At 42.6% G+C, this 67,500-nt stretch overlaps 4 protein-coding genes across 4 annotated transcripts in view; all 4 read left to right on the top strand.

Annotated features, from left to right (window-relative positions):
* The window catches only part of LOC310641308 (collectin-43-like), a 15,664-nt gene extending 9,325 nt beyond the window's left edge, over positions 1–6,339 (top strand). Inside the window, exons 2-5 of the mRNA XM_083364270.1 lie at positions 1,243–1,460; positions 3,693–3,827; positions 5,242–5,325; positions 5,728–6,339. Of these exons, the coding sequence (XP_083220396.1) occupies positions 1,259–1,460; positions 3,693–3,827; positions 5,242–5,325; positions 5,728–6,107 (801 nt within the window). The 5' untranslated portion in view covers positions 1,243–1,258 and the 3' untranslated portion in view covers positions 6,108–6,339. The remainder of the gene's footprint in view (positions 1–1,242; positions 1,461–3,692; positions 3,828–5,241; positions 5,326–5,727) is intronic.
* Positions 6,340–23,038: 16,699 nt separating this feature from the next.
* On the top strand, positions 23,039–32,032 carry LOC310640907 (pulmonary surfactant-associated protein D-like). The gene is made up of 5 exons (XM_083363472.1): positions 23,039–23,261; positions 24,424–24,599; positions 25,739–25,819; positions 28,618–28,701; positions 31,152–32,032. Exons 2-5 carry the CDS (start codon positions 24,440–24,442, stop codon positions 31,529–31,531), a joined length of 705 nt encoding a protein of 234 aa, XP_083219598.1. The 5' UTR covers positions 23,039–23,261; positions 24,424–24,439; the 3' UTR covers positions 31,532–32,032.
* A 7,876-nt stretch (positions 32,033–39,908) lies between these two features.
* On the top strand, positions 39,909–47,061 carry LOC310640972 (mannose-binding protein-like). The gene is made up of 5 exons (XM_083363562.1): positions 39,909–40,055; positions 40,404–40,605; positions 41,778–41,885; positions 43,142–43,225; positions 46,381–47,061. The coding sequence occupies exons 2-5, from the start codon at positions 40,413–40,415 to the stop codon at positions 46,752–46,754; spliced, it is 759 nt and encodes a 252-aa protein (XP_083219688.1). The 5' UTR covers positions 39,909–40,055; positions 40,404–40,412; the 3' UTR covers positions 46,755–47,061.
* Positions 47,062–59,963: 12,902 nt separating this feature from the next.
* Positions 59,964–65,263, top strand: LOC310640759 (pulmonary surfactant-associated protein A-like; the record flags this gene model as incomplete). Its single annotated transcript, XM_083363277.1, has 4 exons — positions 59,964–60,268; positions 61,084–61,203; positions 63,259–63,336; positions 64,887–65,263. The coding sequence occupies exons 1-4, from the start codon at positions 60,094–60,096 to the stop codon at positions 65,261–65,263; spliced, it is 750 nt and encodes a 249-aa protein (XP_083219403.1). The 5' UTR covers positions 59,964–60,093.
* Positions 65,264–67,500: the final 2,237 nt, after the last annotated feature.

The raw sequence follows: 67,500 nt of genomic DNA, 5'->3' as shown, positions 1-67,500 counted from the left end.
AGTAATAGGAGTTTAGAATTCAGACAGACACCTGCCACATAACACCCTGGACTTATCAATAGTTGATAAGAAAGAAAGAAAAAAGTTTGCATAGTGGATGTGGCCATACCTGGAGACAGCAGAATAGAAAAGAAAAAAAACTGGAGAAGATAACAAAATACAAAGACTTGTAAAAAGAACTAGAACAACTGTGGTAAAAGAAAACAAAGGTAGTATGGATAGTGATAGGCACCTGGGGTGCAATCCCAAACCATCTGGAGCATCCCTTGAACACCATTGGCATTGACAAACGTATCATCAGTCAATTGCAAAAGGCAGCTTGACGAGAATCAGTTTTATCCTGCAATGATATCTGTAACACCACAAAATATCCACATCTTCCTATCCCAGGTCTTTGAGAAGGACTCAATAGATGGATAAAAATATTGAAGTCTGAACATCTGGCTGATGGTGCAACGGATCATAATATACAATATAAATATCCCGTGATGTAGAATATATGAAATACGAATGTTGTAGGAAGCATTAGGATGGTCCCTCTAATCCTAATAGGTGACAGGTATAGCTAATAGGTATAGGTCAGGGGTAGGCAGAGCTTGGCTCTTTTATGACTCGTGGACTTCAACTCCCATAATTCCTGAGCCAGCATGGGGGAAACTGGCTCCTTCATGACTTGTGGACTTCAACTCCCAAAATTTTTGAGCCAGCATGTGGGAAAACTTTGGCCCCTTCATGACTCGTGGACTTCAACTCCCAGAATTCCTGAGCCAGCATGGGGGAACTATGGCCCCTTCTTGACTCATGGACTTCAACTCCCAGAATTCCTGAGCCAGCATGGCTCAGCATGGAAACTTCTCCCTCTCCCCTCAGCATGGCTGGCTCAGGAATTCTGGGAGTTGAAGTCCACGAGTCATAAAAGAGCCAAGGTTGCCTACCCCTGGGATAGGTGATATAATAGTACTGCTTGAGAAGGCATTAAGGCAACTTCTATTCTTCAGTCCCACACATAATAGGAAAAAACAAGCTACAATCCTCTTTGCTTCTGATGACCTCAAAACACAGGAAAGAATAGGGGAACATCATCACCCAGTCAATGGTTTTCCCCAATTGATCAATGGGAAAGAGGGGGGGGAGCCATCCAGTCCTTGTTCCACCACCCACCTGAACCACCACAAAATATCAGAATGTTATTTACCCCAAACCAAAGGAAAGCAAAATATGTGCTATTTTCCCCTTCTTTAGGTCTCATTCTTAAGATATGCACCTTCACGCTTTCTACATCCTGATGCTGGTAGTGTCATTGGCGAAAGCATCAGATCCTGAGGCATGCAGATGTGAAGAGAAAGTTAACATCTGCCCTGTGGTTCCTGGCATTAATGGATTACCAGGAACCCCAGGGAGCAGTGGCTTACCAGGAAGAGATGGGAAGGAAGGTCCTCCAGGGCCAAAAGGAGATCCAGGTACAGTATAAACCACTCTTTAGATTTTCTTAGATCTATGTTGAGTACAAACATTAAGACCAGAGTCATTGTTCAGTGGTAAATTATACATCATGTAAGAGGAAGTAAAGGAACACGGTGGCTCAGTGGCTTAGGACGCTGAGCTTGTCGAGCAGAAGGTCAGCAGTTTCGCGGGTCGAATCCCGAGTGCCGCGTAACAGAGTGAGCGCCTGTTACGTGTCCCAGCTTCTGCCAACCTAGCAGTTCGAAAGCACGTAAAAATGCAAGTAGAAAAATAGGGACCGCTACGGTGGGAAGGTAACAGCGTTCCGTGCGCCTTTGGCATCTAGTCATGCCGGCCACATGACCATGGAGATGTCCTTGGACAATCGCTGGCTTTTCGGCTTTGAAACAGACATGAGCACCGGCCCCTAGAGTTGGAAACGACTAGCACGCATGTGCGGGGGAACCTTTACCTTTACCTTAAGAGGAAGTAAAGGCTATAAAAACTCTGGCGTTTCCATCAGAGAGAGTTTTCATTCCTTTTTCTCCCATAGGAGAAGAGCTTTTATGTGTACCCCCAATGGATGATTGACATTATATACAATGAACAATTGAGGGAAGTAGATATGTGGAGTAGAGTAGAGTAGAGTAGAGTAGAGTAGAGTAGAGTAGAGTAGAGTAGAGTAGAGTAGAGTAGAGTAAATGCAATGGAATGGAATGGAGTGGAGTGGAGTGGAATAGAATAGAATAGAATAGAATAGAATAGAATAGAATAGAATAGAATAGAATAGAATAGAATAGAATAGAATAGAATAGAATAGAATAGAATGGAATGGAATGGAATGGAATGGAATGGAATGGAATGGAATGGAATGGAATGGAATGGAATGGAATGGAATAGAATGGAATAGAATAGAATAGAATAGAATAGAATAGAATAGAATAGAATAGAATAGAATAGAATAGAATAGAATAGAATAGAATAGAATAGAATAGAATAGAATAGAATAGAATAGAATCCGGAAGGGGCCTTGGAGGTCTTCCAGTCCAGCCCCCTGCTCAAGCAGGAGAACCTATACCATCTCAGACAGGTGATTGTCCAGTCTCTTCTTAAAAACCTCCAGTGATGGAGTGTCCACGATTTCTGAAGGCAAAGCGGATCCACTGGTTGATTGTCCTCACCGTCAGGAAGTTTCTCCCTTATTCCAGGTTGCTCCTCTCTTTGATCAGCTTCCCACCATTGTTTCTCGTAGTCTAACAAAGAGAAGGTCTAGGAAATATGGTAGCAGTCTTGCAATATTTGAGGAACTGTCACAGAAAAGAGGGGGTTAACCTATTCTCCAAAACAGGCAATTGCAGGACAAGAAGGAATGTATGGAAACTGATGTCGAGACTCTAGAAAGGGTACAGAGAAGAGCAAGAAAGATGATTGGGGGACTGGAGACTAAAGCATATAGGGAACGGTTGCTGGAACTGGGCATGTCTATTTTAACGAAGAGAAGGGTGAGGGGTGACATGATAAATATCTCAGGGGCTGCCCCAAAGAAGAGGGAGTCAAGCTGTTCTCCAAAGCACCTGAAAGCAGGACAAGAAGCAACAGATAGAAACTAGTCAAGGAGAGAAGCAACCTGGAACTAAGGAGAAACTTCCTGACAGTGAGAACAACTAACCAGTGGAACAACCTGCCTCAAGAAGCTGTCAAGGCTCCAACACTGGAAGTTTTTAAGAAGAGACTGGCCAGCCATTGGTCTGAAATGGGATAGGGTTTCTTGCCTGAGCAGGGGGTTGGACTAGATGACCTCCAAAGTTCCTTCCAACTTTATATTATTATTATTATTATTATTATTATTATTATTATTATTATTATTATTATTATTATTATTATTGAGAGATCCAATCTAGAACTAAGTAAAAAATTCCTGACAGCAAGAAACTTTAATCAGTGGAACAGAAGTTGCCTTCAGAAGTCATGGGTGCTCCATCACTGGAGATTTCCAAAAAGAGAATCGACAGCCATTTGTCTGGAATGGTGTAGGCTTTCTGCTTGAGCAGGGGGTTGGACTAGAAGACCTCCAAAGTCCCTTCCAACCTTATTATTCTGTGTTCTGTTTGGTGATGGTTCCTCGTTTCCTGCGCAATAGGTTGAGCAGAACTCTTTCATTGCCTCTGATCTTGCGGCTCTTGTTAAACTATGACAATCAGTTTCTTCACTTATCTTTTTGTGCATTTTTTTCTTTATTTAATTGGCAGGTTTAAAAGGGATACAGGGACCTCCAGGTAAAGCTGGACCTCCTGGCTCGAACGGAAATCAAGGGCTGAAAGGGGATCAAGGGCTGAAAGGGGATCAAGGGCTGAAAGGAGAAAAAGGAGACAGTGCAGGTAAAGATAAGACACAGCACGGAGCTGAGATTTTACAAATGCTTTTCCGGTTTTTATGTAGAACGTCAAAAGGATATACAATGATTCTTTCCTCTCTTCATTTTGCATGGTGAAAAAACATTCAGAGCTATCATCTGGCAGTAACTGAATCTTTACTCAAAGAAAGGCACTGTAGCTCTTCTTATTATCCATTATTTTGGCCTGCTTATTCCCTCTATTTGTCTTTTTATATGGATAGATTAATCAAATAAGCTTTGGTAGATCAATTGATTGAATGGATGGATCATCTGTAAGTTATTTAAATGACCAGCTCGGGTTACAAAACGGAACCAAAGACAGCAGGAAGATGTGATCAACAATCAATCGGTCGTGGACTAAATAAAGTCTGACTTGATTCTTGAAGTGATCAACTGTAAGCAGAAAGACACATACATAGTTTGGGCATGGGGTGAGCGCATGGCGCAAGTGGTTGGAATGAAGTACTGCAGGCAACCTCTGGCCATAAAAAAAGCTCTCTTCTCACAAATTGGGATCAGGTGAGATTGGAGCCCAGTTATTGTTGTTATTGAAGAGTATTGCTTTAGGGCAGGGGTAGGCAACCTTGGCTCTTTTATGTCTCGTGGACTTCAACTCCCAGAATTCCTGAGTCAGCCACGCTGAGGGGAAAGGGAGAGGTTTCCAAGCTGAGCCATGCTGGCTCAGGAATTCTGGGAGTTGAAGTCCACGAGTCATGAGGGGGCCATAGTTCCCTCATGCTGGCTTAGGGATTCTGGGAGTTGAAGTCCATGAGGGGACCATAGTTCCCCCATGCTGACTCAGGAATTCTGGGAGTTGAATTCCACAAGTCATAAAAGAGCCGAGGTTGCCTCCCCTGCTTTAGGGCTTCTGGTTTTGTCTTTCTGGATGTTGTTTTTTTATTGTTTCGTGCATGTTTTTGTTGTTGTTGTTTTGAGATATCCAGCTTTAGGTAAAACAACTACAAGGAAACACTCCAGTGTACAAATGGCACCTGGGGTGCAAATTTCTGGAGCAGGACATAACGAAATGTCGGGTTTTCTGACGTTTTCAGCAAGGGCCTGGTAGCATCCTTTACAAGATGGACACATTTATCAATGTGTGAACTCATGAAGGCTTATGCCTTTTGGTGAAATTGGTTCATCAGAAATGGGCTGACCAGACTTCTCTTGATTTTGGGGCTGTCTTAGCCCAGCAGCTCTTCTCCTGCAGCACATCTGGCTACCCAAATCATACGGCTGTGTCAACCTTCCCTGGAAATCTCATGTTTTACATGGAAAACTTTCCAAAGGATCTTAGAAGCAAAGCCAAGAAGCCAGGCTTTCAGACGTGGGTTGTTGTTTTTTTTAATCTATTTTGCTTCTGACAGCATTGAAGAATAATTCTGTGTTTTCATATCCTTCAGAGATTGAGGTTCTTAAAACCCAGATTCGTGATTTACGAGCAGAGCTGCAGGTTGTTAAGGAGACTGCAAGTAAGAATCACGCAGGTAAGACAGAATCGTCTCTTTGGGAATACTTGCAAAGACTTCCATGAATCCTGTCGGGTGGTCCTTGGTGCTGAGCTTGGTTGTTTTCTCTCAGGTGTTTCATTGCCAACTCGGTAACATCATCATGCAGTGATGGTGTTACCTGGCTTGGTAATGAAACATCGGTGAGAGAACAACCACGCTCAGAGAGCACCAAGGTCCCATCATTTCAGCCCTGAGCTACAAATATTCTCCTCTATAAAAAAAAAAAAATACATTCTACTGGTACTTCCTGATGCTCCTTCAGTTCATTTGAGGTCAAGATCAGGATGGCTCCTAAAAGTGGATTTCTCGCCCTGCAAAACAGCCGGGAAAGAATTAACTTCGTTTTGTGGTTTGTGTTTGTTTGTTTGTTTTTCTTAGATTTTCTAGAGGCTGCTTTCCCAAGCTTCACCATCATTGGAAACAAAAAATTTGCATCTAATGGAGCCGAAGCCAATTATGACACTGCCAAAGCCACCTGCTCCAGGTTCGGTGGGCAGCTGGCTTCACCGAGAAATGAGGGGGAAAACGCTGCCTTAAAAAACTTGGCTTCAAAACTTGGAAAACACGCTTTCCTTGGGATGACTGACCGTGAAAGCGAAGGTACATTTAAGCACCTCAATGGGAACCCAATGCAATACTCACAGTGGGCGAAAGGTGAACCTAATGGAGCGGAAGAGGATTGCATAGAGTTGTACCTGGATGGCCATTGGAATGACGTTACTTGCAATCTGAATCGCTTAATCATCTGTGAGTTTTAATCCAACCATCCTTCTCTAAACTTGTTGGGGTAGCCAAAAAAAAAAAAAAACAAATTTCCAAAATCCATGGTGTTCGACTTCAACTTCAGAACACGAGCAAAACAACCAGCAAGATATCAGAAGATTCGCTTGGGCAATGGTCAAACAGACCTCGGAGCAATTTTGTGTAATTTAATTCAGCTTGGGTGCACTTTGGAGGCGGTGTGTGGGTTTACGAGAAACGTTTGTGACAACGCAGCTAATAAATAATGCATTGGCAAGTGTCATGTTTAGATAATCGCTTATTAAACTGTCTCCTTAATGTAGTATTTATTTGGGTTTTACGGGTTAAATATACTGTATATAATGTGCGTAATGATATATTCTATCAAACCAACATCACTTAACTGCCTTTTAACACTTGAGCAACCATTTTATCAGGACTATTTATGGCTTTTAATGCAATATCCTTTCCAGAAGTTGACAGGGTTTGGAAATACCTTTTTTTCATTTTTAAAAGAAGCCCAAATAGACCATGACTGCATTATTTGCAGGGTGGGGGATGTTTGTACTCTGATCAATAGAGTGGTCAAACAAATTTCTAATAAATTTCTTAATGGGTAATCCTCCTGTCTGATTCACAGTTTGCAGACATTGAAAGCATCCACATAAAACCCTTCTCGTTATTTCCCCATTGCCTTGCCCTTTTACCTTCCAAATGTACATCAAGATGGGGGGGGGGGAAATAAAATTGATCTATAAGTTATTTTAATGACCAGCTAGGGTTACAAAATGGAACCAAAGACAGCAGGAAGATGTGATCAACAGTCAATCAGTTGTGGACTAAATAAAGTCTGACTTGATTCTTGAAGTGATCAACTGTAAGCAGAAAGCCACATATTTTGGGCATGGGGTGAGTGCATGGCGCAGTGGTTAGAATGCAGTACTGCAGGCGACTTCTGCTGACTGCCGGCTGGCAGCAGTTCAGTAGTTCGATCCTCACCAGCTCAAGGTTTCCATCCTTCCGAGGTTGGTAAAATGAGGGCCCAGATTGTTGGGGCGGGCAATAGGCCGACTCTGTAAACCGCTTAGAGTGGGCTGTATAACCCTGCTGAGTGGTAGGCAAGTCTAAGTGCTATTGCTGTGGGATGTGAGCAGATGGTGGATTAGGAAAAAAACCCAATGATTATACTAGGAAGGTTGGAGGAAGTAGAAGACGAAGAAGACAAGGAATAAGAATTTCTTTGGAATGCCCTAAAAAAGGTGCTATAAATTATTCCTAGAGCGTGGTTGGGATAGTGGACATATGTCCAACAGTTCCCAATGGTTGGGTCCAATTCACCAACTCCTAATTAATTAACTAGGATGAGTCCAACAGGAACATCTACTCCTTCCATTCAAAGCAGATCAGCAAAGAGTTGTTAGATTGTCTTTTGATCTAAGAACACTGGGCTTTCCTACAGAAGATACCCTGTGTGAACGTGATGAAGAATAATCCATCTCTCATATGCTATGGTGTATATGATGTCCATCAACATGTTTGGAGGAAGACCTCATGCTGGTGACAGGCTATAATGTCAACATGGCCTGATACTGGGCAAATGTCATTTAGTTTTAATACTATTTGAATACTATTTATTCTACATACTTTTTAAGGGACACGGTGGCTCAGTGGGTTAGGACGCTGAGCTCGTTGATCAGAAGGTCGGCAGTTTGGCAGGTCGAATCCCGAGTGCCGCGTAACAGAGTGAGCACCTGTTACTCGTCCCAGCTTCTGCCAACCTAGCAGTTTGAAAGCATGTAAAAATGCAAGTAGAAAAATAGGGACCGCTACGGTGTGAAGGTAACAGCGTTCCGTGCCCCTTTGGCATCTAGTCATGCCGGCCACATGACCACGGAGACGTTCTTGGACAAGCGCTGGCTTTTCAGCTTTGAAACGGAGATGAGCACCGGCCCCTAGAGTTGGAAACGACTAGCACGCACGTGCGGGGGAACCTTTAGCTTTTATATTTCTACTATCTATTTCATATCTACTTTACTTGAATGTTATATGTCTATAATTTGTAGGTGCTTTTGACATGAATAAAGATGAGCCCAGGGTTCAAAGTGCAATGGAACACAAATTCCAATGCTAGACTGCTTTTCCAAATTTCGTATCCCTTCTCTTATCTAAACCCTCTGTTGACCATTAGGTCATTCTGTCTCACTGGTGGATTTACCTTTGTGGCATAATAGATAAGTTAAAGAGAAACAAAGATGTGGAATCCATTATATTCAGAAACCCAGCCCAACCAGAATGGTGTTTTTTTTTTCAGAAAAGACAGAAGACAGAGGATCCGTTCTGATTTTTTATAGAAGAGGCTTTCTTATCTTGGTATATATTTTTTCCAAGAAAGACAGGAAGAAAGACAGGAAGAAAGAAAGAAAGAAAGAAAGAAAGAAAGAAAGAAAGAAAGAAAGAAAGAAAGAAAGAAAGGAGGGAGGGAGGGAGGGAGGGAGGGAGGGAGGGAGGAAGGAAGGAAGGAAGGAAGGAAGGAAGGAAGGAAGGAAGGAAGGAAGGAAGGAAGGAAGGAAGGAAGGAAGGAAGGCATTAATTTAAGATTAAGTCTCCCTGCCTGTACAAAGTTCCAGGAAATGGATAAAAGAAAATCATAGTGTTGAATTTTGGCAGAGAAATGACCGATGTTCAGTGGCAAATTTTTGATGAGAATAAAAATGAGACGGGTTCACAAAACTTCTCCAAACTGAATGACTAACCAAGCAGGATCTAGCAGTTAAATCGGGAAAACAGTTATCAAATCCATAACAAAGTCAGGTCACAAATGACTGAGGATCCCTTCCTCTTTGGAAAAATTACAGGTATTGTCTCTAAGAAGAGTTGTTTGCTCTCAATCGCGATGCCAGAGTGTTCCTGATTAATGTTTGCCATTTGTTAAACCTTCCGATGAATGGCAGGACTGAAAGAAATGCAGCAACCCCCCCCCCAAAAAAAGAGATTATTAATTGTGATAAGCCAAACATATTATAGTTTTACCGAATTCCATTTAATGTTGATGTGCTTTAGATTAATAAAATACAGAATGGATCGTCCTGTTCTTTTTATTTATTTATTTTATTTATTTTATTACATTTATATACCGCCCTTTCCCGAAGGACTCAGGGCGGTTTACAGGGTGATTAAAAACAAAAATACAAAAGTTAAAAACAAATTTTAAAAAAATTATATTCGTCCCTGCATAAGTAAAACCCCAGTTATTAAAATTAAAACTAAAATTAAAATTCTCAGCCTGGGCCAGAGAGCTTTTTATGCAATCTCCCTTTCCTATTCTTGAAATCTGCTACTTCTGTATACAGTAATTCTCTCCCAATCTTCCTTCATTCTTTTCTTTTACTGATTCAGTAAGATAGTACGCCTGGCATGTACGATCCTTATCCTAAAGGACCGCCTCCATCTTTTATCCTGATCAGTAGCAATTGTGCAGATTTCACAAATTATGAGATAACTATCAAATTTCTGTGACATTATGCTGCAATATCTAATGGCTCAATTCAAGAAAATTAATTTTGTCATCACAGTTACATTATAAAGGGCATTGGCTCTGAACAATAGGCAGCCAAATGTACTGCAGACAGCTGGTTCCAGAAAAAATGCCTTAAAAGAGCATCAGTATAACGCAATTTCTAATGTGACACAGTGGTGCTCATAATTTTTTTAAAAAAAACTATGATATTTTAAATAGAAGAATGTTAAGAATGTTACATGAGACTTAGGTTTTCTGCTGCATTATCTAAATCTTGAATCAGAACGGAACAAGATCAGGAGGGACAAATTATTCAACTATTAACTCATCACCGCTACAAGGAAAAACCAATCATAGTTTGATTTGAGAACCAGCTTGGTCTAGTGATTAAGGCACCAGGTTGGAAACCAGGAGATATGAGTTCTAGTCCTGCCTTAGCTATGAAAGACAGCTGGGTGACTTTTGGCCAGCCCCTCTTTTTCTCAGCCCAATCTACCTCATAGATTGGGCTGATGGGATGGGGTGGGATTTTTTTATTATGACTTCAATTTTAAATTTGTATTATTATGGGCATTGTTTAATCATGTTTTAATAATTTTAATTTTTGTATCTGATTTTTATGTATTGCCCTGTTAACCGCCCTGAGTCTCTTGAGAGAAGGGCGGTATATAAATTAAATAAATAAATAAATAAATAAATAAATAAATAAATAAATAAATAAATATTGTTGTTGTGAGGAAAATAGGAGTAGGAAGGTGTATTGGTTATGTTCACCACCTCGAGGTATTTGTAAAAATAATAAAGGTTGGATACAAATCGATCCATCAATCAATAATATTAGAGCAATTTTACCTTAGAATATTGCAGGATCGTGTGCAAAAAGTAGTCATTTTTAATTTTTGCTAAATCTGTGACACTACAGTGCCATTTTAATTTTACTTTCTTCCACTGCATTACTAAAATAGCTCTATTGTCAACAGACAAAGCAAAACAGTCTCAGAGCAAGAAGAAAATCTATTTGGGCCCAGAAGGAAAGCAAATAATTAATTGCATTGATGGAAAAAAGAAATACTTGATGTAAAATCACTGGTGATTCCTTTCTAAACCTGTCAGTCAGTCAGCTGAGAATCTTTCGAGACATTTCTGCAAACTGGGAATGGCTTAAGAGTTTATCCTTAAATATTTGGTTGAACCAACTATAAAGAGCCAGAATATTCCTTGCTTATGCTTTAAAACCTTTTAACAATACTTGCTTTGTGGTGAATATCAATCAATCTGAATAGAGCTGGAAGGGACCTTGGAGGTCATCTAGTCGAACCCCCTGCTCAGGCAGGAAACCCTATACCATTTCAGACAAATGGCTGTCCAGTCTCTTCTTTAAAACTTCCAGTGTTTGCAGCATTCACAGGTTCTGGAGGCAGGTTGTTCCACTGGTTAATTGTTCTAACTGTCAGGAAATTTCTCCTTAATTTCAGGTTGCTTCTCTCCTTGTTAAGTTTGCATCCCTTGTTTCTTATCTTGCCCTCTGGTGCTTTGGAGAATACGTTGACCCCCTCGCCTTTGTGGCAGCCCCTGAAATACTTGTTCTGTACCAGCCTGCTACCGGCCCTGCAGAAAAGGCAGGGACAACCCCTTTACAACCGGCAAGAGGCTGGAATTACGCCTGCCAAATTTATAGCTACAAAAACAAACAAGACACGAACCAAGAAACAGGAGCTTTAAGAAACATGAACCATCGAAGCGGTTGCCTTCAGCAAACCAGCCCTCCCAGACATTCCCCTTATGTAGAGTTCAGGGCGTGGCTTCTCTCTGCCTCCTTCCGAGAAGCCCCATTGCCTTCCTCTGTTGACTCCTAATTGACTGCCTCCTGCGTCGGGCGTCCTTGAACAGGGCCAGCTGTGGGTCATCTTCATCCACACTGTCAGGCTCACACAGCTGGGTCTCCGTGGTGACCAAGTGGGAGGGGCCTGGCTGAGGGCTCTCATCAGCAAGATCTTCAACCCCCTCAGCAAGGTCTTCAACAGCCCCCTCCTCCTCTGAGTCGTCTGACCCAACTGCCGAACCCACAGGCTGACCCTCAATCACAACAATACTGTAATACTGCTATCATGTCACCCCCTAGACCATTTTTTTCTCTAGACTAGCCATACCCAATTCCTGCAGCCGTTCTTCATACGTTTTTGTCTCCAGGCCTTTAATCATCTTAGTTGCTCTTCTCTGCACTTTTTTTCCCCCCCAAAGTCTCAACATCTTTTTTTGCAACGTGGTGACCAAAACTGGATGCATTATTCCAGGTGTGGCTTTACTAAAGCTTTATAAAATGGTACTAATACTTTGTGTGATTTTGATTCTGTGCCTCTTTTTATGCAACCAAGGATTGTATTAGCTTTTTTGGCTACACACTGGTGCCTGGTATTTAAGTCATCATCATCCTCTAGGGCTCAGAGATCCCTCTCATAGTTATTGTTGTTGAGCCCGATTTCTCCTAATCTTGTACTTTTGGTTTTTCTTGCCTATGTGTAAAACTTTGCTTTTCTCCACATTAAAATTCGTTTTCTTGGAGAGGGCCCATTGTTCAAATCTGTCAAGATCTTTTTGGAACCTGAGCTTGTCTTCTGGGGTGTTGGCTATTCCCGCCAGCTTATTGTCATCTGCAAATTTTTTATGGGTTCTCCTTCTGTTCCTTCATCTAAGTCTTCCACATTGTGTTACAAGAGTCAATAAGGAAGCAATGGGAACATCACCTACGTGACATGGAGCTGTGGTGGAAACTGTGGTTTGAAATTTGTGGCTCAGAACATTGGTTCCCAAAATGCGAACGTGAAATGTGAGACCTTCTCTCACAAGGCATTGTGTATAAAAGAAAGCCTTAAAGTCCCCCAGATTATTCTTCCCAAGACACTGGAAAACCCTGGAAATCACAAGGTAAGTGATCTGACTTTTGACTCAATTTTATTTCATGTAAAATAACTGGTGGTTCTTTTTTAAAAATCTGTCGTTCAGTCAGTAGAAACTTTAGAGACTTTTCTGCAAACCTGGGAAAGGATTAAGAGTTTAATCTTAAATATTTGCCTTCAGCATCTATAAAGATGCTAGGTAAAGGTAAAGGTTCCCCCGCACGTGCGTGCTAGTCGTTTCTGACTCTAGGGGCCGGTGCTCATCTCCGTTTCAAAGCCGAAGAGCCAGCGCTTGTCCGAGGACGTCTCCGTGGTCATGTGGCCAGCATGACTAGACGCCAAAGGCGCACGGAACGCTGTTACCTTCCCACCGTAGCGGTCCCTATTTTTCTACTTGCATTTTTACGTGCTTTCGAACTGCTAGGTTGGCAGAAGCTGGGACGAGTAACAGGCACTCACTCTGCTACGCGGCACTCGGGATTCGACCCGCCAAACTGCCGACCTTCTGATCGACAAGCTCAGCATCCTAACCCACTGAGCCACCGCTAGAGTTAGGCAAAGAGCTAGAGTTAGGCAAAATGGCTATCCCAGAAATGCTTTTTCAGGAGGCAAGTCGACTTTCTTGTTTTTCTTTGAAGACATTTCGCTCCTCATCCAAGAAGCTTCTTCAGCTCTGAAGAAGCTTCTTGGATGAGAAGCAAGACATCTTCAAAGAAAAACAAAGGAAGTCCAGTTATCTCATGAAAAAAGGCATCTTTGGGCTCACTATGCCCTGAGTAAATGAGAATCTCCATAGAAGTAAAAATGGCTACTATTTTTCCATGAAGAGAGCTGATTATTTCTAGATATATGTAGAAGTAAGAGTTTATTTGACTGAGCGATCAAAATGCTTGTCTTTATTTATGGAAGACCGCAGAAAGCCTCATTTCTATGTGCTATTTAAGCACATTCACTCCCTTTTGCAAGGCATGACTTAATTCCATGTATAGTTTTTACAATAATGAAGAGTGATTTTCTTATTCCATCAACTATTGATCATATATCAATATCTCTCTCTGTCTCTCTTTAACTATATCATATCTTCTCTCTCTCTCTCTCTCTCTCTCTCTCTCTCTCTACACACACAACACACATACATATATATACAGAGAGAGATTGATATAAAAGATATGATATAGAGAGAGAGATAGAGAGGTAGAGAGAGAGATAGGCTAGAGAGGCAGATAGATAGATAGATAGATAGATAGATAGATAGATAGATAGATAGATAGATAGATAGATAGATGATGGATGGATAAATAGATAGATAAATGGATGGATGGATAGATAGATAGATAGATAGATAGATAGATAGATAGATGATGGATGGATAGATAAATAGATAGATAAATGGATGGATGGATAGATAGATAGATAGATAGATAGATAGATAGATGATGGATGGATAGATAAATAGATAGATAAATGGATGGATGGATAGATAGATAGATAGATAGATAGATGATGGATGGATAGATAAATAGATAAATGGATGGATGGATAGATAGATAGATAGATAGATAGATAGATAGATAGATAGATAGATAGATGATAGACAGACAGACAGACAGACAGACTAGATTAGATAGACAGATCCCACCTTTTTTACAGATTGTTCAAGTTTTTCCTGGTTCTTCCCAAGGTTCAACACCAATTTTCAAATTGAAGCACCAATGTCTGTCTGTCTGTCTATCATCTGTCTGTCTGTCCGTCTAATTCCTGCTGCATTTTTCTTTTCTGAATGTCTTGCAAAGATTACAAGAGACACAGAGACACGGAGAAGCTGAGTGACCGTGCTGCTGAAGGATCTCTTTTGTTCAAGATGAGACTCTCTTCAAGGTATTTTCTACTTATCTTCTTACACACTGATGATTACTATGCAAGAAGTTCACTTTGACTGCTGCAATGGCCTTTAAGTCACCTATTTATTGTTTTGCAAACTTCCTGATTCTCCTTGTCCTTACCTTTCAAGTGGGCATGTACCGGCAGCCCAACTCTGGTTTGATTTTCTATTGTGGTACCTTTAATACTCTTCCAGTTCCTTAAAACCAAACATTCCTGATTAGAATTGGGTATAATTGGGAGAGGAATGCCAGAACAGTGGGGAATATATGCAGCTCGGGGTTCAGCTGTTGGGGCTTGGGCGCTGTCTGAGTTTCTCTCTCTTTCTCCATCTGCTAATAAATTTAGCAATACGTTGTCTGTGTCAACGCTGCTAACACCGGATGTTCTTGCTTTGACAACATTGTGGATGCAGCCTTTTTTTTTTAAATTCCATTTATATCCCGCCCTTCTCCAAAGACTCAGGGCAGCTTACAAGATTAGCAGTAGCCTTCATTCTATGTATATGCCTGCTTATTAGGGCTTTCATACACACCCCAGCGGCATTATTACAAAGTCAGCTTAATTGCCCCCAACAATTTGGGTCCTCATTTTACCTACCTCGGAAGGATGGAAGGCTGAGTCAACCTTGAGCCTGGTGGGATACGAACCTGCACTAATTGCAGGCAGCTGGTGTTACTTAAGGAGGCATTAGCCCCCTGCTCCACCAAGGCTCTTTATTTTCCTTCTTATGTTTTACTCTTAGAATTAGAGTTGGAATTAGATGATACTGGGGGGGGAGGAGGAGGGGGAATGTGCCTGGGAGTTAGTTAGACATAACAATATTGTAGCAGTGTGAGAATCAAGGTTGTTTGAAATAAGAGATGATAAGAAATGGCGGGCTGGAGAACAGGAGAGAAAGCCCGCATTTCAAACTAATTGGAGAATGTGATTTATGACTGTAAATTAGAGGAGGGAATTGTGCTTTGATGCTATGTGCTCAGGGGAGGGGAATTCAGATTTTGACTTCGACTGTGTACCTGCCGATGCCATGCTACTCGAATAAAGATTCTTTAAGGTAAACAGTGCCTCGAAGTTCTTTGAAGAGTTCCATCCGGCGGAACCAGGACATTAAGCCAAAATCTGAATTCCCCTCCCCATGATAGTCTGCAGGTACCCAACTAGGATTCCACAATCAACAGCTCAGGAACTGGTCCCATATCCGGTAACTGACAACCCACGAAGGATAACTTGTTTTATATTATCTTTGACATCTTAGGCCATGCCTCCAAAAAGGGCTGATCTTCCTAATGCTTCTTCAGCTGGCCTTCAAGGTCTCACTCCAAGAGGGGATTGAACCGAATGAAGGGGACATTCAAGGTATCTAAATATCTGCATGAGTGTGTGCTGCTTTATTTTTCTACGCGTAGAAGGGGCAGGTATTTTGGGCCTTCTCACAACCCTCTGAGCTGAGTTCAGCTATCATGTTATCTTCTACGGAGGAAAGGTTGCAGAGCTATGAAGAAGTGGAGGAAGAAAATCCAAAATTATACTAGGACAGTACAGCTATTAGGGCGACTTAATAACTGCGCCGTTATTAAGTGTACTGAGACAGGAAATTAGATATGCTATTTTAAAGGGGTGTATTTTCAGATAGGAAATTTTAAAGGAATGCATTTCCTCAAAGAAATTGCTATGATCAGATCTTGATTCAACCATTTGAATCTGTACGGAGTAGCAACAAGCTGTAGTTGGAGCATAAGCAGTAATTCAGTAATGCTTGCTAGTGCACAGAGATGTTTGCTGCAAACCATATTTCTGCCACTAATGTCTACAGACCTGTAGTTTGTACGATGGCCTTGTGACACTTGGAATACTGCATCCAGTTTTGGTCACCACGATGTAAAAACAGATGTTGAGACTCTAGAAAGAGTGCAGAGAAGAGCAACAAAGATGATCAGAGGACTGGAGGCTAAAACATATAAGGAACTGGAATTGAGTTTGTCTAGTTTAATGAAGAGAAGGGCGAGGGGTGACATGATAGCAGTCTTCCAGTATCTCAGGGGCTGCCCCAAAGAAGAGGGAGTCAAGCTCTTCTCCAAAGCACCTGAAAGCAGGACAAGAAGCAACGGATGGAAACTAGGAAACAAGGAGAGAAGCAACCTAGAACTAAGGAGAAACTTCCTGACAGTTAGAACAATTAAGCAGTGGAACAAATTGCCTCCAGAAGCGCTGAATGCTCCAACACTGGAAGTTTTTAAGAAGAGACTGGACAGCCATTTGTCTGAAATGGTATAGGGTTTCCTGCCTGAGCAGGGGGTTGGACTAGATGACCTCTAAGGTCCCTTCCAACTTTACTACTACTACTACACTCCATTCAGCCAGGTTTGTTTTAATCATTGTTTGCTGGCTAAATCATGCCCGGCTTTCATTTACCCATCAAATGGTACATGGGTGGCTGAAGCCTATCGGTTGGCTTCCAACATCCATGCTAATGTGTTGCAGGATTGCAACAACCAAGCTTTGTAAACTCCAATCTATGCCTCAGTGTTGTGTGTAAACGCCTCCACATAATGACTTATTCAATAGACTCTGCCTAGGTTTTTGTTCACTTTACAACCACCAATTCCATTCTTCTGGCTCCTTTTATTTGTACGAGGTCCAAGCAAATGAACTTTGATGTCACTGTGGTGAGTAGATCTGGCTTACAGGTCTGGGATTGTTTGAAGGATCAAAATGACAGCATCTCTTCAGCTGTGACAGCAAAGCGACATTGCAGAAATTTCATTCCCCGCCCCCCCACCCTTTTTTTTTGCCCATCAATCCTCTTATCTCTTTTCCTCCTCTTATATATCTTCTGCTCCTCAAAGTAAATCAACAGGACCTCTTGTTCATCTATTGTCCGACCATCCCTCAAAAAAATGTTCCCCCAATCTTCCTTGGCTCACAGTTTTGTTTTGTTTTGTTTTTTTCATTTCTTGAACTTGTGCATATTTACACAAGGTTGTTTTCCTTTCTGTTCCAAACAAGGGCCAAGTTATTTTATCGGCTCTCCACTGAGTTAATAAACTTGTTTCTCAGACAAATATATTTTGTGGTCTATCCAAATTGAAGGAGAGATTTATAACTCTCTATATTCTACAAAGAAAACTTGTCCAACCAGCCTTCTTATCAATAGCTGCATAAAACAATGGAAAACAGGATATGTGTTGTTTAGGGTTGGTGAACGTCTTCTGTTTTATTATGAAGGTTACTCTGCTTCTTATTCAACCAATAAAGACACTGTATTCAGTAGTTCGATCAGAATATTGATTGAACAGAAAATTCATAAGGCATAATAATATTAGGAATCAACCGAGATTATGCCCGCCACAAATTTAAATATCCATATAAGAAATATCTGTGGTAGTAAGTTCCCAAACTCAAGGATGTATAAGCTTTGAAATATGTCTTTATATCATGAATGAGTGTCTTCTGCATGACTCTTGGAGTCAACGTTTGGTGGATATCTACATGAGGGCCTTCAGAAGAATTTATAGTTCTAAAGGATATACTTCCAAAGATAGAATACAATTTTTCATATATTCTTAAAAAAGTGAAATTCCTTTTAATTTATCTTCGGTCATATTTCCTGGCTTCAAAATATACGAGAGGTCTAAGTTACTGAGTTTCTCTGACTAGATGAAAATGTTCACGGCTATTATACATTTCATTCTTTTCATTCAAGAATCTCTAACTAGATTTGATATCAATGAGGAAATCTAATGCAATTACATTCCCATTCAGATCTTCGTTTGGAAATTAAAAAAGTTCACGATCACCTGGTTCAGCATGAAGCAGTTGTCTACAATATTATTAAAGGTAAGGTATTTGGAAAAAAGGGGTTAGGCCCTCCTGGGATGTTTTGATCTTGATCTAGCTAACAACCTTAGGTTTTCCTGATGGCTTCCCCATCCAAATATTAATCAAGGACCACCCTATTTGGCTTTCAAGGTTGCTCTGAGTTCAGTTGCCTCCAACAGTGGTTTTGATAACACAACAGACACTTTCTCCTGTGGGTTTCTTATGATTTATTCGCCGTTGCACACAGATGATCCCTGACTTACGACAGCTTGTTTAGTGACCATTCAAAGTTATAACAGCAATGGGGGGAAAAATGACCTAGGACTGTTTTTCACACTTAGAAGCACACCATCATAAAATGGGGCAAAGGTCACTTAAGAGGTACCTCATTTAGCCACAGAAAATTTTGGTTCAATCGTGGCCATTAGTCAAGGATTGTCCAGTACTTTTCCCTGAATCTGATTTTTCTCATGGGTTGCCAAGATTGTGGCTTACCAGGAGAGTGGCGAGTTCGCTAGCATACTGTACCTCTAATACTATGCGGTAAAGGAGTGTTAAGATTGATTGGAGGATTCTGAGAGATTCTGTCAGGCACAAAGGATCAGGATGATATGTTAAGTCAAAAGTTTTACTGTTGAAGCCTATAGAGAAGTATCTAGTCAACTAAAGTTCAATGCTAAGTTGAGGCCAAATAAGGGTCAATGGAATTCAAGACACAGTTGCACTTGGACTCTTGGCGAGAATGTAATGACTCTTAAGATGGTGATTAGACATCAGACTTGCTTTTTGTTACAAAGTTATTTTGCACACTGGAGCATAGGCCCACCATTTAATTAACTGTTCCCCAGACCACTTTCATATTTTGTTGGGGGGAAAAAAAACTCCTTTCCGTTAAACGGCCATAGATGTAATCCTGGTACATTGGCATGTTGCAACATAAGTAAGCACGGTATTTCAAAGCTTTGCAATTCTCTTTCTTCCTAGTTCTCCTTGGTCCCGATGGAAGGATTGTTGATCATAAACTTTTCAAAAGACTAAAAGGTCATTTTGCAAAAGACCAAATAGGTACTTTCCGGGGCGGCCAAAACGAGTGCGAAGACGGCCTTGCCTTGCCGGAGAATAAAGCAGAGAACAAAGGCCTCCAATTTTTACTAGAGCAGAGTAACAGACGAGCAATTTTGGGACTAAGTTACAACTCAGCTAAAAAACAGTTTGAGAAACTGAATGGCCTTCCCGTCCATTTTTTCAACTGGGCTCCAGGGAAACCCAGTGACCTTAAAAACAAAGAATGTGTGGAAATGCACACAGATGGCCAGTGGCACAATATAGATTGTGAGGATTCCCGGGATATCTTCTGTGAATTCGCCATCTAACAGATGTTGGGCTGGGGGAAGGAAAAGAATTCCACCACAGAGTTGAAAAAGAAAGCTTACTCTGTTTCTCACAGGCACAGTCTAGCATAGGACAGTTAAGTCTTAATCCAACCATTTCCCCTATTTTCAGCAAGCAAATCGGAAATCAAGTTTTATTCTGTTGACTTCGTTCCAACAGAAGTTGCCTTCTTCTAGCATCTTGGAATCCTCAGCCCTCCACTGAACTTGTCAGCAGACTTGAGGTTGCTTACCTTTTATGATCCATAATCAGAGAGATGTTGCTGTCTTCCAGGCCTTCTCCAGCTTAGCTTAGCTAGCAAAACTTGCACAGAAATGTAACAGCTTATAGATCCATTTCCCGCCAGTTTGTCAATAAATCCATTTCCCAGCAGAATTTCTTCCTTGAGACTCTATTTTTTTTTTGGTTTATTTACACTTAAGAGACAACTTAATGGGCATGGTCCTACAACACTCTTGCTATATTTCCCTGAAATCCTCGCACCATTATGCAAAGGATTCTTCGGTGTCTAGGTAGGGCAGGAATCGATCGTGACCTCTCGTTTAGACTACTGCAACACTCTCTACATGGGGCTGCCCTTGAAGACCACTCGGAGGCTCCAACTGGTACAGAATGCAGCTGCGAGAGTTGTGTTGGGAGTCTCCCGATACTCCCATGTTACACCTGTGCTCCGCGAGCTGCATTGGCTCCCAGTTGTCTTCTGGGTGAGGTTCAAGGTGCTGGTATTGACCTACAAAGCCCTACATGGCATGGGTCCGGAATACCTTGGGGAGCACCTGCGGCCGGCGTCAACTTCCCTCCGCCCAGTACGCTCCCACAGAGAGGGCCTCCTCAGGGTGCCACCGGTCAAAGAATGCCAACTGGCGGCCCCCATGGGCGCACCGGATTTATGGAACCGTCTTCCGGTTGAGCTCCGGATGGCGCCTGACCTCCGCTCCTTCCGGCACGATCTAAGGACGTATCTTTTTGAACAAGCTGGCCTGGCCTGATGGGAGGGGGTTGGGTTTTTATTACTTTTAAATGTGTTTTAATCTATCTAAGAGTTCTGGGCACTTGTTTAATCTTTTTTTAATTTTTGTATTCTGTCTTTTTAACATGTATTGCCCTGTTCACCGCCCTGAGTCCTTCGGGAGAAGGGCGGTATACAAATAAAATTAATAATAATAATAATAATAATAATAATAATAATAATAATAATAATAATAATAATAATATTCCTATCAGTGAATATCAATTTGTACCCAGGGACCCACACTTGAATTTAAAATGTATTGCAGTAATTTTGCTGTGAGGCATGCAGCCCAAGAGGTCAGAGATGAACCGTACTGAATCCTAGCTAGCTTAGCAAAGGAAATTTGGCCTGGTGGGTTAACCAAAAGCATAATGGCACAATTGGACATGGCTGCCTTAACACACCCCACTTCTTCTTGGGCACTCCACCATGGCTGACCCAACATGGGCATTCTCACTTGGCCGGCTCTCCATTGGTGGTCCTCTCCAGCCATTGGTCTGCCAGTGCTCTTCTGTTACCCCTTCATCCCAGGGGCTTCACAAAGGGATACTGTCAGACTTGCCACGAAACAACCATTCAGGAAAACAGACTCTCAACTCCAACTGATTGAAGGGAGAAGAGCTTTTACTAAAAATGTTGGTTGCAGGAAGACTGAGGCGGAATCTGAAGTTCTTGCTCACCAATAAAAAGAGCCAACCCAATATTCCCCATTCCTCTCCCCCCCCCCTCCCCACAATGTTTGGTGTGCTGCCACCCAATCTGGGATTGCTGCGATGATGTCGTGGGAAACTCTGGGTTGTTTAGGCTGCTGGGACTTCACAGCCAGGGCAAACAGCCTGGAAGATACACAGCAGTATCAAGTGCAAACAGCTCTGATCTTCTTCACATATCAGGTCCCCCTCCCCCATTTTCCACCATGAGATACACAGTTGTGGATTGCCCCAAAGCCTTCCCATCCGTTTCCCTTTGAGGGCAGGATGCCAGCGAGGCACCAGGCTGATGGTGGAGATCCTGACAGATATGGTCATTTGGGTGTGTGGGACATTTAAACACACATCCAGGCAGCCAATTCACATGCCAAGGGGTGTGTGTGTGTGAGAGAGAGCAAGAGTGAGCCAGGGGGGAAAGGGAGGAGGAGGAGGAGGAGGAGGAGGAGGAGGAGGAGGAGGAGGAGGAGGAGGAGGAGGAGGAGGAGGAGGAGGAGGAGAAAAGTGAGGTGTCTCTTTAAGCTTCTCTCACTCTGTCCAGGTGCCACTGGAGGAAAGAGTGAGAAGGGAGAGAAAGCAGTGTGTGTGTGTGTGTGTGTGTGTGTGTGTGTGTGTGTGAGAGAGAGAGAGAGAGAGAGAGAGAGAGAGAGAGAGAGAAGACAAGAAGCAACGGATGGAAACTAATCAAGGAGAGAAGCAACCTAGAACTAAGAAATTTCCTGACAGAACAATTAACCAGTGGAACAACCTGCCTCCAGAAGCTGTGAATGCTCCAAACCTGGAAGTTTTTAAGAAGAGACTGGACAGCCATTTGTCTGACATGGTATAGGGTCTCCTGCCTGAGCAACGGGTTGGACTAGAAGACGTCCCTTCCAACTCTGTTATTCTATTCTATTCTGTTCTGGCCTGTCCTATTCATTAATATTATAGCAATTTCACGTTAAGATTTTACAGGATCATATGCAAGAATAATCAATCTTATGCAAAAAAAAGCCATCCCAAACTAGCCATTTTAAATGTTTATTAAACCAGTGACATTGCGGTACAATTGTAAATTTACTTTCTTCCTTTGCATTATTAAAATAGCTCTATTCTTGAGAGACAAAGTAAAACAGTTTCAGAACAAGAAGAAAATCCCACATTTTTTTTAAAAAAAAAATCTATTTGGGCCCACGAGGAAAGCAAATAATTAATTGCGTCGATGGAAATAAGAAATACTTGATGTAAAATCGTTGGTGATTCCTTTCTAAATCTGACAGTGGGTTGAGAAGCTTTAAAGACGTTTCGGCAAGACTGAGAATGGATTAAAAATTTATCCTTAAATATTTGCTTGCACCAGCTATAAGGAGCCAGAATACTCCGTGCTTATGCTTCAAAACCTCCCGACAATACCTGCTTTGTGATTGTCTTACAAGACAATGGGGGTGTCACAGCCCTAAGTGACACGGATCTGGGCTGAAAAATGTGGTTTGAATATTGTGACTCAGAACATTTATTCTTAAAATGTGAATGTGAAATGTGAGACCTCATTACATAAGCCATGTGTATAAATTGAAACCTTAAAAGTCTACAAAATTATTCTCCCCAAGACGGCTGCCAAACACGGGAAATCACAAGTAAGTGATCTGACTTTTGACTCAACTCTGAAAAAAATAATACTTCATGTAAAAAAAAAAAATCACTGGTGATTTTTTTCTAAATCTGTCAGTCAATCAGCTGAGAAACTTTGGAGACATTTTTGCAAGTCTGGGAACGGATTAAGGGTTTAATCGACATTAAGTATTTACTTTCGCCAACTATAAAGAGCTAGAGTTAACTTAAAATAAATGGCCACTGTGTTTTTCTATGCAGTCTGCTGATTTTTTTTAGACAACAGATGTAGAACTAAGAATTTGTTTGATTGAGCAATCAAAATGGTTGTCTTTAATTACTGGAAGAGAAAGGTAAGCCTCATTTCTATGTGCTATTTAAGCATGGGCATTCCCTTTTTGCAAGGCATGACTTAACTCCGTGTATACTCTTTACAGTAATGAGGGCTGGCATTGAAACAGGTACTTTCTTATTTCATCAATTATTGGATGGATGGATAGATAGATAGATAGATAGATAGATAGATAGATAGATAGATAGATAGACAGACAGACAGACAGATAGATAGATGATAGAGAGAGAGAGAGAGAGATGGATAGATAGATAGATAGATAGATAGATTGATAGATAGATATAGATGGATAGACAGACAGACAGACAGATAGATAGATAGATAGATGGATAGACAGACAGACAGACGGATAGACAGATAGACAGATAGACGGACCGACAGACCGACAAACAGATAGATAGATAGATAGATAGATAGATAGATAGATAGATAGATAGATAGATAGATAGATAGATAAAGAGAGAGAGAGAGAGAGAGAGAGAGAGAGAGAGAGAGAGAGAGAGAGAGAGAGATGGATAGACAGACAGACAGACAGACAGACAGACAGACAGATAGATAGATAGATGGATGGATAGATAGACAGGCAGACGGATAGACAGATAGACGGATAGACGGACCGACCGACCGACCGACAGACAGACAAACAGATAGATAGATAGATAGATAGATAGATAGATAGATAGATAGATAGATAGATAGATAGATAGATAGATAGATACATAGATAGATAGATACATAGATAGATAGATAGATAGATAGATAGATAGATAGATAGATAGATAGATAGATAGATAGATAGATGATAGATAGATAGATACAGATACAGATACAGATACAGATACATAGATATAGATATATAGAGACACAGAGAGAGTGAGAGAGACAGAGACAGAGAGAGACAGACACAGAGAGACAGACACAGACACAGAGAGACAGACACAGAGAGACAAAGAGACAGAGACGGAGAAACAGAGAGAGATAGAGACAGAGAGAGACAGACAGACAGAGACAGAGACATGCACTAATATTAGTAAGGAAATATCTGTAGGCAACCCAACAAGGAGTTCACAATCAACAGTTCAGGAACTGGTTCCATATCCAGTAACTAACAACCCATGTAAGATAACTTGTTTTATATTTATTTATTTTTTTTGTCATCTTAGGCCAAACATCCAAATAATGCTGGCATTGCTAATGCTTCTTCAGCTGGCCTCGGAGGTCTTGCTCCAAGAAACCTCCCAATCAGCTACTTCTCCTCAAGACTGGCTGCAAAATGCATGCACGTTAATTATGTGCGCACCTAAGAAAGGGAATCCCAGAACAGAAATGGCCATTCAAGGTATCTAAATATCTGCGTGAGAGTGTGCTGCTTTGTCTTTCTATGCATAAAAGGAGGGTGCAGATATTTTGGGTTAGGACGCTGAGCTTGTCGATCAGAAGGTCGGCAGTTTGGCGGGTCGAATCCCGAGTGCCGCGTAACACAGTGAGCGCCTGTTACTCATCCCAGCTTCTGCCAACCTAGCAGTTCGAAAGCATGTAAAAATGCAAATAGAAAAATAGGCACCACTACGGTGGGAAGGTAACAGCGTTCCTTGCGCCTTTGGCGTCCAGTCATGCCGGCCACACGACCAAGGAGACATCCTCGGACAAGCGCTGGCTCTTTGGCTTTGAAACTGAGATGAGCACCGGCCCCTAGAGTCGGAAATGACTAGCACGCATGTGCGGGGGAACCTTTACCTTTACCTATAACCCAGTGAGCCAAGTTCGGCTATCACGAGGAAAGGTTGCAGAGATATGAAGTAGAAAATCCAAATTTTTATTAGGACAGTACAATTACTAAAGCAACTCAATACTGTAACTGTATTGTTATTAAATGTACTAATCTCAGATCAGCCATTTTGAAAAATGCCTTTTTTCTCAAATAAGTAGAAAGTTCAGATAATCCATAATCGGATCCTGATATAAAAATTTTGAATCTGTGTGGAGAAACAGCACACAGATTCAAATTATTGGATTGGGATCTGATTTAGTCATTTGGACGTTCTACTTATTTGAGGGGGAAAAACTTCAAAATTGCGTATCCGAGTTTACTAGCAGTGAGTAACTGAGTTACTAATACACTGTGGTTGGAGCCTAAGCAATAATTCAGTAATGCTTACTAGGTGTTTGCTCCAACCCATAGTTCTGTCATTAATGTCCACACATCAGGTGCGTCATTGTGTGGTTTGTATGATCGCACTGTGACTTGCGAGGTCTCCCTGGCCCTCCCACACCCAACCAGTGGAGTAGAAGGCTTAGCAAGAACTAGGAAGTAAAATCTGAGTAGTGGCGACAAAATCACTACATGATTTAAAAAGTTTGAAACGTTAGTGCTATGTGAGGAACTACTGTATGGCTGATAAATGATGCTGTGGGAATGGAAATTCTTCTTTTGAGTCATTGAACCCATTCTCTCTTTCTCTTAAAAAAAATCACCAGGACTTCAACAGTTTTCAAGTCCATCAGAACCTCGGGCTACCTCTGGGCCAAATAGAGATAAACTGTGGAGAGAAACAAGAGGTGAGATTCATTTTCCGGACAAGAGATTTACTATGTTGAAAAAAAATTACTGTGAGTCTATCCCCCATTCCCCAAAATAGGGGATTGGGAAAAATTAGGAGAGAGAAACAGTAAAGGAAGGGGAAGGGAACTATTTACAATGCGAATACCAACGGGACATAGAAGGGAATTTCACTTACCACACTGTTTATTCATTTATTCTATTTATTAGGCTGCCCAACCCACCTGGGTGTGTGTGTGACTCTAGGCAGCTTACAATCATTAAAACCCAGAGTTACTTTAAAACAATAAATGGTGGCACTGAATTAGTTAAGACGGACAGAAATGGAGAGCAAAGGAGCGAGATGCACATGGAGGTGAGGAAGTGAAGTCCATTAACCACCTCCAAAATAATGTCTCTCCCGGCCCCATTCATTGAGGATCCAGGCCAGTTGACATAGGTCTTCAGGCCCTTTCAAATTGTCCCCTTTTTCTAAATACAGTTTATCTTCAAAACATTCTAGTGAGGACGAGAACCACAAACCGACTCACCTCTATTTATTTTAGTCAGATTTCTTCTTACACTGAGCCGCAATCCTGTTCAAACCAAATCATAAGATCTTAGAGTCACACACCATTCAGCCAGGTTTGTTTTAATCATTGTTTGCTGACTAAATCATACCCGGCTTTCATTCGCCCATCAAAGGGTACATGGTTGGCTGAAGCCTATCGGCTGGCTTCCAACATCCATGCTAACGTGTTGCAGGATTGCAACAACTGAGCTTTGTAAATCCTGCTCTTATGCCTCAGTGCTGTGTGTAAATCCCACCGCATAATGACTTATTCAATAGACTCTGCCTAGGTTTGTGTTAACTTCACAACCACCAATTCCATTCTTCTGGCTCCTTTTATTTGCACGAGGTCCAAGCAAATGAACTTTGATGTCACTGTGGTGAGTAGATCTGGTTTACAGGTCTGGGATTGTTTGAAGGATCAAAATGACAGCACCTCTTCAGCTCTGACAGCAAAGCAACATTATAGAAATTTCTTTTTTTTTCCCCTTTTTTCTTTCGCCCATCAATATTCTTAGCTCTCTCCTTCCTGTGATATATCTTCTACTCCTCAAAGAAAATCAACAGGGCCTCTTGTTCATCTGTGGTTAGACCATCCCTCACAGGAACATTCCCTCAATTTGCCTTGGCTCACAGGCTTTTTTTTTTTTTTAAATTTTCTTGAACTTGTGCATATTTACACAAGGTTGTTTTACTTCCTATTCCAAACAAGGAAGCAGTTATTTTACCTGACGAATTTAATGCTTGCTTCTCAGACAAACATAATTGCGGTCCGTCCGAAATCAAGGAGATTATTTAGAACTCATGATATTCTACAGGGAAAACTTGTCCAACCAGCCTTGAGATCTGCATGAAACACTGGAAGACAGGATATCTATTGTTCAGGGCTGGTGAACTTCCTTCTATCTTATTACAAAGGTTACTCTGCTTCTTGTTCAACCAATAAAGACACTGTGTTCAGTACAGAAAAAAAAATTCATAAGGGAAAATAATATTAGGAACTCACAGAGGTGATGCTACACCACAAATGTTAAATATGCACACGACAAATATCGGTGGTATTAAGTTCCCAAACTCAAGGACATATCAGCTCTGAAATATCTCTTTGTATCATGAATGGACATCTTCTGCATGAATTTTTGAGTCCTCGTTTGGTGAATATCTACACGAGAGACTTCACAAGCAATAGCAATAGCACTTAGACTTATATGCCACTTCCAGGGCTTACAGCTCTCTCTATAAGCGGTTTAGACCATATTGCCTCCAACAATCTGGGTCCTTATTTTTACCAACCTTGGGAGGATGGAAGGCTGAGTCAGGAGCAATAGAGCTTAGACTTATATGCCGCTTCACAGTGCTTTACAGCCCTCTCTAAGCGGTTTACGGAGTCAGCCTCTTGCCCTCCAACCATCGGGGTCCTCATTTTACTAATCTCGGAGGGATGGAAGGCTGAGTCCACCTTGAGTTGGTGAGTCTCGAACTGCCAAACTGCTGGCAGTCAGCCGAAGTAGCCTACATCACTGCATTCTAACCACTGCATCATCACGGCTCTTACGAGAATGTATAGTTATGAAGGGCACACTTCCAAAGATAGAATGCCATTGTTCATGATATTCCTAAAAGCGAAATTAGGTAAAGGTAAAGGTCCCCCCGCACATGCGTGCTAGTCGTTTCCAACTCTAGGGGCCGGTGCTCATCTCCGTTTCAAAGCCGAAGAGCCAGCACTTGTCCGAGGACGTCTCCGTGGTCATGTGGCCGGCATGACTAGATGCCAAAGGCGCACGGAACGCTGTTACCTTCCCACCGTAGTGGTCCCTATTTTTCTACTTGCATTTTTACATGCTTTTGAACTGCTAGGTTGGCAGAAGCTGGGACGAGTAACAGGTGCTCACTCTGTTACGCGGCACTCGGGATTTGACCCGCCAAACTGCCGACCTTCTGATTGACAAGCTCAGCGTCCTAACCCACTGAGCCACCGTGTCCCTACTCTTCATTTAATTTCAATCATATTTCCTGCTTCAAAATAGGTGAGGTGACCCTCATGGTTTCTTTACAAAAAACAACACCTGACAAATCCAATCTGAAGTAAGAGCTTTAGGAATGAGGGACAAGTTCTTGAGTCCCTCTGACTAGATGAAAATGTTCTCCAGAGTCATGGCTGTTGTAGGTTTCATTCTTTTCGCTGAGGAATCTCTAATTGAATTTGATATCACTGAGGAAGTCTAACTCAATTACGTTCCCATCCAGAGCTTGAACTTCTTAAACTGCAAATAAAAGAACTTCAGATTCAGATGGGCATTCTCAAAGCTACCTTCATTAACATTCAACAAGGTAAGGCATTGGGAAGAAGAGGTTAGGCTCTTCTGGGATGTTTGTTTCCACATCTTGATCTGGCTAACAATCCTAGGGTTCCTTGCTAGGGTTCCCCATCCAAATATTAATCAGGGACAACCTTATTTGGCTTTCAAGGGTGCTCTGAGATCAGTGGCCTCCAACAATGGCTCTGACAACACAACAGACATTCTCTCCTATGGATTTTTCATTATTATTATTATTATTATTATTATTATTATTATTATTATTATTATCATTATTATTATTATTATTATTATTATTATTATTATTATTATTATTATTATTATTAGTAGTAGTAGTAGTAGTAGTAGTAGTAGTTTGGGTGCAATCCCAAAACAACTGGAGCATCACTTGAACACCATTGGCATTGACAAATTCGCCATCAGTCAATTGCAAAAGGCGGCCTTACTAGGAACTGCTTCCATCCTGCGATGAGATCTGTAATACCATCAAACATCCACATCTGCCTATCCCGGGTCCTTGGTAAGGACTCGATAGGTAGACAAAAAGGCCAAATCCAGTCTGAACATCTGGCTGACTATGCGATGATCAATCATCATCATCATGATTGCTAAGTTTGTAAGCCGCCCTGAGTCTTTGGAGAAGGGCGGGATATAAATGGAATTAAAATAAAAAATAAAATAAAATCATCATCATCATCATAAAGTTGGAAGGGACCTTGGAGGTCTTCTAGTCCAACAGCCTGCTTAGCCGGCTGTCCTGTCTCTTCTTAAAAACTTCCAATGTTGGAGCATTCACAGCTTCTGGAGGCAGGTTGTTCCACTGGTTAATTGTTCTAACTGTCAGGAAGTTTCTCCTTAGTTCTAGGTTGCTTCTCTCCTTGATTAGTTTCCATCCATTGCTTCTTGTCCTGCCTTCAAGTGATTTGGAGAATAGCTTGACTCCCTCTTCTTTGGAGCAGCCCCTGATATTAGAACATTACTATCATGTCCCCCCTCGTTCTTCTCTTCATTAGACTAGACCAGGGGTCAGCAACCCGAAAAAGGAAAAGAGCCACTGGGAACCGGTTCCATCACACATAAAAAAAGTGGGAGCCGCATGTGTGTATCCATGCACGCGCATGCGCAAAAAATGTTTCTTGTGCATGCGTGGACGTGCTCGGTTGCCTTTTTTTTAATGTGAGATGGAACCGGTTCCCGGTTGCGCGACGGCGACGGCCCGTCTGCAAAGCTGCCGAAAGTGGCAGCTTTGCAGACGGGCCGCGGCAGCTTTCGTAACAAGCGGGGCCGCTACCCATTCCGAGAGGTACGCGCGCACCTCCCCAAACCTCCAGACCTGCCGACGTTTGGGGAGGTTTGGGGAGGTGCGTGCGCACCTCCCCAAACCTCCCCAAACGTCGGCAGGTCTCCGGACAGCGGCGGCTTGGGAGAGGTGCACGCACACTCTCCAAACCGCCGCCATCCCATTTGCACAGCTGCCGTGTTCATCAATGTTTGACGAACGCGGCAGGTCTCCGAACGGGATGGCAGCAGTTTGGCGAGTGCGCGCGCACTCTCCAAACCACCGCCATCCCGTTTGCACAGCTGCCGTGAATGCGGCAGGTCTCCGGACGGGACGGTGGCGGCTTGGAGAGGTGCACGCGCACCTCCGCCCTTTGGAAAGGTGCGCGAGCACCTCTCGGAATGGGCGGTGCCACTCTCCATTTGGAGAAGTGCGCGCGCACCACTGCCCGTTCGAAGAGGTGCGCACGCACCGGGTTGCTGGGAGTCGCAGGAGATGGCTCAAAGAGCCGCATGCGGCTCCAGAGCCGCAGGTTGCCGACCCGTGGACTAGACATACCCAGTTCCAGCAACTGTTCCTTATATGTTTTAACCTCCAGTCCTCTGATCATCTGTTGTTGCTCTTCTCTGCACTCTTTCTAGAGTCTCAACCTCTTTTGTACATCGTGGTGACCAAAACTGGATGCAGTATTCCAAGTGTGGCCTTGCTAAGGCATTGTAAAGTGGTATTAACACTTCATGTGTTAACAATTATTTAGTGGGACAACCCGCTTACAATTGTGAATGCTCTCCTGCCTGAGCATGGGGTTGGACTAAAAGACCTCCAAGGTCCCTTCCAACATTGCTATTCTACTCTTCTCTACTCTATTCTATTCACCAAAGTTCAACACTAAGTTGGTGTCAGAAAAGGACCAACAAATCCAAGATAAGATTGCACTTGGACTGTTGGTGGGAATATAATGCCTCTAAGCTGACTATTAGATGACAGATTTGCTTTTTGATTCAAAGTTATGTTGCTCACTGCAGCATAGGCCCATTGTTTGATTAGCTATTTCCCAGACCACTTTTTATATTTTAGTGAAAAACTTTCCATTATAGTGCCATCGATGTAATCCTGGCACATTGGCATGTTGCAACATAAATAAACATGGCATTTCAAAGCTTTACCCTTCTCTTTCCTTCTAGCTGTCCTGGTCCCCAATGGAGCAATTGTTGATGATAAAATGTTCAAAAGAGTTGACACTAAGGGAGATTTCCAGGCCGCCAAAAGCAGCTGCGGACACATGGGTGGCAATCTTGCCTTGCCGAGGAACGCGGCAGAGAACAGAGCCCTACAAACAATAGTAGAATGGCGTAAGGAACAGGCAATTCTGGGCATCACTTACAGGACACCTGGAAACAAGTTTGAAGATCTGAATGGCCATCCACTAGGATATTACAACTGGGCTAAAGGGGAACCGAATAACCTTGGCTACGAAAAATGTGTGGAAATGCACCCAGACGGATACTGGCATAATAGAATTTGTGAGCTTGGTTGGTCAATCATCTGCGAATTTAAAATCTAGCAGATGCTGGGTTGGGGGAAAGAAAAGAATTCTGACATAGAGTTGAAAAAGAAAGCTTACTCTGTGCATCATAGAGACAGTCCAGTACAGAGGTAGGCAACCTTGGCTCTTTTTATGACTTGTGGACTTCAACTCCCAGAATTCCTGAGCCAGCGTGGCTCAGCTTGGAAACCTCTCCATTTCTCCTCAGCATGGCTGGCTCAGGAATTCTGGGAGTTGAAGTCCACAAGTCATAAAAGAGCCAAGGTTGCTTACCCCTGGCCTAGTATATGGTAAGTAAGTCTTAATCCAATAGTTTCCTCTGTTTTCAGCAAGAAGAGTTGAAGTCAAGTTTTACTCCGTTGACTTCAGCCTTGTCATTCCAACAAAAGTTGCCTTCTTCTAGCATCTCACTCAAACCAACCATCTTGGAATCCTCAGTCCTCCTCTGAAGTTGGGAGCAGACTTGATGCTGCTTAGCTTTTATGATCCATCATCAGAGAGTTGTTGCCAGGGCTTTTTTTCTCATAGAACGCTCAGAACGGCGTTCCGGCACCTTTTTTTGCAAAAAAAAAAAGCTCCCTCTGAAAGCCTATTGCAGGGCTAGGCAATCTTGGCCCTTTTTTTTATGAGTTGTGGACTTCAACTCCCAGAAATCCTAAAGCGAAAAGGTTTTATAAAACCCAGCTGAAGGCCCAGGACTGAGGCAACGGCATGTGTGCCCACAGAGAGGGCTTTACATGCCATCTGTGGCACACGTGACACAGGTTTGCCACCACGGGATTAGGAGATGCCCATGGAAGGTAAATCATTGAAACTGCAGGGCTTTGAGTAGAAATAATCTTTTGAAGGAGGCCCCATTTTTCTCCCCTCATTCAGAAAATAAAACCAGCCTGGTTCACAGCATTCAGGCAAGTAATGAACAGCTCAAATCAAACCCACAGCATGATTCAGATCCGGCTTACAATGCGCTCCTTGCAAATTGCATTTGAGAATCAGTCTTAAGTCAATACTTAACTCTTTATAGTTTTTTCCCCAATTTGCATTCTCTGAATTTTATGCAATATTGATCTGAATACAAATTGTAAAATGTCCATGGATTTTGGGAAGAATACTCAGATGTTCTATGGTTTTGTTCAGAACTATTCAGTTTTACTGATTTATTGCATTGAACATCAATCCCAGTGCTACTCAAGGCTGCTTCATTGTTCTATGTCGTATTACCATGGTACTCAAGAATGTGCTGTTTTTTTTTGTTCTGATCACACACAAACACAAAACACAGAGACAAATGCTTTCATGCTCTGGAGAATTGCATTTCAAAGGCCTTTGATGTCTTCATTTCAGACTCAACTGCTTATGCTTTTCATATGCATGTATGAATAAGATCTAAACCTGGAGTGACAAAGTACAACCAGAACATTCTCAAAGTCTGTGAATTTTAAAGCTATATTGCCAGCGTCTACACTTAAAGTTCGTATCTTTTTCCATTGCCATGCCTTTTTCAAGGAACTTTAGCACACTGTCCCATATTGTTCCCACTGTCTGATCTCTTAATAAAATTCATTTCTCCTTGGCCCCATTCTCCCTTTCCTGCTACAAAAAAAAAGTCAATGAAATAAATTGCCTACACTACCGCACCATTTGTGTCCTTAATTAACGTTCTGCGCATTTCTTTTTCCTTTCCTTTGGTGGGCTAAAAATAAAAAAACACAAAAATCTCAGTGGTTCCTTTGAGAGCAAGCCGCAAAGCTGTCAGTCCACCTTTCCCTCTGAAAGTATTCACCATGTGATGAGCTTGTGTTTAATGTTATATTGATACTAAGCAAGGAGACTCAAGGCTGCTTATAATGATGTACATCAGGCATGTCAAACACAAGGTCCGGGGGCCGGATTCGGCCCGCGAAGTGGTTTCATGCGGCCCGCAAAGCCATCCTGGAAACAGTGAGGGAACGGCCCCCACTGCCTTGGCCCTGGCCCAGAGACCCTCCTTCTGCCAGAGACCCTCAGATCTGTCCCACTCCTGCCCAGGCCCTCATAGGCACCCTTGATGTGAACGATGTAGAGCTGGCCACGCCCACCCAGTAGGCCATACACACTCTAGCCACACCCACCCAGTAGGCCATGCCCACCCTGGCCACACCCACCCAGCCCCCTGAGGGCAACTGCAATGCTGATGCGGCCCTCAATGAAATTGAGTTTGACACCCCTGATGTACATAATACACACCTGCATATATTTTGGGCTGACAGCACCCAGTTTTGGGTAGTGGGTCGAGGCAAGAGTTTCATCTTGAAAAACCTAGTCTAGATGAATGACTCATTGTAGATTGCAAGAAAAAGATTACTTTTATTTCAGTTTCAGCTTCACCTAGCCAGAAATAAACTTGCATGAAGCTCTCTATGTAGGGACGCGGTGGCTCAGTGGGTTAGGACGCTGAGCTTGTCGATCGGAAGGTCGGCAGTTTGGCGGGTCGAATCCCGAGTGCCGCGTAACAGAGTGAGCGCCTGTTACTCGTCCCAGCTTCTGCCAACCTAGCAGTTCGAAAGCACGTAAAAATGCAAGTAGAAAAATAGGACCACTATGGTGGGAAGGTAACAGCGTTCCGTGCGCCTTTGGCATCTAGTCATGCCGGCCACATGACCACGGAGACGTCCTCGGACAAGCGCTGGCTCTTCGGCTTTGAAACGGAGATGAGCACCGGCCCCTAGAGTCGGAAATGACTAGCACGCATGTGCGGGGGAACCATTACCATTACCGTTACGAAGCTCTCTAGCATAAGCAAGGTTAGAGAATATAAATCTCTAGAGTTTATTTCAGAGAGATGGCAGATTGTCAAAAGCACCTCTGGTCTCATGCAGTGTTAACGAGACATCTTTGGGGGGAAAAACAAGAACTGCCAGAAGATTTTGCAACAGCTGGATACAAGCAAATGTAAGGGGGTGGGGGTGGGGGGGAAGGAGCATGGATTGTTTATATTTCTTACCAACTGTATAAAAGTGACTTTTCATATAGTATAATAAAATGATTTTGCAACTTACATTAACCTTTGGCTTTTTCCTCCCCCCCCTACTTCTGTACAGGTAAAACCTCTGAAAAAGTAAGACTATAGCTTATTTTGCTCATTTCTTGTCCAAAGCTCTGGAAATCCTTCTGCAGAGAAAGTACATCTTTTTGAGACAGGTCATTAGTGCCAGGATGCACAACAATATCAAAGTCCTTTGCTAGCATTCTTTTTTTTTATTAAAGAGTTTTACAAAAAAAGATTTTACAATACATATCCCCAAAACCCACCCACCCCAAACCACCCCCCTTCCCCCCCACTTCCCAGGGTTATAGATATAATAATCATATTCTAACTAAAAATTATCCATAATATAAAATTTACCAAATTCATAATGTGCTTTAACTCCCCTTTAACATAGATACACACAAAGTACTAACACTAAAATTAATAACAATATCCCTCTAAAATCTACTCATAAGCTAAATGGAACTTTTTAGTCCCATATTTATTCTGAATATAATCTATCCATCTCCTCCAAACTGAAATATATCTTTCTTGTGAATGATCCTTCAAATAAGCAGAAATCTTAGACATTTCTGCAAGATTCGATACTTTAAACACCCATTCTTCTATAGTAGGCAAATTATCCTTCTTCCAATATTGTCCCACCAAGTAACCGTGCTGCTATTATCATATTCAACATCAAGTTATTTTCTTTAACATCACAATCTACAACAATGCCCAATAAAAACAATTGCCGAGAGAACTTTATTTTTCTCTTAAAAATCTTTTGAATGTTCCACCAAATTTTTAACCCAAAAACTTACTAGCATTCTTGAGTATCTTAACAAAGCACCCCTTTTCTCTGCTGGCAATAGAGCACCAGGCAGACACCTCTTGTCTTTCCAAATCTCCACATCCTTTTCTTAAATGGACCCCTCTTGCAATTGACTCACCAACCAGAAGGTGGCTTCTCTCTTTAGACACCTTACTCACCACCCATGGCTGATTTGCAACACCTGAGTCGGGCCTTCTGTTACCAAGGACAACTGCTTCCTCATGGACCACAATGCCCTGTTCAGCTGAGTCACCATCATTATCACAAAACAGCTGGACCTACCATCATAGTATCAAGTTCAACAAAGGCAGGATATCTGCGATGCAAGGACACCACCCAAAGCTTCATGTTTATGGTCCACCGCTGGACACTGCCAGCTCCAACCATTGTCCACACTGCCCTTCTCCTGTGGGGTGTATGTGGGAGAAGGAGGCAGCTCAGCAGAAAACAGTAGCTGAGTTGGCCCACTAATATCAGCCTGAAGAGCACAAACTAATAGAACAAGCTGCCCACGAAAACTAGCCATCTCCTTACAAATAGGACAAATATCCAAAATTAAAAAGAGAAACACACACACACACACACACACACACACACACACACACAGAGCTGCAAAAGGCAAACTCCATTGAATCAAACCAGACATTCTCAAATAAAATAGCAATAACACAAGCACACTCCAAGGATGAACTTCTGCTGTTTTCAAAGTATTGATGTTTAAGACTGCACTTTTGCTCAGATGCACGCTTCTGATTAGATCATATTCTCTTGTAGCCTTCCCGCTTTCTTTATTTATTTATTTATTTATTTATTTATTTATTTATTTATTTATTTATTTATTTATTTATTTATTTATTTTATTAGATTTATATACCGCCCCTCTCCAAGGACTCGGGGCGGTGTACAGGGCAATTAGATATGTAGTTGTTTGGTTCCTACGCTGTTAGGCATGCAGGCCATCAGCTTGATCCAATGGACCTAGTCTCAGTTCTCTCCAACTTGTGTTAAGCCTCTCCTGCCAGAGCCTTGGTGGAGCAGTGGGCTAATGCCTCCTTAAGTAACACCAGCTGCCTGCAATTAGTGCAGGTTCGCGTCCCACCAGGCTCAAGGTTGACTCAGCCTTCCATCCTTCCGAGGTAGGTAAAATGAGGACCCAGATTGTTGGGGGCAATTAAGCTGACTTTGTAATAATGCCGCTTGGGGGGTGTGTGAAAGCCCTAATAAGCAGGCATATACATAGAATGAAGGCTACTGCTAAGCTTGTAAGCCGCCCTGAGTCTTCGGAGAAGGGCGGGATATAAATGGAATTAAAATAAAAAATAAAAAATAAAAATAAATAAATCAGAGCATAGACTACTGCAATGTTCTGTACATGGGGCTGCCCTTGAGGACCACTCGGAGGCTCCAGCTGGTGCAGAATGCGGCCGCGTGAGTTGTGTTGGGGGTCTCCCGATACTCCCATGTAACACCTCTACTCCGCGAGCTGCATTGGCTTCCAGTTGCCCTCCGGGTGAGATTCAAGGTGCTGGTGATGACCTATAAAGCCCTAAATGGCATGGGTCCGGATTACTTACGGGAGCACCTGCTGCCGGCGTCGACTTCCCTTCATCCAGTGCGCTCCCACAGAGAGGGCCTCCTCAGGGTGCCGTCGGTCAGAGAGTGTCGGCTGGCGGCCCCCAAGGAGAGGGTGTTCTCTGTGGGTGCGCCAGACCTTTGGAATCAATTACCGGTTGAGCTCCGGATGGCTCCTGACCTTCGCTCTTTCCGCCGTGACCTGAAAACTCACCTATTTGAACAAGCCGGCCTGCTCTAATGGGTTTGGGGTATTTTAATTTGTAATTTTTAATTAATTATTTATTGTAATGGGCTAGTCTATTTAATCTCATTTTTAACTTTTGTATATTGTACTTTTATTGATTTTATTGCCCTGTACACCGCCCTGAGTCCCTCGGGAGAAGGGCGGTATAGAAATTAAACAAACAAACAAACAAACAAACAAACAAACAAATAAATAAATAAATAAATAAATAAATAAATAAGTAAGTAAGTAAGTAAGTAAGTAAGTAAGTAAGTAAATAAATAAATAAATAAATCTTCTGGTGCTATGCAAATGCAATCAGTGACTCAATGCCCGGCTGGCTAGCTTGATCCAATGGACAAAGTCCCAATTGTCCTCAACTTGTATTGAGCAACTCTGCTACTCTGCAGATGAAAATGTAAATGAAACCAGTAAAAAAAAAACTAAAAATGCAAGAAAGGGGTGTGTGTGTGTTGGGGAAATGTAAAAAGAATAATAGAAATTGTCTTCCAAAGTAGCTTCCAATCTTCTTCACAGCAGTTTTCAGCAAAGGCTGTATAATCTTGTCTAATCATCAAAAAGCATAAATCATAAGTTCATTTTCTTTCCTTTTCTATGTATAAAGTCCATAAGGGATTTCTAATAATCAATTGTCATAAATATTATCTTTTCCCTGATGAAAGAAGTCATTTTGGCCATCTCAGCAAGTTCCACCATCAACCATTCCTCCACTGTGGATAATGCCAAGTCTTTCCATCTTTGTATATATACAATAATCTCACTGTAACTATCACATACAAAAACAACGTTATGTGACATTTTTTTCCAATTGTTTGTCCACCAATCGCAAGGAGAAGACTTCTGGTCTCAATTGTGTATTAATCTTTAAAGTCCTCTGAATTTGAATTCAGAATTTTCTACTTTTTTTTTTACACAGATTCACTAAACATAACAAAATGTCCCTTCGTTTCTGTTCAGATTTCCAATGTAATGTTTCAAGTGCCTTTATACATTCTGTACAATTTGTCTGGTGAACAATCCCAATGTTACATCATTTTTTTAAAAAAAAATCTCTTTACAGCTACAACATAACAAAAATGTAAATCCTTCCATCTGCAAATTTTCCCATGGTTCTGTCTGAATATTCTAACCAAAGATTTTAGCTCATTTTATCATATATGCTTTCACTTCTGTTACAAACGTCAGTAAAACAAAATGTACATTTTAGCAGTCACATGTTCATCATTCCTATGCAATTCTATTTCATGTTCAGTTTTGCAATGTTGGAAACCATAAACTCTTTTTCCTGCTTGAAACCTTTCTAATAACTGTAAATAAGAGAACCACTGACAATTATGTCCCTCTACTACCAGTTTTCACCAGCTTCAAAGATTTTGAAAATTTTGAAGCTTTAGTCAAAGATTCTAGCCAAAGATTTGATCTATATTTATTTGCAACTATGAATGGATTTCAGTCTGGATGGAATCATATTTTGGCAATGAATTGCTACTCAATACAAAGGGAATGGAAGGAAGGAAGGAAGGAAGGAAGGAAGGAAGGAAGGAAGGAAGGAAGGAAGGAAGGAAGGAAGGAAGGAAGGAAGATGGGAATGAGAAGGAGATGGGAATGAGAAGGAGGGAAAGAAGGAGGGGATTAAGGAAGGAAGCAAGCAAGCAAGCAAGCAAGCATAAAAATTCCAAAAAAGAAAAAAAAAGACCTTTTTACAAGAACTAATGTTTGGTTAAAAGGGACGCTGAGCTTGTCGATCAGAAGGTCGGAGTTTGGCAGGTCGAATCCCGAGTGCCGCGTAGCAGAGTGAACGCTTGTTACTCGTCCCAGCTTCTGCCAACCTAGCAGTTCGAAAGCACGTAAAAATGCAAGTAGAAAAATAGGGACCACTCCGGTGGGAAGGGAACAGCGTTCCGTGCGCCTTTGGCGTCTAGTCATGCCGGCCACATGACCACGGAGACGTCCTCGGACAAGCGCTGGCTCTTCGGCTTTGAAACAGAGATGAGCACCGGCCCCTAGAGTCGGAAACGACTAGCACGCATGTGCGGGGGGACCTTTACCTTTACCTTAATGTTTGGTCAGAAATACAAAACCAACTATAATTCAGGGTTAAGCACTCATTCAACTAAGCCTTGGGAAGGCCAAGAGGAATTGATAAACTCTTCCTGAGAGGAAAAATGGTTAAAAACAAAGAGGCAGATTAATTCATGGACAGTGAGAAAGTTATCTTCACTGGGATAAATTGAGATTGTTTAAAGAAGGACTCTGAAAAATATCTGCTGCTCTGACGTGCATTCTGCTCTGCGTTCTCCCAGCTTATTTATCCCGGGAGCTTCGATGAAACAGTTTGAACCTGGATGTAACAAACGCAAGCCTCGGAGTTGCAAGATCTGTTTTGTAGACTCAGGGTCTCAAAAGTTTGACCCCCTTTTTTTACACTCTGGGTAATTGGAGAGGGTTAAAAGCCACATATATCTTTAAGCCACCCCTTGCACTGCTCAAAAGAGTTGGATTGAAGTGGTTTATAAGCCTAATCAATCAGTCAGTCAGTGAGTCAACTCTAAATTGACTGACTGACTGACTGATTGGAATTGAGCCCTGTGCAAATTGATCTGACCTGGCAACTGACAATGGTTTTGTAATAAATAAATAGGGTGAAAGTTTACACTAAGAGGCTGCATGCATGCCAGTAAGCGGAACTATGCAAAATTTAGTTTTGCAATCTGATATCTTGAGCAAGAGCAGAAGTAACGTGAAACGCACAACTGCCTGGGTTTTTCTCTTGTGTTTTTTCCCCTGCTGTTGAAAAGAGAAGAGAATTTATTCCATCTGGATCAACCTTCATCTTTTTCCAGGGTGAAGGAACTGCTCTAGCTGATCGAGGAACGCTCTGGTAAGCAACGCTGACTCCATACTCAACTCAAACTCTGCTTTGTAAATGTTTATAGCAATTCTCCTTCTATTCTCCTTCTCCCAAGATGCTTGAACCAAAGCATTCTCTAAGATCTGGAGAACCTAGGTTGAGTGGCTGATTAAATTGCTCAACAGTGTTGCCACTTGGTTTGTTTATTTATTTATTTAGCACACGTCACCTCTACTTGATGAATGTTGTTGACAGGTATGTAGCTTTGAACATTATCCAGATACCCCATTGCGATTTATTTTGGTCTCTTAACTCTAAATCATGAAACAAGCCACCTCACCCCAAATAATCTCTCCTTAACTTTGTTCTTGATCCAAGGTACCAACCATGTTTTCCCTCCGACTTTTCAAGACTTTGCTGCTGCTCTTCTCAGGAGCATCGTTGGCTTTGGCTGCTTCTCCAGAGACAAGGAGTTGGGATACAAACTCCTGCACAGTGTTGGCTTGTGGCAACCCAGGAGTTGCTGGTTTGCCAGGAAGAGATGGAAGGGATGGGGCCAAAGGAGAGAAAGGAGACATAGGTATAATTTCTGAAATCTTTCTCTCTCCCTCTCCCTCTCCCCCTCACTCTCACTCTCTTTCTCTCTCTCTCTCCGTCCCTCTCTCTCTCCTCTCCATCCCTTTCTCTCTCTCCATCCCTCTTTCTCTCCATCCCTTTTTCTCTCTCTCTCCATCCCTTTCTCTCTCTCTCCCTCTCTCTTTCTCCCGCTCTTTCTCATACGCACATACACAGTGTGCTCATTGCATAGTGCTATGTAGTTAATCTTATTCCTGTATTTAAACAAAAAGAAAGAGAAGCTTTAACAAAGTTATAGATTCTTCTTCGTTTTTTGACATGTTGGAAAACTGTCAGCTAGGCTGGAAGGAGGGAGTAAGTGAGGACCTAGCTTAGAGTCTTCCATAGCAGTAAATGTCATAAATGTGGCCTTCCCCCAAGATCCATGAAGTTGGTCCATCTGGCCATTCCGAGGGGAAGAAGGCAAGAGTCTGGGGAAAATTCTAGAATAAAGTTGCTTACTTTAGATATCTGAGAAATGGCTCCAGTTGCTTGTGCCCAATAGCCTGTCAGAATCAGAATAGAGCTGAAAGGGACCTTGGAGGTCTTCTAGTCCAGCCCCTTGCTCAAGCAGGAGATCCTATGCCATTTCAGACGGTGGCCGTCCATTCTCTTCTTGAAATCCTCCAGTGATGCAACTGATTCTTCAGCCTAGCACAGACATGTCAAACACAAGGCCCGGGGGTCGGATCCGGCCCGCGAAGTGGTTTCATGTGGCCTGCGAAGCCATCCTGGAAAGAGTGAGGGAACGGCCCCCACTGCCTTGGCCCTGGCTCAGAGACCCTCCTCCTGCCAGAGACCCTCAGATCTGTCCCACTCCTGCCCAGGTCCCCATAGGCACCCTTGATGCGAATGATGTAGAGCTGGCCACGCCCACCCAGTAGGCCATACGCACTCTAGCCACGCCCACCCAGTAGGCCACGCCCATCCTGGCCATACCAACCCGGCCCCCTGAGGGAAACCGCAATGCTGAATGAAATTGAGTTTGACACCCCTGGCCTAGCAAAACATCCTGTCATCGGCAAACATCTTTTCAAGTTGGAGATGTCTGATGGATAGATGCTGCGATTTGGGGAAGGGGATGGCTGTTTTGGGAAAATGGAGTCCAAAACAATGCTGCTTTGTCTCATACCCTAGGCCTCCAAGTGAAGGGTCAACAAGGAGTCCCCGGAAAGGCTGGTCCTTCAGGACCAAAGGGAAACACAGGAGCCCCAGGCCAGAAAGGACAAAAAGGAGAAATGGCAGGTAGGAAACTATTCTTTGAGGGTGAGTTTTGCCTGCATGAGAAGGACGGGGAGGTTCTGATATTTCCAAGAAGAGCTCAGATATGGGGGAATGTTGCAATGTCCATCAACAGTTCTGTTTTTCTTGCTTTGCTAGCCTTGTGTAACTTTTAGTGGGGAGGAAATCCTTGTCTCAAATGTCAGAAGAACAAATGCAAAATTCTTAGTGGTTCTAATTCAACAAAGATCTGAATTCCTGATTCAAGAGAGAGTCAGGTTACCTGGCTCAAACTGGCAGCAACTTCTCAATTTATAACTTATAGCAACTGGGCTAGGCCCAAACCAGCATTTATTCTTCGTTTCTGTCTAAAACCTCTTATTTAACCTAAACGTTGACAAATGCTTAAGAACATTTTAACGGCAATGTGTTTTTTAAGCAGCCCTCCTTTATCTTTATACATCTATCCCCTGATGAACAAGGACAAGCAAATAAAAGCACTGCATTTATAAAATACAGCAGTCGACACAGCTCTGTCAATATGTACACTAGCCAGTGCTAGATCCGTCAAAACCTACATTCAGGGTTTGCATTGACGCGGCGGCTCAGTGGGTTAGGACGCTGAGCTTGTCGATCAGAAGGTCGGCAGTTTGGCGGGTCAAATCCTGAGTGTCGCGTAACAGAGTGAGCGCCTGTTACTCGTCGCAGCTTCTGCTAACCTAGCAGTTCGAAAGTGCGTAAAAATGCAAGTAGAAAAATAGGGACCACTCCGGTGGGAAGGTAACAGTGTTCCGTGCGCCTTTGGCATCTAGTCATGCCAGCCACATGACCATGGAGACATCCTCGGACAAGCGCTGGCTTTTTGGCTTTGAAACGGAGATGAGCACCGCCCCCTAGAGTCGGAAACAACTAGCACGCGTGTGCGGGGGAACCTTTACCTTTTATGAATATAGGGGCTTCGTTTGCTATAAACTGTTTCTCGTTGGGTTGTTTATTGGAGGGGGTAGGGGCTTGGTCTTCACAGTGCAATACAGATTTCTCTGGTCTAGATATAATAGACCAGGGAGTCCAACCTTTGCAACTTCAAGCCTTGGAGGCTTCAACTTCCAAAACTCCCAAGCCAGCATGGGAATTGAAGTCCGCAAGTCTTAAAGTCGCGAAGGTTGGACACCCCCACCCTAAACAAAGAAAATGGGTGTGGGTAGAGAGTGGCTGAAAGAGAAAAAAATGTTTGATTTAGATTTCCTTTTCTCTGTTGTTGTTGTTGTTTTTCTCTGTAGCTGTTGATCCTGTTCAAAGGCAAGTTGCTGCTTTGGAAAAGACGGTGCAGACGTTACAAGCTCAACTTAGCAAAAGCCAAAAGAGTAAGAAAGGCTATGGGCATGGACGGTGTTTGCTGCTGGATGGTGTTTGTGTGCAATATCTGGGGGTTTGGGCAGAGAAAGTAATCATGAGCAGGGTGGCCAACTCAATCCCTTCAGTTCAGTGAAGAGGAAAGTAAGATTCTACCTTTAGGCAAGAAAACCAAATGTTTGGCTCAGTAGTAGTAACTGAAAGAGGGGTCAGGGAGTCTGAGTGGACGACCACTTAAACATAAGCCAGCAACATTGCAGCCACCAGAAAAGCCAACTTGGTCCTAGGATGCACTAACAGAGGGATAGAATCAAGATCACGTGAAGTGTTAATACCACTTTGCAATGCCTTGGTAAGACCATACTTAATTTTATTTTGTCAGGTAGGGCCCAGTGTTACAGAATAACAGAGTTGGAAGGGACCTTGGAGGTCTTCTAGTCCAACCCCATGATCAAACAGGAGACCCTCGACCATTTCAGACAGGTGGCTGTCCTGTCTTTTCTTAAAAACCTCCGGTGATGAAGCACCCACAACGTCTGTTCCACTGGTTGATTGCCCACACCGTTAGGAAGTTTCTCCTTAATTCCAGTTTGCTCCAGTTTCCAACCATTGTTTCTTGTCCTGCCCTTTGGTGCTTTGGAGAATAACTTGACCCCCCCTCTTCTTTGTGGCAACCTTTCAAATACTGGAACACTGCTATCATGTCGTCCCTAGTCCTTCTTTTCACTAGACTAGTCATACCCAGTTCCAATGGTTGGAAACTAATCAAAGAAAGAAGCAACCTGGAATTAAGGAGAAATTTCCTAACAGTGAGGGCAATTAATCAGTGGAACAGCTTGCTTCCAGATATAGTGGGTGCTCCATCACTGGAGATTTTTAAGAAGAGGCTAAACAGTCACTTGTCTGAGATGGTGTAGGTTCTTGTTCTGTACCAGCCTACTACCGGCCCTGAAGAAAAGGCAGGGACAACCCCTTTACAAAACGGCAAGAGGCTGGAACTAAGCCTGCCAAATTTATTAACATAAAACAGAGCAAACAGTGCAAACAGAGCAAACACGAACCATGAAACAGGAGCTATTCAAACGGTTGCCTTCAGCAAACCAGCCCTCCCACACATTCCCCTTGTAAACAGTTCAGGGCATGGCTTCTCTCTGCCTCCTTCCAAGGTGCCCCATTGCCTTCCTCTGTTTACTCCTGATTGACTGCCTCCTGCGTCGGGCATCCTTGAACAGGGCCAGCTGTGGGTCATCTTCATCCACGCTATCAGGCTCACACAGCTGGGTCTCCGTGGTGACCAGATGGGAGGGGCCTGGCTGAGGGCTCTGCGGAGCCTCAATACTATCCTCAGCAAGCTCTCCAACACCCCCCTCCTCCTCCTCAGAATCGTCCAACCCAACTGCCGAACCCACAGGCTGACCCTGAATCACAACAGTTCTCCTGCTTGAGTGGGGGGCTGGACTAGAAGACCTCCAAGGTCCCTTCCAGCTCTATTCTATTCTATTCTATTCTATTCTATTCTATTCTATTCTATTCTATTCTATTCTATTCTATTCTATTCTAGTCCTGTGAATGTTCGTCATATGTTTAACTTCCAGCACTCTTTGTTGCTCTTTTCTGCACTCTTTCCAGAGTCTCTACCTCTTTTTTATAATATGGCGACCAAAACTGGATGCAGCATTCTAGGTATGGTCTTACTAAGGCTTTATAAAGTGATACTGAGATCCTGTTTTGATCCTACTGGATCTTAAGCCTATCTTCTGGAGTGTTTGGTATTCCCACCAGCTTGGTGTCATCTGCACATTTGATGAGTTTCCCCTTCTCTTCCCTCATCCAAATCATTTATGAAGATGTTGAAGAGTACTGGGTCTCAGACAGAACTTTGGGGGTGCCCCACTGTTTACTTCCCTCCATGTAGATCCAGTTATACATACATCCATGTAAGTGTGATCTACCCAGTGAGGTGACAATGTTTATTTGTATTAGCTGATCTCAAAAGAAACGCCAACAAAAAAAATAACAAGACGGCACCGTCCATTCTTTTTAACTTCCATTAGATATTGATCCTGACAACTTTTCAAGCCACATAGATATTTCCCCCCCCCCATCCACCCCTTGCTTTTTGAATTTCCAAAAACTCCTTGAAGAGCATTCAAGATATTTAAACTTGGCTGCGGATAAATAAGAATGCCTGCAGGGAATATAATCAATGAGCAAAGTGCTTTGCAGAATACACATATATCCAGTTCCTGGAGGGGAAAATAAATCAAACTAACAGCATCTCTATAAGGAAGGCAGAAAAGCTGTAAGGGTTAAGATGTCTATAGGTAACATCATTGCCCAACTAAGCCCTAATGGTTTCTGGACAAAACTGACCTTTGCATTTGTCTAGATCCAGTTACAGCAGAGGTCTCCAACCTTTTGGACACCAGGGACCGGTTCCTTGGAGAAAGGTTTTTCCATGGAGCAGAGAGTGTGTGGTTTTGTGTGCTGCCTGCATCCCACGGATGGGACTTTGCTTGTTTGTGTGGACCAGTTGCTGGCATGCTGCAGCCCGGTACCGGTCCATGGCCCAGGGGTTGCGGACCCCTGAGTTACAGGATTGGAAAAGATGAGCTAGTCCTTGCATGAAGAATAGTCTTTGCTGGGAAATAAACCACAGTGAAGAAGGCAGTGACAAACCCGGTTAGCTGGTGGAGCTGGTTAGTCCTTGCATGGAGAATAGGCTTGGCTGAGAAATAAACCACAGTGAAGAAGGCAGTGCCAAACCTGGTTAACTGGTAGACCTGGTTAGTCCTTGCATGGAGAATGGGCTTGGCTGAGAAATAAACCACAGTGAAGGCAGTGACAAACCTGGTTAACTGGTAGACTTGGTTAGTCCTTGCATGGAGAATAGGCTTGGCTGAGAAATAAACCACAGTGATGAAGGCAGTGCCAAACCTGCTTAACTGGTAGCCTGGTTAGTCCTTGGATGGAGAATAGGCTTGGCTGGGAAATAAGCCATTATAAATCATTTTGATATGGTTGCCAGCTAAATCCCTAAACTAAGTTAGAAGGAGATCTGTCAATGTGCAGCTTCAGGGTTTGCCCTGAGCTGTGTCTATTCATTCGCCAGAAGCTGTTTTCACGGTGATTAATTGATTTCTTTATTTTTTTCCCTGGAGCCTAGTCTTCGCCATGCAGGGGGTGACCACCGTCGGAGGGAAGACCTTCGTTTCAACGGGTCAGAGTGAAAATTTCGCAAACGGGAAATCTCTCTGCAGCCATGCTGGGGGTGCTCTGGCAGTTGCCATGAATGTGGCTGAGAACACGGCCTTGACGGCAATGGCCAAGAGACTCAACAAGTACATCTACCTGGGTGTGAGTGATCTCCAGACGGAAGGCAAATTTGTGTATTTGAATGGGCAGCCGGTGAGGTACACCAAGTGGAAAAGTACAGAACCTAACAACTTGAACGAGGAAGACTGTGCGATACTACTCCAAGATTCCCAATGGAATGACATCAGCTGTGATCACCAAGCACTCATCATTTGTGAACTCTGAGCTTAATAATAATAATAATAACCAGAACAACAACGATGATGATGATGAAACTGTGCTAATTGGAACATCTTACATTTTAAGGAGATACCTGGTTGATACCTAGGATGCTGGCAGCAACCCACGTTAATCATTAGTGCCAGTCAGTTTGAATGCTCTGTTGACTGAGGTTCATGTTTAATGAATAAAAGTTTTATAATATAATAAAGTTGGAAGGGACCTTGGAGGTCATCTAGTCCAACTCCCTGCTCAGGCAGGAAACCCTATACCATTCCAGACAAATGGCTGTCCAGTCTCTTCTTAAAAACTTTCTGTGTTGGAGCATTCACCACTTCTGGAGGCAGGTTGTTCCACTGGTTAATTGTTGTAACTATCAGGAAGTTTCTCCTTAGTTCTAGGTTGCTTCTCTCCTTGTTTCCATCCGTTGCCTCTTCTTAAATCTGAAGATCAGTTGGTAACATCTTAGATGTTCTGTTCTGATTAAGCTCTGAAAATGCCTCCAAAATTTTGAGACATGGAACATAGAATAACAGAGTTGGAAGGGACCCTGGAGGTTTTCTAGTCCCTAAACCGTTCCCGACAAATGGCTGTCCAGTCTTCTCTTAAAAGCCTCCAGTGATAGAGGTCCTACAACTTCTGAAGGCAACTTCTGTTCCACTTGTTAATTGTCCTCACTGTTAAGAAGTTTCTCCTTAGTTCTAGGTTGCTTCTCTCCTTTATTAGTTTCCATCCATTGTTTCTATCAGGTAATCTAGTCCTATTATTCACGTGTATTAATAATGTTGATAAAAAGATTGAAAGTATATTCTTATCAAAGCATTTAAGAGGAAATACGACTTCTTTCTCTTTCAGAAAATTAAAGCTCCAGTTACAGTATAGGAATTTTGGACCTGCCTGGATCCCTACTCTGATAGATTAATAATCAAAGACTGTGAAAGGATTTTCCCCTTTCCTTTGCAAGCAGAGAATGGTTTGGATGTTGCTTCTGCACCAGTAGTGTTCCATAGCTTATACAACCTTCAGATTCACCTGTTACACTCATACACACAAACACAAAAACACTCACACACAAAAAAGCGTCCTGATCTTCCACATGCTGGCAAGGCCAGTAAAATATTGAGAGTAGCACTGGCCTGTTTAGGAGAAGAGTTTGGCTCCCCCTAGTGGTCACCTTCAGAATTATACCTCCACTTCTCTGCATTGTGTGATAGGACTCCTTATGGCAGATATGTTAAACTTGCGAGGTCACGTGATGTCGCATGATGTATCAGAGCTTTTTCCCCATTGCCGGCAATGGGAAGGGCGCCCTTTCGTCATGACATATCCAGCCCGCAGGCCAGTAGTTTGACACCCCTGCCCTATGGGGTTTGCTATAGCAGGGGTCCCCAACCCCTGGTCCGTGGACCAGTACCGGGCCACGGCATGCCAGCAACTGGGCCACACAAACAAGCAAAGCCCCATCCGCGGGATGCAGGCAGCACACGAAACCACACACCCTCCCATCTGTGGAAAAATCTGTTTTCCATGGTATTGGTCCCTGGTGCCCAAAAAGTTGGGGACCTCTGTGCTAGAGGTCTATCATAAGACAAATTCTTCGCAGTTCTGATTCCTTAGTGACACGGGGTGCATGTGGGTGTGTCTTGTGTCTGCTGTGCCCACTGTTGGGTCTTGTCATGACTTCTCATGCACTTTGGGAATCTCAACCATCCATTCTACTTCCTTATAATTAGGTGATATAGAGAAGAGGGGACTGGGTTAGAGATGTTTTAAAAATATACTCAGATAGACATTTCACTTTGACATGAATTAGCAAAGTTACCTTTTAGGTGGTTGATAAACCGGTATTTCTTTATGAAAACCATGTGTGCATAGGCCAGGGGTAGGCAACCTTGGCTCTTTTATGACTCGTGGACTTCAACTCCCAGAACACCCCCAAAATAAGACCCAGTTAAAATGGTCAGCCAGCATTTAGTACCGTATTTCCTCAAATATAAGCCCTAACCAGAAAATAAGCCTTAATGTGTCTTCTGGAGTAAAAATTAATATATATTGAGACCCAGTTTTATTTTTGGGGAAACATAGGACAGTGCAACGTTTATTGTTGTTTTATACTTTATATTCGATACGTGGTTGCATTGCCATGTTTTCAAAAGTTGGCTAATAATAACGCTAACGATAAAGTGTCTGTGTCCTCTCAACCACTTTCAAACAAATACAACTTGCTGGAGTTGTAGATCTTTCCCAGTTAAAAACGCCACAAACCAACTCAAACCTCTTTATTGAAATGAGTGAATCGTAGCTTGGCCAGACGAGACTGTGCCGAGGTCATCTGAGCTTTTGTGACTTGTGCTCCTGCAGACTTCTGACAACTTAACAGCCCCGCATCGTGCTGTTCACAGTTGTTAGGGGACTGTATAAAAAAGATTTTGCATTGTCAACAGGCTGTTCTTTTCATTCAGTGCCAACAAAACTCTGGGAGGGAACAAGAGCTAGCACCTGATGAACTTCGCAATGCATTATTTTTCAGAAACAGCTATCCGCGTGACTCAGATGTGTACCGAACACTTCCCAGCCTGAACAAGCAGATCCTTTAAAAAACCCCATGTCTTAAATAACACAAATTATTTTGAGACGGCTTTGTTTTCTCAGCCATTAAACTTTATGAAGAGTCTCTGCTCACCATTTAATTTTGCATTAATTATACATTTGTCAGAATCCATTTATATCACATTTCATAATTGTATAGGTAGAACAACGTGCTATTACTGGGGATTCTGCCATCTCTCCGAGGGGGGGGGGGGAGAGGATGGTTACTAAAGCGATTTTCAAACAACAGGGGATGTTTTAACGGGGGAAGGGAGGGGGACAGACAGATCTGGTTTGTATCTTCATTTACAACTGAAAAGGGAAGCAATAACCATAAAACCAAGGAGAGTTCCCTTTCCCATGGAAGGACCTGACACCTAGCAACTGATGACAGCCTGACCAAATGGATGAGGGGAGGGACTGGAATGGGAATGGTTTATATAGGATTGAAATGTAACTTTTCTCAGATTCCGTCTTGTATTCCCACAATCGATTCCTTCCTAGTAAACATTTTCCTTTTGGACTAAACTTGCATCCAAGAGTTCTTATTTCCTAAGATGTGGATTGAGGTGGGTCCTGACAACATTAGCCATCTTTGCACCAATTGAAGCTCATGCATAGGGTGCTAATGGGGTTTTTACAGGGGCTCTGATTAACCAATTTGTACAAAGAAGAGGAACTTTTTTGTTTGTCTGTTGTTGTTTTAAGCTACACACTTCACGGGTGTTTTGAATTGCAACCAATTTTGGTTACCGTACTACCAAAAAGATGTTGAGACTTTGGAAAAAGTTCAGAGAAGAGCAACTAAAATGATCAAAGAATGGCTGCAGGACTTGGGTTTGGCTAGTCTAGAGAAAAGAGGAAACAGGGGCGACATGACAGCAGCATCCCAGTATTTGAGGGGCTGCCACAAAGAGGAGGGGGTCACGTTATTCTCCAAAGCACCAGAAGGCAGGACAAGAAACAATAGTTGGACCCTAATCAAAGAGAGAAACAACCTGGAACTAAGGAGAAACTTCCTAACAGTGAGGACAATTAACCAGGGGAACAGAAGTTGCCTTCAGAAATGGTGGGTGCTCCATCACTGGAAGTCTTTAAGAAGAGACTGGACAGTCACTTGTCTGAAATGGTATAGGTTCTCCTGCTTGAGTAGGGGGACTGGACTAGAAGACCTCCAAGGTCCATTCCAGTTCTATTCTATTCTATTCTATTCTATTCTATTCTATTCTATTCTATTCTATTCTATTCTATTCTATTCTATTCTATTATCTGTCTATTCTATTCTATTCTATTCTATTCTATTCTATTCTATTCTATTCTATTCTATTCTATTCTATTCTATTCTATTCTATTCTATTCTATTCTATTCTATTCTATAATCTGTTTATTCTATTCTATTCTATTCTATTCTATTATCTGTTTATTCTATTCTATTCTATTCTATTCTATTCTATTCTATTCTATTCTATTCTATTCTATTCTATTCTATTCTATTCTATTCTACACTCTACTTTACTCCACTCCGTTCCATACTCTACTCTACTCTACTCTACTCTACTCTACTCTACTCTACTCTATTTATTCTATTCTTCTATTCTATTCTATTCTATTCTATTCTATTCTATTCTATTCTATTCTATTCTATTCTATTCTATTCTATTCTATTCTATTCTATTCTATTCTATTCTATTCTATTCTATATTCTACTCTACTCTACTCTACTCTACTCTACTCTACTCTACTCTACTCTACTCCACTCCACTCCACTCCATTCCATATTCTATTCTATTCTATTCTATTCTATTCTATTCTATTCTATTCTATTCTATTCTATTCTATTCTATTCTATTCTATTCTATTCTATTCTATTCTATTCTATTCTATTCCACCTTAGTTAGGACTACCACATTGCAGCAGGAACAATCCAGAAGACCATTTTGGGCTGATCTCTTTGCTGCTGCCTCCTCCTGGTCATGCCAATTTTGACAACTTCAGGTTGTTGCAAAACTGCAACCAAGCCAGGAGCTAGCCTGGAAAAGAGCTGATGATTCGGTTCCATTTAGACCGATGTCAGGGACTCGGTGATTTATAGCTGAGGTGAGCCATGACCTTTTCCAAGTGCCATATCTGGAAAGGTGAGAATTCAGTCCTGGCTACCTAACAAAAAGGGCACACTTGAGGGTGGGCTCAAAGGGAAAGGGTCTTCAGGCTACCAATCAAACATCTCATTTGGAAGTGTCGTCGTAATAGTTTTTGAAAGAGCACGAGGACAGAGAGAGCCATTATTCCAGCTAAAAGACAAACTAATGTCCTTTCCTCTTGGGAGAGGTTTTGGGGAAATCCCAAGAAATTGGCCTGCAGTTGCTCGTCCAGAGCTCATCAGCCCATCACCTTAATGATTTGACATTCACAACGGACGTGTTCAACAACTCAAAGTCGGGGGAAAAAAATCCAAGATAAATGACTCCAATCTGTTCTCTCCCAGCCTAGGTGAGTCCTTGTTATGCTCACAAGGTGAAGTCCCTCTTCCAACAAGCAGGCAGGAACTGCAAGAAAAACCAACCCCTTTTATTATTCACAGACCTGAGTCAATGTCCAAGGCAAACAAACACACTTCACAGAAACTCAATTCTCAACACAAACGGTTGCCTTCGGCAACCAGTACTTTCCACACCTTCCCTTTTATTATTCAGCCAAGGCATGGCTTCCTAATGCCTTCTTCTTTGCCTTTGGAGCCGCCCCATTGCATTCCTCTGCCCTGCTCACTTCTCTTGCCAGCGTTTTCATGCATCCTGGATATCTCCCAGCTGTGCTTCATCACTGTCCAACTCAGGCTCCCAGCACAGCTGTGTCTCAGCCTGAGCACGAGTAGAGGGGCCAGAATCCTCTTCTGACTGTAAGTCTTGGAGCTCCTCAGAGTCTTTCTCTGACTCTCATGTCACTCCAAGCCCCTCCTCCTCCTCTGATTCCTCAGACTCAGCTGCCGGATCCACTGGCTGGTGAGGAATCACAACACAATCTGCAAAATCTGCACAATCTGCAAAAAGAGCCTTGGTGGAGCAGTGGGCTAATGCCTCCTTAAGTAACACCAGCTGCCTGCAATTAGTGCAGGTTCGAGTCCCACCAGGCTCAAGGTTGACTCAGCCTTCCATCCTTCCGAGGTAGGTAAAATGAGGACCCAGATTGTTGGGGGCAATTAAGCTGACTTTGTAATAATGCCGCTTGTGGGGGGTCCGAAAGCCCTAATAAGCAGGCATATACATAGAATGAAGGCTACTGCTAAGCACATTGATTTGTGCTTTAGATTGTAAGCTACCCCAAGTCTTCAGAGAAGGGTAGGATATAAATGGGATTAAAAAAACAATGTCAGGAAGTGGTATCTGTTTGCCTCCCATCCTGACCATTCTGGATGCGATGCTGTTTTCCTTTCTGAAATACAGGTAATCCTCGAATTACAGCCGTTTCTTCGAAATGACAACAGCATTGAAGAAAAAAAAAGGGACTTCTGACCATTTTGTACACTTACCATCGTTGCAGCATCCCCGTGGTCATGTGATCAGAATTCAGATGCTTGGCAACTGGCATGTACTTAGGATGGATGCAGCGTCCCTGGGGTCCCATGATCCCCTTTTGAGACCTTCTGACAAACAAAGTTGATGGGGAAGCCAGATTCACTTAACAACCGTGTTACTAATTTAAGAACCGTAGCGATTCCCTTAAGAAACATGGCGAGAAAAGTTGTCAAATGGGGCAAAACTCGCTTAACAAATGTCTTGCTTCGTAACAGAAATGTTGGGCTCCACTGAGGTCATAAGTTGAGAACTATCTGTTACTCACCGGTTTTGATACTGCTTAGCCTTGTTGACTTCTGCTATCTAGCAGGTCAAGCAAAATCACCACAGTCTTCACACCCCATAATGACGGAGTTGCCTATTACAGAATATTGAACATTGAATGATAGAGTTCGAAGGGACCTTCTAGCCCAGGGGTAGGCAAACTTGGCTCTTTTATGACTCGTGGACTTCAACTCCCAGAATTCCTGAGCCAGCATGGGGTAACTATGGCCCCCTTCATGACTCATGGACTTCAACTCCCAGAATTCCTGAACCAGCATAGCTCACTCAGTATGGAAACCTCTCCATTTCTCCTCAGCCTGGCTGGCTCAGGAATTCTGGGAGTTGAAGTCCACGAGTCATAAAAGGAGCCAAGGCTGCTTACCCCTGGTCTAGCCCAACCCTCTGCTCAAGCAGGCGACCCTACATCAAGCAATGATTGTCCAATCTCTTCTTAAAAAACCTCCGGTGATGGAGCACTCATAACTTCTGGAGGTAAACCATTTCACTTGATTAACTGTTCTCACAGTCAGGAAATTTCTCCTTAGTTCGAGGTGGGCTCTCTCTTCGATAAGCTTCCATCCGCTACTTCTCTTGAAAGGTCGAAGGTCGCCTAGGAAATCTGAGCAGATCTGATCCTGAAATAAAAGAGCCTTGGTGGAGCAGTGGGCTAATGCCTCCTTAAGTAACACCAGCTGCCTGCAATTAGTGCAGGTTCGAGTCCCACCAGGCTCAAGGTTGACTCAGCCTTCCATCCTTCCGAGGTAGGTAAAATGAGGACCCAGATTGTTGGGGGCAATTAAGCTGACTTTGTAATAATGCCGCTTGGGGGGGGGGGGTGAAAGCCCAAATAAGCAGGCATATAGATAGAATGAAGGCTATTGCTAAGCACATTGATTTGTGCTTCTTAGATTGTAAGCCGCCCTGAGTCTTCGGAGAAGGGCGGGATATAAATGGGATTTTTAAAAAATGGATCATAGGATTTTACAAGAAGCTATTGGCTATTGCACAAACTCGGCATGGAAGATGTTTGCTGCGTAAGAGGGGAAAGGTGTTTGAGGCAACTTAGCACTTTTTACAGGAATGCCACAGATTCTAACTTTTTAATTTAGCTAAATTTAAATAATTTAATTTGATTCTACTTTTTCCCCCCATTTAATTGTGGGTGCTCCGTTGCTGGAGGTCTTCAAGAAAAGGTTGGACAGCCACTTGTCCAAGATGGAACAATGCTTGGGCAGGGGTTTGGACTAGAAGACCGCCCCCCCCCAGGTCCTTTTCATCCCTATGGTTCCAATGGATTTGGGAGAATGTATTGGGGGGAATTATAGTTTCTTTCATGTTCCCCAAGCAATAGCACTTGAGTTGTGGCACCTGAATCAATAAACAGAAGCAACATGCAGTACTTTGGACCAATGAACACAATGTTCTTTTCATTCAAAGCCAAGCTGAGATTACTGTTTTCCACTTGATCTACTCAAATTATAAGAGATGTTTACATTAAAGAAGTACTGCTCTTAATCGTCCCTGGTATTATTCATGGAGAATTCATACCTTAGGAAAACATTGCACAGAAGAAAGCAGAAGATCAATGAAGCCTTTGTATTCCTATAATGGCTGTTCTGAGAGTCACTATTGACTTAGTTCAGTTCTGGCTGCAAGATTGGAAGGGTGCCCTAATGGCCTGGTTTTTTTTTTTCTTCCCTAAAGCAATCTTTCTAACTTCACCTTCAGTATGTGTTGGGACATTCTGGGTTCCCAGCACATCTTCCCTATGTGAATGAAAGCTTCCCTGGTGGAAAAAAAATCATCAGAATTAAAATGTGGTCTACTTCTTCGTGATATGGAAGAGTATATCACCTTAGACTTCATGGAGTAATGCTCCCTTCAATTAGAAAGCTACTTAAGTAAGGAAGAGGTCTAGATAGAACTTGATATTCCTAATCCTCTAATCAAACCCTTCAATTAAGGCATGAGACGCTAGATCCGTGGTGGCAAACCTATGGCACACGTGCCACAGGTGGCACGCAGAGCCCTCTCTGTGGGCATGTTTGCTGTCGCCCCAGTCCTGTGCCTTCAACTGGGTTTTATGAAACCTTTTCGCTTTAGGCCTCCGCTGCTGTGTGAAGAAAAAAAAAGGTTCAGTCAATCAATCAATTTCAACTTCTTGTGGGGAAAAAAAAGATCTCGCAAAGTTGGAATTGATTGAACTTTTTAGTCCCACCCAGTCTGCCGTTACCATTGCAGCCACGCCCACCCAATGGGCCACACCTACCCAATGGGCCACGCCCACCCGGCACCCAAAGATACCTAAGTGGGTTTTAGGTTGCAGTTTGGGCATTCGGTCTCTAAACGTTTCGCTATCACTGCGCTAGATCATTCTGGACAAATGACTGTCCAATCTGTACTCAAAGGTGCTTTTTTTCAGGAGGCAACTGGACTTTTGAAGACATTTTCACCTCTCATCCAAGAATCTTCTTCAGCTCTGACTGGATGGTGGGGGAATGGAAGGATTTATACTCCTTGCAGACAGCTGGTCATTTGCATCCTTTTAGAGAGCTGCTGAGGCCATTTGGAGGTTGACCTGTGTCCTCAGGGCCACCTGAGTGGTGCAAATGGGTGTGGAGGCTTCTTGGAACTGCTGAAAGGACTGTGCTGTAGACTGGAGATTTTATTTATTTTATTTTTTATTTTTATTTATTTATTTTATTTATTTATTTTATTTTTATTTTTTATTTTAATCCCATTTATATCCCGCCCTTCTCCAAAGACTCAGGGCGGCTTACAAAGTTAGCAGTAGCCTTCATTCTATGTATATGCCTGCTTATTAGGGCTTTCACACACACCCCAAGCGCCATTATTACAAAGTCAGCTTAATTGCCCCCAACAATCTGGGTCCTCATTTTACCTACCTCGGAAGGATGGGAGGCTGAGTCAACCTTGAGCCTGGTGGGACTTGAACCTGCACTAATTGCAGGCAGCTGGTGTTACTTAAGGAGGCATTAGCCCACTGCTCCACCAAGGCATTTGCCCACTGCTCCACCAAGATAGATGATGTTGCATCCCTTCCCCTCCCCCTTCTTGCCGTGAAATGTGTATTTATCATGGATGGAGGTGTCTATGGAGATTCTCAGCCATCCAAGTCCCGGTTGTCCCAAAGATGTTTTTTCAGGAGGCAACTGGACTTCCTTGTTTTTCTTTGAAGACATTTCTCTTCTCATCCAAGAATCTTCTTCAGCTCTGACTGGATGGTGGGGGAATGGAAGGATTTATACTCCTTGCAGACAGCTGGTCATTTGCATCCTTTTAGAGAGCTGCTGAGGCCATTTGGAGGTTGACCTGTGTCCACAGGGTCACCTGAGCGGTGCAAACAGGTGTGCAGCCAACTTGGCTGCAGGGATGTTTTCTACCCTGGGTCTCTTCAATGTTGAAGACAGGGGCAGGCCTCAATGACTGAGCAAAGAGATCTTTTCCTCCGTTGCTGGATTGTGGGCAGATGCTGTATATGAGAGGTAAGCAGGTGAATGCAGCCCAAAAATAAATTGCCGGATTGCACTGGGTTGCACAGCAACGATGAACATGAGCTGAATATGGAAAAGCAAGGACATCCCCCAGTGGTGGGATTCAAATAGGTGAACAACCGGTTCTCTGTGTGGATGCCGCTTCCAGAAGTCCATTCTGGGCCTGGGCAACAAAACAATTAGCTACCGGTTCTGCCGAACTGGTGCGAACCGGCTGGATCCCACCGCTCCATCAGCCTGGCAACCAAATGTTGGTTAGTCCACTCTATCTTGTTCCCAATAGCTTCCTCTGATTGAGAAAGGTGGACATTAAAAAAGCAAGACAGGAAGAAAAATCTACTCATTTGAGCTGTGATGCGGGAGACGGTTCCTGAGTACTCCTTGGACAGCCAAGGCGAGTAGCAGGTAAGGTAGTGGAGCACATAACGCCAGACATGTCAACGGAAGGCAAGAATCACAAAACTGCATCTCACGTACTTTGGCGGGGAATTCAGTGGAGGAAGCAATACTGATTGGAAGAGTTAGGAGTAAAAAGGAAAGCAGGCCGCCAACGAACAGGGTGGCTGGACACCATCAAACTGACATGAACCAGAGCATAGAACAACTCAAAGAAATAGTGCAAGATCGGAAGACGGGGAGAGACACCAGGCCCATAGAATTGTTGAGAGTCAGACACGACTGAATAATAATAATAATAATAATAATAATAATAATAATAATAATAATAATAATAATAATAATAATAATAACAACAACAACAACAACAACAGCAGCAGCAGCAGCAGCAGCAACAACAACAATAACAATAATAAAGTTGGAAGGGACCTTGGAGGTCATCTAGCTCAGGCAGGAAACCCTATACCATTTCAGACAAATGGATGGCCAGTCTCTTCTTAAAAACTTCCAGTGTTGGAGCATTCACAGCTTCTGGAGGCAGGTGGTTCCACCTGTTGATTGTCCTAACCGTCAGGAAATTCCTCCTTAGTTCCAGGTTGCCTCTCTCTTTGATTAGTTTCCATCCGTTGCTTCTTGTCCTGCCTTCAGGTGCTTTGGAGAATAGCTTGACTCCCTCTTCTTTGGGGCAGCCCCTGAGATATTACAGATAACATCCTCATCATAGTCATATGAGTAGGTCAAAAGGAAAGGAACATTCTCTCCATGCATGGTGAGACTCAGTATGTACCGGGTCCTACATCTTTTGACACAGAAATGATGGATGGAAACTAATCAAAGAGAGAAGCAACCTGGAATTAAGGAGAAACTTCCTTACAGTGAGGACAATTAACTAGCGGGACAGCTTGCCTTCAGATGATGTTGGCACTTCATCACTGGAGGCTTTTAAGAAGAGAATGGACAGCCATTTGTCTGCAATGGTATAGGTTCTATACTAGAAGACCTCCAAGATACTTTCCAGCTCTCTTCTGATTGATGATTGATTGATTGATTGATTGATTGATAAATTTAATAGTTTATTTCTGTGTTTTGCCAGATCTGTCTCCACATAATACAGTGTTGCCCTGGGGCTCAACTGCTTTGAAATTATTAAATTTGGTACTCAACATTTCGACACAAAAATTTTGTCCCAATATTCATTGTTCGCTTGATACTCAACTCACAAACTAGAACTTGAGGTGTCCTTGGTGCTTCTGAGCTTGCTTGTTTTCTTCCAACTAGGTAACCTCATCAGTGCTAGAAGAGAGTGTGGGTTACGGAGAGGAGGAGGTGGAGGAGGAGGAGGAGGAGGAGAAGGAGAAGGAGGAGGAGGAGGAGGAGGAGGAGGAGGTTGTCATTCTTGGTGGTCTCTGAGTTTGGTTGTTTTCTTGCCGATGTTTCATTACCCCAACTAGGTAACCTCATCAGTGCTAGAAGAGAGTGTGGGTTACGGAGAGGAGGAGGAGGAGGAGGAGCTGCCTTACGAATCATTACATTATTCCTTACGGGGGAAAAACTCTTTGGTACTCATCATTTTTGATATTCATCGCACCTCCGGGAATTAATTCATGATGAGTACCAAGTTACCACTATATAGTGGGAAATAATCCACTTGGGGAAGAAATTTGATCTGCACTTACACAACATGTTATTTTGTCCTCATGATGGGTTTTTCACCCTATTTCAAATATTTGCCACGTAAATCAACTTCACCCATCCCTAGCTTTTCTTGCATTTTACAAGCAAATACCAGATGTCCACTTAAGCTTGCTGTTTCCCAATCGTAAATACAGTATAAATCAGATGCTTTCAAAAACCATTCCTTCGTATCAGCTCGGCAAAGAACTGTAAGTTGACCTTGGAAATCATAGTGATTTCAATTTGCACGTAGCTGCCAGTCTTATTCTTTTGGGTTTTGGAGATAATCCATTACCTTTTGCTTGGACATCTTTATTTTCCTGATTAGTGGACTGGTGGCTAAAAGGTATAAAGAACGGTTGCTGGAATTGGGTATGTTTAGTTTAATGAAAAGAAGGACGAGGGGGTGACAGGATAGCAGTCTTCCAATATGTCGGGAAATTTCTAGATTGCTTCTCTACTTGGTTAGTTTCCATCCATTCAGGTCAGGATGAGAAGCAACGGATGGAAACTAACGAAGGAGAGAAGCAATCTAGAAATTTTATGACAGAACAATTAATCAGTGGAACAACCTGCCTCCAGAAGTCGTAAATGCTCCAACACTGGAAATTTTTAAGAAGAGATTGGACAGCCCTTTGTCTGAAATGGTATAGGATTTCCTGCTGGAGCAAGGAGTTGGACTAGATGACCTCCAAGGTCCCTTTCAACTCTGTTATTCTATTCTATTCTATTCTATTCTATTCTATTCTATTCTATTCTATTCTATTCTATTCTATTCTATTCTATTCTATTCTATTCTATTCTATTCTATTCCCTTACCCTACTCTACCCTACGCTACTCTACTCTACCCTACCCTACCCTACCCTATCCTACAATACTCTACTCTACTCTACTCTACTCTACTCTACTCTACTCTACTCTACTCTACTCTACTCTATTCTATTCTATTCTATTCTATTCTATTCTATTCTATTCTATTCTATTCTATTCTATTCTATTCTCATTCCATATTCTATTCTCATTCCATATTCTATTCTCATTCCATATTCTATTCTATTCTATTCTATTCTATTCTATTCTATTCTATTCTATTCTATTCTATTCTATTCTATTCTATTTTCTGCTGAATTCTATGCCACATTTTCTCCACCACAATGTTTTGTTGCTGAGTCAAAGATAATGGGAACAAGCAACTTTGAGGGGCCAAACGTATCATTTGAAATGTTATCATTACAGTTTGGAATGGGTAATACGATGGGCGTCTCTTATCCAGCAATGCTGAAAAATGTTAATGCACCTTCTTTTTCTTTTCTTTTTTTTCCAGCTAAGCAGAAATGACATCATTGATGTTTTTTTACGTGGCATCAGTAGTGGCTATTTTTTCCCTACCGTGTCATGGGCAGGAGGCCAAATGTTCAGGAGCTCCAGGTATCCCAGGTACCCCAGGGGCTAATGGGCTGCCCGGAAGAGATGGACGGGATGGCGTGAGAGGGGATCAGGGACCACCAGGTATATATATGTTTTGCTCTTGAGGGTGATACATCTTTGACTGAGAACTGGGTTCAAAATTGATTCACATTCCTCAAATTGTGGGGCACAGCAACGGATGGTGGTGATGACATGTCCTTAAGAGTGATAAGCTTGGCTCAGTTGGCTATAACTATAGGAATCTTGAGTGCCATTATTTTGCTAAAATGATAGTGAAATCAGGGTGTGCCTACTGGATTGATAGTTCTTCTTCCTGCTTCAGTCAGAGCAAGGATACATACATTATTGCAACTGAGAGAGAGATGTTTCTTTGTGGTGGCATCCCACAATTGCACATATTTATATTTTGTTAGAAATAAAAAAAGTGGTCAAAATATAATACCTCCAACTGTGGGCTTTTAACTCATCCTTCTCTCTCTCTCTCTCTCTCTCTCTCTCTCTCTGTGTGTGTGTGTGTGTGTGTGTGCGTGCACGTGCGTGTAGAGATAGAGATAGAGATAGATAGATAGAGAGAGAGAGAGAGAGAGGGAGGGAGGGAGGGAGGGAGAAGAGGGAAAGAGACAGAGAGAGAGAGGGAGGGAGGGAGAAGGAGAGGGAGAGAGACAGAAAGAGAGAGAGGGAAGGAGGGAGAGGGAGAGAGAGGGAGAGATAATGGGTGGATATAGTCCATTCAGTTCTGAAGTTTTTGCTTCTTGAAAGTTATTCCCAGCCTTTTCATTGTTATCAATGCATCTTATTGATTTATTTAAAACAATACCTTTGTTTCTTTGCAATAATAAGGGGATAAAAAGACTCTACTCTCACCTTGCAGTTCCTTGATTCTTCTTTCTTCCCAGGCCCCATGGGACCGCCCAACGGCTTGCCAGGTGCTCCCGGAAGAGATGGGCTTCCAGGACCAAGAGGGTTGAAAGGTGAACCAGGACAGAAAGGAGACCAAGGGCCCCGTGGTCCAGAAGGTAACCGGGGAATCTTTGCTTTTGTTGTGGTTTCACGACCACCAAATTAACTGATCTTTCCCCCCCCCTTTAATATTGTGTCATCAATACCATAATACCTGGACTGTATCGTTATGGAATCCTCGGTGTTCTCTGGGCTTGGCTGCTTGCTTGCGAACCTTTCTAATCTAGTTGGGTAATAAAGCTTCTGCAAGCAAACAACCAAGCTCAGAGAGAACCAAGAAGCCCAAAGTCATCCTCCTCCTCCTCTTCCTCTCCTTCCTCAAGTCCACAAACCTCACTGCCTGCTAGCACGGATGATGTTACCTAGTTGGGTAATGAAACACCTGCAAGGAAACAACCAAACTGAAAGAGCGCCAAGGACCCCAGAGAAGTCCTCCTCCTCCTCCTCTTCCTCTTCCTCTTCCTCCTCCTGCTCCTCCTCCTCCTCCTGCTCCTGCTCCTCCTCCTCCTCCTCCTCCTCCTCCTCCTCTTCTTCTTCTTCTTCTTCTTCTTCTTCTTCTTCTTCTTCTTCTTCTTCTTCTTCTTCTTCTTCTTCTTCTTCTTCTTCTCCTTCTCCTTCTCCTTCTTCTCCTTCTCCTCCTCCTCCTCCTCCTCCTCCTTCTCCTCGTCCTCCTCCTCATTTTCTTCTCCTTGTCCTCCTCCTCCTCCTTCTCCTCCTCCTCCTCCTCCTCCTCCTCCTCCTCCTCCTCCTCCTCCTCCTCCTCCTCTTCTTCTTCTTCTTCTTCTTCTTCTTCTTCTTCTTCTTCTTCTTCTTCTTCTTCTTCTTCTTCTTCTTCTTCTTCTCCTCCTCCTCCTCCTCCTCCTCCTCCTCCTCCTCTTCCTCCTCCTCCTCTTCCTCCTCCTCCTCTCCTTCCTCCAGTCCATGTCTATGTAATTTTCTCAGCAGCAATTTCCTACTGCCGTCTTCAAATATGTGAGTTCTAGTTGTGCTGTCTTCCCCAGGAAAATTATTGGGTGGCTCCTATCCAAGGATTAACCTGGTCTTACCCAGCTTCCCAGTTCAAACAAGGCTCCTCCTCTGCGACTAAGGCAGAATATAGCAGAATAACAGAGTTGGAAGGAACTTTGTAGGTCCTCTTGTCCAACCTCTACTAAAGAGGAGACCTTATACCAAGGGTCCCCAGCCTATGGTCCGCGGCCCGGTCCCAGGCCACAGGCTCTTGGCCAGCAGGCTGCAGAAACAGCTGGCTGGTGTGACACATGTGGGAGCGCATTTCCCCACACACACTCATGACAGCACCCGCAACCCTGTTTGCGCATGCGAGCAGGTGTGAACAGGGATGCTAGTGTGAGGTGGGTGTCTACATGCACCGCTAGCTGCCTTGGGCGGGTGTGACTGTTCTCACATGCACACGGTGCCAGGGCATGCCACATGTGTGAACGAGGCTGGTAGTGCCGTGCCAGTGTACGTGGCTCTGTCTGTGCGCACAAGTGCATGCACACCACTTTTGCAGCTGTTCTCCTTCCTCCGTTCCTCGAGCCCAGAAAGATTGGAGACCTCTGCCTTATACCATACTATTCTGGATCATACTATTCTTCTTAAAAGCCTCCAGGGATGGAGCACCTACAACTTCTGGAGGCAGGTTGTTCCACGGGTCAATTGTTCTAACTGTCAGGAAATTTCTTCTTAGTTCTAGGTTGCTTCTCTCCTTGAAAAGCTTCTATCCATTGCTTCTTATCCGGCTTTCAGGTACTTTGGAAAATAAGTTGAACCCCCTCTTCCTTGTGACAACCCCTCACATATTGGAGGACTGCTATCATGTCACTTGTAGTCCTTCATAAAACTAGCCAGTTCCTGCAACCGTTTGTCATGTTTTAGCCTCCAGCCCCCTAATCATCTCTGTTGCTCTTCTCTGCACTTTTTCTAGAGTCACAACATCTTTTTTTTTTTTTGCATTGTGGCAACCAGAACTGGAGGCAGTATTCCATGTGTGGAATACTTGACAGGCCACAGGGACATTCGATATTCCCCAGAGAACAAAGTTCAGAGCAAAGAAACGGGCTTGCTCTGCTCCTTGAAGCTAAATGCATTGCTTTTCTATTTATTTCCAGGCCGTGCAGCTTTTCTCGATCCAGACGTGCAGAAATTTCTCAGAAATCTGGGGAAAAGAATCCTGAAGCTTGAAGGAGGTATGCTGCCTGGTTTTTCCTATTCTTAAATTTTTACAGAGCCCAAATGACATCTGTAAAACAATTACCTTCTCCCTGGAGTAGCCTCCATGACGGACAAAAAAAAATATGATATTTTTTGAAAAGGGATGGTGAGATAAGGTTCATTTCCCCTAAAATCTTGCCTTTATTTGGTTTCTCCATTGCCTTTTGAGAAGGTAGCTTTGCCCTTACATTTTCAAACATACGTAAAAGGAAGAGAAATATTCATTTTCCTATGGGGAAATCGGAGGTGTGGCCATTTTCCAAATCAAATTCAATAATTAAAGCCCAAGGACAATTTTAAGCTCAAAAAATATTTGAATAAATGTTTGGAGGTTGAGTGGCCTGGGAAGCTTTTGGATTGGACTGTCATGTGTGTGTGTGTGTGTGTGTGTGTGTGTGTGTGTGTGTTTGTTTGTTTTAATCCACGTTCCTTTTGATCGTTTTGATTTTAATTTTTGTATGGTAAACCTGCAAAAGAGCAGCATGAGGTAAAGCTTTCGCCTCACAATCAAGAGGCTGTGAATTCAATCCTAGGTAGCGGCAGATATTTTTCTCTCTGGGCAGAATGAGGAAATATCTGCTGCAAACTCTACATAGGCATCTGGAAGGGAATCTGGCTAATAAATGCTCAGCTCCATTCACTCACACCGACTCGATCCCAATGCAAGGGATTACAGGCACATTGAAATAAAGGGGAAAAAATGTAAACTTCTAAAAAATCAGTTGGGTGTGCAAAACGCTCCTGTAAGTGATGCATAAATGTGTCTATCGACAATTTTTGTTGGAAAGCACACTTAGGAGGGTATTGGAGGAAAGGAATAAGGACGTTATCCAAAACGTTTGGAGGTTTTGATGTTCCACTGCTATTCCCACCTAACTGGAAATGTTCCAGAAGTCTTAGTTCTACTGCAGCTGATCAATTGTGAGATTCAAACACTTCCCCAACATGGGCAGACAAGTATTATGGAGGTGATACTAGCCGAAACTGACTCCGAAACACTTCAATCTGAATTTTCATTTAGAGAGATTTTTTTTAATGTTTTTATTTTATTTTTATTTTAATTCCATTTATATCCCTCCCTTCACCAAAGACTCAGGGCGGCTTACAAGCTTAGCAGTAGCCTTCATTCTATGTATATGCCTGCTTGTTAGGGCTTTCACACACACCCCAAGCGGCATTATTACAAAGTCAGCTTAATTGCCCCCAACAATCTGGGTCCTCATTTTACCTACCTGGGAAGGATGGAAGGCTGAGTCAACCTTGAGCCTGGTGGGACTCGAACCTGCACTAATTGCAGGCAGCTGGTGTTACTTAAGGAGGCATTAGCCCACTGCTGCACCAAGGCTTTAGATTAGTACAGAAATGGGACCGATTTATAGAGGGGTATCTGAGACAGTATCTGGACTAATTCAAATGTATTTGGCTTATGCATGGAGAGTCATGACGTGGCAGTTGCAAAAGCAATTGATAAATTGCTGGATGGTGGGACAAGATGGATAATTGTGCTTTTTCTTCTTTTTTGCAGTTCTGGCCTTGAGGGGACTGATAAATAAGGTGGGGGACAAAATATTTAGTACCAACGGGAAGTCAGTTGGCTTTGATGCCATAATCCAGACATGTCAGCTTTCAGGGGGCTCCATCGCAAAACCCATGAATGAAAAGGAGAACAACGCTATTTTGCAAATTGTGAAAGAGCAAAATCAATACACCTACCTGGGAATTAAGGAGAGTTCAGTTCCGGGAGCCTTTGAGTATTTCAATGAAACTCCAGTGAATTATACCAATTGGCGTCCATATGAACCAAATGGAAAAGGGCTAGAAAATTGTGTTGAGATGCAAACCGATGGGAGTTGGAATGACAAAAAATGCAACCAGTATCGTCTCGTTATCTGTGAATTTTAAAATCTCCTATTTTAACATCGAAACCAATGGAATCGTCATGGCTTCTGGGAACTGTAGTCCTCTGAATATATTTGCTGTAAAGTCTTCATTCAGCCTTCAGTCTTCTACTATTCCCAGTATTCGGAAGCATGAGAGTCAAATCGGTAACATAATGTGATGACGTGGTGGGTAGAATCAAGGATTTCTAATTTCTGGATAACTTTAAAAGAAATGAAAATAATGATTTACAGATGATTAGGGTTTGATTGTTCGTTTGGGTTAGAAATAATTTTATCTCATAATTTTATGTCCAGGTTCATCTGAACAGCAGAGCAATTTTGTACAAGGGTAAATTCAAATATTGTGCAAATTATATGTTCCTTTCTCAATTCTCCAGGAATATTATCATGTCTTTCTAAATTTAATGTCAATCTGGACATGAATGTCATAATTATCTGTCTGTCTGTCTGTCTATCACCTTCTCTATCTATCCATCTATCCGTCTATCTGTCTATCTATCTATCTATCTATCTATCTATCTATCTATCTATCTATCTATCTATCCATCCATCCATCCCTCTCTCTCTCTCTCTCTCTCTATCCATCCATCTATCTATCTATCTATCTATCTATCTATCTATCTATCTATCTATCTATCTCTATCTATCTCTATCTATCTATCTATCTATCTATCTATCTATCTATCTATCTATCTATCTATCTATCTATCTATCTATCCATCCATCCATCCATCCATCCATCCATCTATCTATCTATCTATCTATCTATCTATCTATCTATCTATCTATCTATCTATCTATCTATTCAGTTTGAAAACAATACTGAGACCATTGAAGAAGTTAGCCAAAGCAAAGAATATCACTGATCGATTTTACAGTGGGTGATATTACAAAGAACAAACTATTTCGTCATTCAAAATAAGCTGGATGATTGGCTACAATAAAAAGCATTCCAAATAAAAGCATTCTGACTACTGCTTCTGATTTTCTCAGAGACTCCTTCCTCCAGTTGTGCAGCTCCCTTGCTCAGAGTAGCGGGTGCCTCATCCCACTTGGGCATCTCTTATGTTCCCATTAGCCAATTAATAAGTGGCCCTTTGGGAGGCATATGGCCATTGACTTCCTTATTTGTAATGAGACTTGTTTTGAAGACTCTCAGGACCAAATGTTAATAGAGTGGATATGAATCCAATGGAGAGGGAAATAATCAGGCAGTGCCTTGTGTTTGTATAGTACTTCTGATTGCTTGTTTCACATCCATTCACCCTTTAGGACACACCCATAGTTCTAATAATTTCAGGATTTTGCGTGGACGGCAGTTGACACCGGTTGCCTTCAAAAACATAAGTTGGTTTGATCCCGGTTAGAAACTGAGTGGCAAATCACTTGGAAATTCAGTCTACATAGGGAAGTTAAAAAGAGAAAGAAACTCAGACTGGCATGGAGTCCATCAAGTGGCTTATTGATTGACTGATTGTTGTCACCAAGGATTGGGGGTTATAGCACTTTATTGTGATTTATATGAGATTTTTATCTTCGTAAGCCATTCAGAGTCATTGAGAGTGAGTTGAGTGGCCATATAAATTTCCTTTCTAAAAAAAATCCAAAAGAATCTGGAAAAGGGCAATGGAAAACTAGCTCAGTATTTCTGTCAAGAAATCTAGATGAAACTGACCAGATATTAAGTTCAACCTGAGTTCAGTGACCGAGAGTTAGGTACTACCAACCTGAGTTCAATCACTAGCACTTGAGTTCAACTGGAAGGAGATTTTACTTATGCCAAATGTTCCAATATTTCATGGTTGCCAGTTACAATATCTCAAGGATTGCCCCAGAGAAGAGGGAGTCAAGCTATTCTCCAAAGCACCAGAAATCAGAACAAGAAGCAATGGATGGAAACTAATCAAGGAGAGAAGCAACCTGGAACTAAGGAGAAACTTCCTGATAGTTAGAATAATTAATCAGTGGAACAACCTGCCTCCAGAGGTTGTGAATGCTCCAAGGCTGGAAGCTTTTAAGAAGAGACTGGACAACCATAGGGTTTCCTGCCTGAGCAGGGGGCTGGACTAGAAGACCTCCAAGGTCCCTTCCAGCTTCTATTCTATTCTATTCTATTCTATTCTATTCTATTCTATTCTATTCTATTCTATTCTATTCTATTCTATTCTATTCTATTCTACTCTACTCTACTCTACTCTACTCTACTCTATTCTATTCTACTGTACTCTACTCTACTCT

The sequence above is a fragment of the Vipera ursinii genome (genome assembly GCF_947247035.1).
Source record: "Vipera ursinii genome assembly, chromosome: 5".
Classification (NCBI taxonomy): Eukaryota; Metazoa; Chordata; class Lepidosauria; order Squamata; family Viperidae; genus Vipera; species Vipera ursinii.
This window is presented reverse-complemented; position numbering and strand designations above follow the sequence as displayed.

What these genes read in the sequence shown, in the direction of transcription:
- LOC310640907 (XM_083363472.1), top strand. Translation starts at nt 24,440, where the DNA reads ATGCTGGCATTGCTAATGCTTCTTCAGCTGGCCTCGGAGGTCTTGCTC. An exon ending in ACTGTGGAGAGAAACAAGAG is followed by an intron (nt 25,820 to 28,617) that starts GTGAGATTCATT and finishes GTTCCCATCCAG; the next exon opens with AGCTTGAACTTCTTAAACTG. An exon ending in CTTCATTAACATTCAACAAG is followed by an intron (nt 28,702 to 31,151) that starts GTAAGGCATTGG and finishes CTTTCCTTCTAG; the next exon opens with CTGTCCTGGTCCCCAATGGA.
- LOC310640972 (XM_083363562.1), top strand. Translation starts at nt 40,413, where the DNA reads ATGTTTTCCCTCCGACTTTTCAAGACTTTGCTGCTGCTCTTCTCAGGA. An exon ending in AGGAGAGAAAGGAGACATAG is followed by an intron (nt 40,606 to 41,777) that starts GTATAATTTCTG and finishes CTCATACCCTAG; the next exon opens with GCCTCCAAGTGAAGGGTCAA. An exon ending in ACTTAGCAAAAGCCAAAAGA is followed by an intron (nt 43,226 to 46,380) that starts GTAAGAAAGGCT and finishes CCTGGAGCCTAG; the next exon opens with TCTTCGCCATGCAGGGGGTG.